At 37.4% G+C, this 72,089-nt stretch overlaps 1 protein-coding gene across 1 annotated transcript; it reads right to left on the reverse strand.

Moving 5' to 3' along the window:
• Positions 1–8,709: 8,709 nt before the first annotated feature.
• Positions 8,710–55,796, reverse strand: ELAVL2 (ELAV like RNA binding protein 2). The gene is made up of 6 exons (XM_062599228.1): positions 55,556–55,796; positions 35,302–35,405; positions 16,373–16,526; positions 13,697–13,922; positions 9,652–9,690; positions 8,710–9,156 (listed from the first exon to the last, which is right to left on the reverse strand). Exons 1-6 carry the CDS (start codon positions 55,779–55,781, stop codon positions 8,826–8,828), a joined length of 1,080 nt encoding a protein of 359 aa, XP_062455212.1. The 5' UTR covers positions 55,782–55,796; the 3' UTR covers positions 8,710–8,825.
• Between the last annotated feature and the right edge of the window lie 16,293 nt (positions 55,797–72,089).

Here is a 72,089-nt window from a genome sequence, read left to right on the forward strand (position 1 = left end):
CTGCCAGTCAAGTTCTCCCAAATCAGCTGGAGTTTGAGAAAAGAAAGAACAGGTGCAAAGGTAGTGGCAGTCTACAAATGGCACTGTCTAGGAGAGCTGTTGCTACCAATCCTGAGCAGTCGTAGGGGCACGTGAGTAAAGGGAGAGTGGAGAGTGAATGTTTTCAACCTCTTCAAAGCCCAATACATACAGATAAATTGAAGACGTGATACGTTCTGCTTATCCAGCTAAAGGAGAATTAAACTGTACTTTAAAATTTAGAAGTCCTCCTCTACATGCAGGTACTAGAAGAGATGAAATAGTTTCAACTCTTATTGTAGAGAACAGTTTTAGATGCAAAGTCTCTCCACACACACCAGGAAATAAGCAAAATCTGCAACACAACAGTTCACCTGGCCTGAACGGCGCTTAGAGGAGCTCTTTTGTCAAAACTGCACCTACAATAAAATGCAAGAACTTCACACAGGTCAATCTAATTCTGCATACAGAAAAGTTATCAGCACATTGGATTATTCAGTACCATCTCAGTTGTTCATCTGGAAACTAAAAGCACACAACTGACAGAAAATACAGGGAACTATTACTGAGTAAACAGCTGAGTGTCTTGTGAGCAAGAGGAGAGGAGGTTGCTGAACAAAGTCACATGGGTGTATGCTGAAATAACTTCTGTGATACGCACACTTCCTCAAAGACAAAGCTTTCAGACAATTACTGAGAGAATGCAGAGCTACGAATATACTGTAAGTTTATCTCATTTCTTTCACTGGACCCACTGATTGCTAGAACAACCCCCTAATCTTAACTACTCCAGAAAATCACCCTTTTAAACAGTCCAAATGGGATCTCAACACACTCAAGGCCTTTTATGATCTCTGCTGGAACTTACCATACCTAACAGCTGCAATTGACTGTCCTAGCTAATTACTCCTAGCAACAAAAGGAATAAATGATGACTACAGGAAGAAGACTTTCTGCCAATGAAATATCAATACATTTTTACGCAGCTGCTGTTTGCCCTAAATCTTGGTTAAAGTCTCCTCAGAGGTAGACCTCCTTTTGTAAATTGGTGCTTCTGCGCCTGCTTTTCACATATTCCGTACCACTACCCAACAAAAACAAGTAACATAAGATTGCTCCACCTTTGTCTCAAAAGCAAGCAGAGAAAGGAAACATGTTCCTTAACAACCTGTCAGATCTAGGAAAGGTCATATCCTACATCACACAACATCCTAGCCGTTGTACGTAGGAAACGAGCATCTTGTTTATTCTTGCTGTTTGTAAATCTTGAAGGTCTTCAGTACTTTAAGACAGTTTATAATTTGCTTACGTGGGCTTTGGGGCTGTTATAGCTGTGAACGATGTTGGGGTTTTGGAACATATTCTTGTTTAAAAAAAAAAAAAAATGCCAAGCTTACAGGAGAATACATGTGCTATCCACTCACATACAGAAATATGTGATTTGCCTACCTTGTGAGGAATCTCTGTCTCAATACATACACTGAGCATGCAAAGGAGTCGGTGGTATTTGAAAGACACTTGAGCCATCGGTCCTGCACACCTCCCAAATCTTCCTTTCAATTGCACAACAGTGAGAAGACAGTACTTGATTGTATAAGAAAAAAAAAAAAAATCACGTCAGTTCAGGAACAACGCAATCTTTTCTTACCTGTAATGACCTCCCCTGGTATGGAAAGCTACATGAGCTTTTAATAATTTAAGGAAGCACCTCCCCTAGTCAATGAGAAGTTTGGATATTTGAGTCCTCTACCTACTTCATCCCTTTTAACAGATGCATATTCTCAACTGCATGCATATATTTTGTAGCAATAGGAAAAGCATGAGCAGTCTAAAGGAAAGAAAACAAATAAGTTAATTTTGACACTTCACAGTAGTTCACTTTCCCTCATTCACTTCTAAAGCTTTATTCCTGGCCCCTTTTACTCTTATTTATAGATTTATTTTTATTTTGCTATCAAAGCGGCCATTGTTCTAGATCATCTGATTTCTTTCATAACTTAATTTGCAGTAATGGGATTTTAGTCATCTGGCTGTATCAGTAATCCATGTAGTAGTGGGCTGCTGTCATTTTAAAACTGGGAAACATTAAGACTATAGACTGATTTGAGCTGAAATGCTGTTTCAGTCCGCACAGATGGAAAGAACAACATCAGTGAGAGTCTTCACTTGCCAGCTAAACGAAAACTACATCAGTATTCAAAATATTTTTTTCCCCTCCAGAGTCTGAAAATATCATACTAGTAATAAAAATGGAGATCTGGATTTGAAGCAAGGCAAGTTGAAGTTGGAAGTGATGAGACAAACCATTTTGAAATTATTGTTGAAAAAAATGAAAGCTGATTCGTTTTAAGGTAACAACCTGTAATGGTCCTTCTGCTACATTTCTACAAATATTAGATTCTTAAAACAGCTGATTGAGCTCAGCTGGTGAGCAGCTGTCTGGATTTAGAAAGAACAACTCTGAAACTCTGAAGACTTGCCCATCCCAGGAGATATTTAAGGGGACCTAAAAAGAAACAAAGTCTTCACAAGGACTAGTGCCATTAAAAATCAACACTATACACCTGCTCGCCTATAGGTAAAGGAACCTGAACCAAAATGATGTTGAGAGTTAAGCTAGGTGGATCCCAGATGATTTCAGAGAGAGTCTGGAGTTATTTGAGGAAGACAGGTGACCATATCAATATTTAGGGTGCTACAGACAGAAGTGAGATATAGCTATCTTCACAATGCTCTGGCCTGCAACAAGGCTCATTTAAGTAAAGAGCATGTCAGTAAGTCTAATGAAAGTTTCATTTTGGATGCATCCTATAGACTACATCCTCTCCTGTCCACAACCAAGCTGAGCAATTTAAGAAGCCGAAGCACAGTTCTTCTGGCTAAATAGGCTCCTTTTATAACCAAGCTCAGAATTGCTTCATCCCATTTGTTATGGCCCTGGTGACTTCTGCATGATGCAGGCGTTCTCAGAGAAATACTGAAGCACTTCAGCACCTCGCCTTTCTGAAGGCAGCAGCATCTTCTGGAACTCATACAGCTTGAATTCATACATATCTATACATTCCAAGAAAACTCACTTTTCCTTTGAGTGTTAGGCACAGACCAATTGTGTCATTGTCCTACAGAAATTCTCGTCTAGAACTGCTGCTAAGGAAAAATGCCTGTATGGAACAATAACGTTATTTGATACATCTCATAGAATCTAGATTCCATCATGAGGAAAGAAATTTGGGTATCACTTTCTGTGGACTCTTCATTGCTTTTTCTAGGCAATAACTAAGGAATTTTCTCTTGAACAGTTGTTTAAGTTGTTTAAATCAGGGGCTCTCAATGCCTCTTTGGAGATTTACCATAACCAGGTGAACTCTCCAAGAAACAAAACACTTCTCTTCTGCTTATTGAATTGTCACTGGTGAAGACCAGTTCACTGTTTTTTTCCCCTCTCTAAACCTAAACAAAAGGTGGAGAACAGACAGGCACACTAATAAGTGTCAGAATTGCTCAGAATTGGTATTACCTTTCCTATTGAATCAAGATTTGAAAAGTCCTTTTCAGATTTCTGCAGGTTTTTATTTTTTTAAGCTTCTGGTGTTCTGTAGATGATCCCTGTTAATAGGAATTGAAATATTCATTTTCCAAAACAAATTGAGAGCAGGACAAAGAGCTAAGGGGAACGATCTTTGAAACAAGAAATCTTAGTGATCTTCTTTAACTCTTCCTTTTGGTCAGGTCTTGATCCTTTCAGGCTAGGAGATGCCCATCTAAAATCCTAATGTATCAGCTTCAGGAGATAGCTTAATAACGTAATACTTTCCCTGTCTCAAAAGCTGAAGACCTTGTTTTCAATCAGTGAAGTTACTCACCTGAAAATAAGTTGTTCTTCAGCTGTGGCCCAATTTAGGTAAAACCTGTCTGAGGCTACTAAAAAAAAAAAAAAAAAAAAAAAAAAAAAAAAAAAAAAAAAAAAAAAACTAATCTAAGGATTAATCTGCAAAATATACAACTTCATACACTAGTATCAGGGAAGAAAAAGAAAGCTCAAGAAGAGGCAAGAACTCAGACTGTTTGTATAATTTTGATGCACAGTTAAGCATTATGGGCAAATTAGGGAAAAAGAATGGTACAGAGCACCTACGCTGGTTTTCAATATTCTATCTGATCTTTGTTTGCCAGACTGATGTGAACTGCATGTCCTCCTTCCTCCTGTGGTTATTTCTACTCAGTTTAGCTAAAACTTCTGGAAACAGAGATATTTGTTTACATATTATGCCAGATATTCTGATCTCTAACTTCGGGCTGTTGAGTGTTAGCACAAGGTAAACAGGTTTGGAGGCTGTCCATACTCACTTAGTTTGCTACCAATACAAAAAATTAGTATTTACAGTAATCACTGATTACTTTAAAAATTAATTTGATGATTAAATATTCTACTGATTTTCAAAAAACAGTAAATAATCAAAATTCACATTTGCAAAAGATCTGAGTTTTTGGCAATAAAAATAGATACTGCAGCTGCTTGCAATGAATGTGCAACATGTCACTCAGTTCTAAGAAAGAAACTGATTCAGTCAGAAGGTCTCTAGAGTCATCACTTCTCAGACAGAAAATGCAAACCGTCAAATAGGAAAGACGGACAGCTTGAAGTAAAGGGTGTAACTGAACTGGCTTTGGATCATCAAGCAGTGACAGTGTTAATCAAGGATAGAATAAACAGTCACCCACAACCCTTTTCTTGCCGTATCTTGTATGATGGCACAAATATTAGAGGGGAAAACTGTGCTCCATTTTGGCACATCTCCATCTAAGGTCTAACAAAACAGGCTGCATGGGAGTATCTTTCCTTTCTAAAACTTCACATTGAATATACTCAGGTAGGTAGACATGAAGAAATCATAGACCTTTTTTTTTTTTTTTCCTCCAAATAGATGTTGGCAAATAATCCTGTAGTAGTTCTTAGAAAATAGCCCAAGAGACAAGCAGCGAGGTGACCTGCAGCAGTTTTTTTCAGCGAAGCCTTTAAGTAGACACTAAGAACATGCTTGCATTTGAAGCCACAGAAATATATGCTCACTACTAAGCAGGAATCTACTGTCAACATGAGACTTGCTTAATGTGTAAGAGTTGCTTCATATTGCAAAAAAACAAGACAAGCTGAACTGCAAAGTATGCACTGTTATAAGCCATACTCTGGCAGCATTTCCAGCAACCTTCCTTATAGTATTATAGGGGTACTAAAAATATCATGTAATTTTAAATCACATATGGGGTACTCAAGAATAAGAAATCAAATGAGTTGCATTAAAATGAAGCATAACTACAGGTAGTCAAATAGTAGCCTTACAAAAGGCAATAAAATTACTAAATCTTTCTTGTTCCCATTTTTGTCTTAGAGCAGAAATTTGATAAAAAGCCAGAACATAGCATAGAGCACTTACAAGAAGAGACAGTAACACATTAGATTTGACAGCACATAGTTAGGCGTGAGCCCCACAGAAGTTACTCATGCTGTCCTGAAGATATCTGGTAATTTAGGCTGGACTTTTTTCATTGTTCCAATTCTAGTTACTAATAATGTAAATATTCTACTTTTTAGAACTACTAATTACTCTGAAAATTGAAAAAGTATTTTGCCTCCTGCATACTTTAAGGAAGGTGAAGAATATGATCCTTAATATGTTACACTTGTACTTCCAGTATGGACAAAAAGTCGAGTCTTTCAGATTAAAACCCCTCTTCCCCTGGACAGTAAGCTCTTCTTACACATTGTCACAGTGCACCTATGTACCTCCTCCCATCAAAAGACCTGACCCCACCTCCCAGCTTCATTTCAAGCCACCTGACCCAGATGACCCAGTATAGATGTGCTAACACTATATTATTTCCACATCTGCTGGTGCAAAGAATTACTCATTATAACACTGGTTTTGTAGATAGGCACAAGTGTAACAAAGTTTAGTTAGGAAAAAAATTCAAAAAGTTAGGCACATTCTTTTTGAGTGCATACACTGAATTTTAAAATTCAGACTGCTACAATCTGGCAGAACTATGATCCCCAACTTGAAAGAAGGTATCAAAATTCAACAGTTTTGATAAGGATGAAATAGCCCAATTTCTGGCTATTATTTTCCTTTGATGGGGGCATTTCTCAAACTGTTTTCATTTCTCAAATAGTTGTAGCACAAAAGGTAGAGAACTCTGCTAGGCATTCAATGAAGTCAAAAAACTGTTAGGAAATTCTAGCTGCTCACTGCTTTACAAGGCATTTAACCTATCAAGCAGCATACATTAAGTGACACTCATTTGTTGGTAACTGAGATTCTAAGGTAAATTAAAAAACGACTAACTCAAGAGCTTGGCATAAACCTTTCACCCAGACTGCTTCCCTATTAAGGCAGAGGAAAATATGTTAAAAAGACCTGCTGTGACACTGTTTCCCTTCAACTTTGTTTATTGATGTACTGAACATGAAAAGGTACAAAGGATCCAAACACAAAAGAAAACATGTACAGCCTCTTAAATACTCAACAGAATATATTTTCTATTCCAACAGATGTGAATTAAGTCATACTATACAACTTGAAATAAATACCAGCCTTACATTTTACTAAGTGCTCTGATAAACACTGTAAAGTGAAGCCCAATTTACATGCCTTCTCATCAATGCCTTTGTTTGCTACAGCAGTATAGGAAAGAAGCATGTAGCTACTGTTTTCCCCACACCAGAAAGTTTGTGTTTTCTATAGTATATACAATTTTTAGTGCAAAGGATTAGCTTTAACAATCTAAATGCACCTAAGAATGTGAAAGTGATCAGGAAGCCAATTGATTTTTTTTAAATAGCATTGAGTGGGTCAGCATGAAAACTCGCTTATTCACTTTAGCACGCGCTTCACAGTATATCTACTGTACTATACTGAAAAATTTATAACTACAATTTAAAAGAATAAGAACCAAAAGCAACTGCAAAGATAATGTACAACTATGTTATGCATAGCACATTGCTTTTTCTAAAGGGGAAGCATATGAGCATCTCAGTTTATACAAAAAGCAGGACGTAACTATATAGTTGTAGTGCATCCTGGCGAAGGCATCAAAACCCTCAGCTGTTTTTAAAATTTTATTATAAGCTAGATGCTAATCAGAAAATATTTTGTCTTTTTTTCCTCTTAAATTTCTTCAATACATGGTAAAGACTTTTTACTATTTCCCCAAATAGTGATTTAAGCATCATACGAAGTTAAATTTCAAGAGCATACAGGTACTTATGGTTTTTTATGAAAAATGTAAGGAAATTTGTTCAAAACCTATGATTATACTCATTTTTACCACAAACATACTTATAAACAAAAATGTAGCATCACCATAAACAGCTGAAGCTAGACTATCTACAGACAAAAATAGCAACAGATATGATGCACTGTAAATTCAAGTCCTCAGGACAACAAAAATGATTAAGTAGACCTCAAGTAACAATGTTAATGCCACTTACAAAAGGAAAAAACTCATACAGAAACATTCAAAACTTGAACATCACTTGTCATGTAAATTAAAAATAAACTAAACAAATTAGCTGAAAGGTTCATAACTTAAAGTCTTATTTACATTACACGAAGCTCAGGTGTTAGCCTTGAACATAACTTTCAAAATACCTCCAAATATGTCCAAATCAGACCCCTTCTGCTGATTTGCTACTGCGCAAACCACACACGTTTTTTCTTAAGACAAAACAATTCTTCAAACAATAGCGAGTACATCACTAAACACCATGAGCTCTATCTGAAGGGAATTCTTTAGGAAGAACAGATTTTTTTTTTTCCTCCATCTCAGTATTTTAAATTTCCTGCTTGCTTTTATATACTTTTTTAAATTTTATTTGTTTCAAAACCACAAATTAATGTGAGCCACCTATCACTTAATAACCAGGATGACCAAAGACCCCACTGATGATTATACAAATGAAACCAACAGTGCATCCCATTGATTCTACTTCTTAATACAAAGGTCTCAAAAGTATTTCTACATCATAAATCTTTCTAAATTCCCCCCCAACAGCTGCAAATTTCCTGGTAAGTTTTAAAAGCTCACTAGGTGTCAAATGAAGAGATTTCTCAAAGTATTCAAGTCAAAATATTTGTTCCAGGACCAGTAAAAAGTTTCTCCAAATTTTTTTTTTTTAATATAAAAATAGATGCTTTTTTTTAAACCCACATCAAAGAGGCTCTTATCTCTTTGGCAAGGTACTGCTTTACGAAAAGTTTTCCAGTATTCTTACAATAAGCTTTTATAATGTGTTCCCCGTCCCTAACCCAAATGATAACTGTAAAATAAATACTGTTTATAACTTTATAAATAAATTGTAAACTTCAAATACATCTCAAACAACAGAACAGCAATGCATTAAAGTGTAAATTAAACAAGGCTAATCACAAAATTATACAATATAAGAAAACAACTCAAGTATAACACAAAGCCTCAATATTTACTCATAGGTTCAAGGCAGTCATGTAAAAAGAACAAAAACTTCCCTTAGCTGAAACATTTTAAAAGGTTCACCTTCTTCAAAGAAGGCAATAGAATGCATTGTGACAGGTAAAAACCCTGTACCTCTTGTCAATATTCAAACACAAAAGATATTTAAGAAGTTTTAATTCAAATATTAGCAATAAAAAAAACTCACATATTCTTAGGATGCTAAGTAGTCATTTTATCCCCATTTCCACACTGACTTACAACAAAGACATTTAAAGTTTCTCTTAATTTGCCTTTGTTGTATTATTTTCATATATTAATGCACTGAGAATAACTTGTTAGGCTTTGTGCGTTTTGTTTGTTTTAAAGGAGACCTGCAACACTCTGTCCCCAAGGCGGTATCCATTCAGGCTGGCTATTGCCATAGCTGCCTCATCATAGTTTGTCATAGTCACAAATCCAAAACCTTTGCACTTGTTAGTGTTAAAGTCACGGATGACCTTCACATTGGTTACTGCTCCAAAGGGTCCAAACATTTGCCAGAGGATACTCTCATCAGCATCAGGGGCCAAATTGTACACAAAAATGCACCATCCGGTTCCTGCATGTCCAGGGATATTAATTCCAGCTAAACTGGTCATTCCATCAATGGTCATTGGAGGAAACCTACTAAAGAAGGGGGGAAACAAAACAAAAACAAATGAAAGCATAAAAAGGGCTGTTCACAATGAATTCCGACAAAAAATTTAGAAAACAAAAAAAAGGAGCAAATAATACACAGCTTTTCATAGTGTGCTAGATATCCCAGCCAGATTAGCAAGGTAATACTGCAAATCTTTTCAACTGTACAAATACAATGCTATACAGAAGTGGGGAACAGGATTCAGTCTGGCAGAAATAATCAACATTTAGAAAAACAAAAGAAAAACATGCTATTACGCTAGTGAGGATTGATGATAAACAAGCAAGCAGGAAATCCATGGGACTGCTACAAAAAAATTGTCTCTTTCATGCACAATTCACTGAAATGAACAATTTCAGCTACAAGTCTCAACGTGCAAGAGTCCAACACTAGTCTTATTGAAAATATGACAATACTCAAAATATTTTCTTTTAATAAGTAGTCTGTTTAAAAGTATTATGAAACTAATGATTCTTCATTACCTCTTTACTCCATAAGCCATATTCAGCAGATTGTCCAACCTATAAAACATTTAGCAAAGTGTTTAGACTTCAGACTTTTCCACCCCTAATCTTAAGGAACTTGATGTATATTATTGGTAGTCCCCTTGCATTCTACAGAAATGGATGCAAAGCTTGAACACAACTTAAAGAATATCTGCATACTATTGAACTAAATTTATTAAGTGTAGTAAGGTGTCACTTTTTTTGTACAGTCTGTCCACAACCCTCAATAATTCAGTTCAGAAAGTGTCCCACACAGTAAGTCAAGGAAAGTCAAACAACAGTGTTAACAAATACAGTCAGTGACCACCTCAGGGAAATTGTCCAGACTATAAACTTACTTCTGATGAAGATCTTATGGGCCATCTGATCCTATGCTGACATTTTTTGACAATTTTGACAACTACAATTGCACAGACACAGGATTTAAGGGCATTAGCAAATCTTAGAACATACACTGTAAAAAAGAGTAAATTATTGCTCATTTTTCTACTCTAGAATTTCTGAAATTAAGTATTTTAGCATATTAATAGAGATATTCAATTATAAACTTTCTCCATATATTTCTCCCCTCACCATTCCCAAAAGTGGTAAGTAGTAGTACACAATCCCACCTCCAAAGCTTTTAAGGCTATCCAGCTGATACCCAGAACATTCAATGCTCAACAATCCTGGTAAGAGCCTTCAGGAATAAGGACTTAAGTGTTCCTCCAATAAGCTTTACTCCTCAGAGAAAAGTTTTCCCCCACCCAGAAAGGCTCAAGCATGCCAAGAACAAGCAAATAGAGCAATTTTCCTGCTTAAACTTTCTCTTCAGGACTCTGCAAAATATGAGCTTAGAAAATAAAGGTTCACTTCTACTCTAAAATTAATTTATTCTGCTTTTAACTACACTAGGACCATTTCCAGGAACAGCAGGTTTCTCCTTCCACTCAGCCCTGGTAAGGCTGGGTCCAGTACAGGGCTCCTCAGTACAAGACTGGCAGACTTGCTGGAAGGAGTTCAGCAACAGGCCACAAAAATGATTAAGGGGCTGAAGTATCTCTCATATGATGAGAGGTTGAGAGTGCTTCAACATGAGACTGTTCAGCATAGAGAAAAGACGATACCTTACCAGTGTGTGTAAATACCTGATGGGAAGAATAAACACTGCACTAGAGTCTTCCCAGCAGTGCCCAGTGACAGGACAAGAGCAACGGCCAGAAACTGACATACAAGAAATTCCATTTAAACATAAGGAGAAGTTTTTTAGACTGTGAGGGCAACTGAGCACTGAGAACACATTGCCCAGAGAAGTTGTAGAGTCTCCATTCTTGGAGATATTCTAAACCTGGCTGGACATGATCCTGGGCAACCTGCTTTAGCTGACTTGGTCTGAGCAGAGCTTCAAGAAAAGGGGAGAAGGGCCTATGATCTCCTAAATGTGCCTTCCAAACTCAGCTACTCCAGGATTCTATGAAATAGACCAAGTTAGTTCACATTTCTTCCTTCCTCCCCAGGTGGTTCACAAGAAAAACTCTTTCCTTACGCAGAACCATTTTAAAATTCATGCTTAATTCAATTTAACATGGAACTGTATTTCAAATAAAATTTGGAATGAAATCTGTGTTGGTACAGGCCCACTATCATTTACACATTTCTAACATGAGATTCGTATTTATTATGGTTTTATAATATGAGAAATTTTTTTTTAACTTGCATCTGTAGTAGGTTACAGTAATGAAGTTAACAATTTAGAAGTGTCCTCTAAAAGGTAAAGTTGGAATCTCAGAAATCCTGAAATATTCACAGCTTACATACTTCCGGAAGAGTTTTGAAAAGAACTGAAGAATTCTAGAAACTTACAAGTCTGTAGTAGGACACAAAACTGAAGATTCCATATAGTAACAAAGTTTACATAAGATATTTGGATGACATAAGATCTTAGAAAGACACAGTCAAAATTTTCAGAGGAATTTACTTAATTTTTAAAGATATTAAGTTGCTCACCCTACAGTAACTGAGGCATAATTGTATACAACCACATTTGAAAGTCCAGTTCAAGATTTTTGACAAATATGGCATGAATAGGATATCTGCAATACTCCATGTTCTTCTCTGTAATATCACTGAAGGATAAATAATATGCAGTTGTGCATTTTCAGACCACTATCAATTGAGCTGTTGAAGTTTCAAATTTCAGTAGCTACAATTTTTTTAAAAAACATGTAAAAGACATCATTTAACATCAGCGACAGTTTAATTCGTCAGTCACTTTACTTTGCCAGTCGGTTCAACCTGCCCCTTTTCCACATTCACAGAAGTGGAAAATTTTACCCATCTTCTCATTCACTAGATGCTTATCATCTACTCGGTGATTTTTGTTACTATTACCCTGGATTAGGGCAAATCATGATCATTTCTGGTATCATTTAATACTTAAAATCTCAGCAAAACTTTCTAGTGGAAGTTAAACGCATATTCATAAAGACACTCCTCCTTTCTAAGGACAACCACAAAATCAAATATAGCAATGCCCAGTTTGGTAGGACACATGTAGTCTATTGATATGCTGTAACTGCAAAGAACTTCAGATCCTGTCTAAAGGAAAAAAAGTTGGAGAATTTTTATAGATTATAACAGACATAGCTAGAGTAGATTGGTTTAAAAAATGAGACATTTCTTTAAACATAGATGCTACCCCAGTTGTTATCAGTAATGTTGAACACAGCTGAGGATCTGGGAACATGTGTACTTAGAAGAACTTGAGGAATTAGAAAGCCAGTCTTGCCACAATACGTTGAATGCTGTAACAGATAGGCCGTATTTATCTCATTTTTCAGGTATGTACAACAGCTCCCTCACGGTCTTACTGCAGCACAGTGCATTCCAGGTCATCCTAAAAGCGCGACTTCTGCCCTGTGCTCTGCACTGGAGCAGACAGGCTTACCTATAAAACAAGGGAAAATCTACTTTCATTTGGTATGAGGTACCCTGCTTATGCCCTTGGAAACTGTAAGGGCATTACTCAGTAATGAACAAAGATCAGTTATCTCTTCCCCTAAGGAAGACAGCCTACACCAGTGCCAACCACCACACTCGTAAGGCACTGAGGGCATCATAAGGCTGAGAAACTGAAGAAAAGAAGGTTCAGAAGTTCTGCCAGAAGTACAGTCCATGAACTCTGAACATTTAGCCTAAGACTGAGGAGCTGCCAATTCAAAGCCTTCAAAGTGTAGTTCATTACCTTTTAAACTGCCAGCTGAATTTTATTTCTTGAAAAGTAAGACCTTCACTGTATTAATGCTTAACGCATCCTAATCACACAGCCCAGAGGTGGGAGGAGGTATAAAAAATAATCACTGAAAGAAAAAGTCTATTATGATTCACATGAATGTAGCTAATACAATATTTGTTTCCTTCTGCTCTCACCATCTGTCCCTTTTCAACACACTAAATATCACAGGGAACTGTGGCTGTAATTTCAACACCATGGGAACATACAAGATAAACGCAAAGTATCTTTGAATGCATTTTCATTACAGAAGTGTGGAATAAAATGAGACAAAATGAGGCAGGCTGGACTTTGATTACTATCTAGACAAAGAACTGAAAGTTAGGACGAAGAGGAAAGATCAGAGCTTGTCGTGGTGTGCCACATGGCTAAGAACAAAATTGAGTTGTCTAGTCAATGATACTTGACTAGACTTGTACATTGTATCGATAATAACCTAGGAAAATAAAAATAACCTTAAAAACAGAAAGATCTTTTATTAGAGACTGGCTGGAAAAAAAGTCACCGTGGTTTAACCTTAACTGACTAATTAAGTACTTTTATCACATAGTGAAAAAGCTCTAAGTTGCAATGCATTTCTGCTTCTAGTTGTATTCCTGGAGCACAGTTGTGAAAGTTCAAAATTTTCAAGGGTTTCTTTCTTACACAAGTCTGACAGGCAGAGAGGGGAAGGAGTGTAGGAAAACAAACTGGCAGACCCCTTGGACCAAGAAGCTTCCAGCAGTTCAGTTATACACAAATATGACTTACCTAAAACGCTGAGCCTGCTGAGCCAGTGGTCCTGGATACCTTCTGTTTGGAGAGTGGTACAGCTGGGAAAGGATGGCCTGGTTGGTTTTTTGGCTTGGGTTGTTAGCAAACTTTACAGTGATGGGCTCTGTGGCACCTGGAGGCTTCTGGCCATTCAAACCCTTGATAGCTTCTTCTGCTTCAATGCGCTTGTCAAACCGGATAAAGCCTACACCCCTTGATACTCCTGTACAGCGTGAAGGAAGTAAAGAGTAACTAGCTCAGAGGCACCACAGTGTTCAACATTAAGATGATTTCACTCTTTTTTTTCCTCCAGAGAACTGACCACTTGCTGTAAAACTTTACTACTCCAGATGTTCCAACTTTTTTTCTTTTTTTAAACTGATACAAGAGCCACACGCTACATATAATAAGAAGAAAGTTTAGAATGGTGAGCGAAAATACAGTCAAGAAAATTTAAATATAGGGAGCCAAAGGGAACGTCTGAAAAGCTGATTGGAGGTAGGAGATAATGGAGATGAAGGAGAAAAGGAAGAGTACACTTTCAGAACAAGCCACACCATAGCATCTATTCAGTTTATGCTACTTTGCAGTATCTATATTTAAAGAAATTATGTAAATAGCTTAGTCATCTGCTCCCTAGCTGCAAGATATGGCTTACAGTCTCCTATAGCATTCCTTCAAGCTCACACTGGAGAGGATATGCTGAAAAGATGAACACTAAAGTGGAAGTTCTAAATTACAGTAACAAGAATTAGTGCCCTATTTTAACACTGAGTTTTTATTTCCGGAAGGCAGACATTCAGTTTCAGCAAACGATTGGATACTTCGGTTGTAGATGCTTTCTTGGTACAAACAAGTCAAAAGATAACATACAAGGATGGCAGCAAGCCTTTATGAAAGGTCTTAGTAATATCAAATATCAAAACTCATACTGTAGCTTAAATAAAACAGACAGTTCATGCTTGGACCAATTTAATATTAAAGCTATTACAACAGCTATTAAAGCAAAGCGTACAAGGAAGCATTCTTTAATCTATTCAGGGGTCTCTTGCATTTTGTTCGTGAATACAGAGACGAGAACCTTGTTCTCACTTGAAAAAGACATTAGCGGCAAGAAATGTATTCTGTTCATAAACTGACAATTTAAACCATCAAAGTAACAATGAACAGGCATGAGAAAGATTTAAGAGGCATATGTCACAGCCCCAACTTTGCATTTTTCATCTGTCAGTTTGTGTCACAACATTATTATTCTTACCACTTTGAGTCTTTCTTATCTGTTCTCAATAATTTGAAAAAAAGCTAAAGCTTGAACTAGTTTATGCCAGAAAAGTATTGTGAAAAGATTTATGAGTATTCAGAATTACAGCACATGTATTTGCAAGTTGGATTATATTTACTTGTTTCGCCCATTTGTCAAATGCCACCATTTCTATGCATGAATATATGAGAACACACTATAAACAACTGTTTATTGCACAAAGACTGGGAATCTGACCTGCAAGTCACCATTTGGCTTTGAACTGTCCTTTCTCTGCCTCTCTACACAGTCACACTACTTTAACATCTCACAAATGTGTTCATATGGAGACTTCCATATTAACATGGAATTGGAAAAGTGTATATGAGATCTCCAAGGTCAGTCAAGTGTCAATTGTTTGCATGCATTGTCCTTTTGAACAGGAGCACCTGAAAGCTTTACAATCTCCTGCTGCTGAATACTGTCACCCATGATGACATGCAACTTTAGAAACAGGCATCAAGAAAAATCCAAAATGTTCAGAGAACAATTATATGAGTAACAGATATTCCCCTGTCTCCCCTCTCCCACATTTTTTTTTTTTTTTTTTTTTTAAGTGGAATAAGTGTTCTTGTTTCTATGCCTCTATTCCTTCAAATTTCATGAACTCCATAATTCTCTGCTGAGGTAGCAGTTTTGATAATTTTATTTTTTTGCAAGATGCCTGCTGGAAACAGGTAATGAAGCAAATTATAAAGCTCCTGAAATTCAAAATCAGCCACTTAGCCATCACAAATACACAGCAAAAACACATATATTAATGTACAACTCTGGCCATTAACCACAAAATGTCACTGGTCACTGACACCCATTCACTGTCACATAACACAATAACCTACTAGAGTTTTCTTCTTCAAGGCACTGCTAATCACAGAATTTATCTGCTCCAGAGGAGCTCAAAGTTCATATTCTTCAGTGTACCCATAGTTAACGAGGAAACCTTGACACCAGTCTTAACAGCAATTACCAGTCTGGGTCTTTTGTAATACTAGCCTCAGAGAACCAGCTGTGCATTCCTACATAAAAATTTTATAAAAAAATGCTTAATAGCATCTCATAAGGAGCACAGGGACTATTTTTGCACAGAAGCTTGGAAAAGAAGATTACAGCAGCTGTAAATTTATTACAAGCCATGAAACAGGCTTCAAACCTGCACCTTCAGGGTGGAAATGACTCAAGCTGGCTCAGTATGCACTGCAACCTATTTTTGTCCATGCATATTTATGAACAACTCCAACAGAAATATTCATTTTATGGCCCACATACACCTTTCATACATTCTATAGGCAAGACTGTTGTATTAGAAGATGAAATGTTTCTCAAATTACTAGTCTTAAAAAAGAGGGAGAGAGAATGCAAAACTGCCTACTTACCAGTGACTTGGTCAACTAGGATACGAGAAGTAATAATGCGTCCATATTGGGAAAAGAGCTGCTCCAGTTCTTTTTGGGTCATTGTTTTTGGGAGTCCGCTGACGTACAAATTTGCATCTCTGATAGAAGCTGAGCTTGGTCGTGCATATGAAACCTTCAGAAGAGGAAAGTTTTTTTAAAAAAAAATCCATATATACACAACAAGAAAAACCCCAAAAGCCTCTATTTCTAAAAGGACTGAAATTAAACAATACCTTAGAAATGTTTCTAAGGAAAATCAGGGAAGACATCCAGCAAAGCCAAGAATGTGTTTTTCGCGTTGACTTCTGTGAAAAACACTAAAGGAATACAGCAACTGCAGAAGTTGCCTACATCTGTTTAGATGTGAATTATAATTTAAGCACTATTTTCAATAAAGGAGAAAAAGCTAGACACATGCTCCACCAAGACTTGATGGAGAGAAAGTGTTCTTTTTCAGTTAGTTTATTTTAAAATAATAATAATAAAAAAGAATGATTTAAAGAGATCTGAGGCAGCTTTCCTTTTAGTTATCGTTAAAAATACAGAGGATAAAGATTTCACTTTGGATCAAGGTCATGAACACAGAGAAAGGCAATCCAAAACACTTGCAGGTTTTTAAGTGTTTTTCAAATGCTCACTGCACGGTTTGTAAATGTTTAGCTCAGTACCAAATGAAATACAATCATTTATAAGAGTCAGTACAAGATAAAGAAGCATAAGGGATAGAAGTAGGATTGTACCATGCACTTGGGCTGTTTGGAAGCTTGCTGATTTCTGCCACAATGAGGCTTACAACCAAATGCTGAATGGCAGTGAAAGTTCCCCAGCTGTTTTGGGCTAAAGTTTTGACCTGCTGCCTCACAAAGCAGTGTCCAAAAACATTTTACTACCTTCATAAAGGTGAGGACAAAATTACAGTCTTCAATCCTTAAATATGTACTGTAAGAATAGCATATTGAGAATAATTCAGTATCTCTCACTGAAGCCTATATAAGTGGATTATCTTTATTACAGGAAAGTTACAAACCTGAAATCCACATACGTGTAACAGCATAGGCCAAAATAATTTATCTACTGCTTTCACTGTGCAAGATGCATAGTTAAAAAAGGAGCCTTGAGAAGTCAGCTGATTTTTCCCCTGCCCTTCAAAGCAGGATCAGCTGCCTCTGGGCAACTGGGACTTAGCTCCCTGGAACTAGACCTTTTGACTAACAACTTTGCAACTATTTTCAAATCCTCTTCCCATCTTGGCTCTGCACGTCTTAACAGACTCTAAGACTCCTGTGGAAACTAAATGAAAACAGCAACTTAAGTAGAGAGTCTAGCACTCCAGGTGATTAAGTCAGCAGCACCCTGAACACTGCTGTGATCCTCAAAAAGAATCTTCATAAAAGGCTGTGTAAGATACATTCTAAAGCCGGCTAAATGGGACTGACCTACAAAATCTGTGATTGTTTAACACAAAACACTATCCCACATAAAACACAGAGCTGCTGTGCCTTGCTCTATCATGAGCATCACAAAAAAAGCTGAAGACTTGTGTTCAAAATTCTTGTCCACTGGTCTCCAATACAGGCAGCTGCACATAAACTCATCCTTTTCTCCTCATATTTACTTCCAAATTTTTTTTATAAAGATGTGCAAGTTTAATCAGGTCAGAAAAGCTGTCAGTGCCCTGTTCTAAAGAACAAGAATAGCACAGAACTTTCCAGTTTCAGACAGGTTGTTTTGACTCCAATAAAGCCTCAACATTAAAGAGCAATTTACTCTCCACTGGAGCTCAGCCCTGTTTGTATCACACATCCCTCTCCTTTTTATTATGAGCATATGCACTAGGGAATTGACTACAGAAGAGCTCATGACAACCACCACCAGCAAGAAAACCAGAGACCCTTCTCTAGTTAAAAAAAAAAAAAAAAAAAATGCATTCAGTAGCTCAGACATAAAACAGAGAAATGAAACAACTCGAGATGTGGCATCTGGACACAGGAATCTGCTATATGACCCTCAACAAATCTTTTCATCTCAGTTTTGCATGTCCCAGGTTGCTTTTCTGTAATATCTGTTAATAATTTTCTAAGCTCAGATTTTTGAAGAGGAAAAAACTTCCTAGGATATCTTGTGTGTGGCTTCTCCTCCTCCTCTCACCAAGGTGCAGAATTGACAGAAAACATATCTCTGTAAGCTAGCCAGGAATTGATAATTAAAGCTTGTATTTTCACTTGACTCTTGTTAAGCAAGGAGTATTCTCTACCAAAGGTCAATATAGGATTATTCCTAGAAGACAATGTAAACTACTTATTTCAAAATACATTCAAGATATACATACTTGTAACCTGCCCTAGGAAGCCTCTCCAATGCTGTCAAAATTACAGTAGTAAGAGCTACTGTAGGGCCATTTTACAGTATCATGCAGTATAATGTATCCCTACATTACTCAGAATTTCTCTTTGAACTACAGCAATGATAGAATCCTGTAAATTGTTGAAAGCAAGACACAGGGTAACAGACGTTTCAGTCTATGAGCAGCAATTATGTTCCTGCACATGACAGAATACCTGATTCCCAAGAGCCTTTCACAAGGCAGATGAGAAGTTTAATGAGTTCTTAAGGAAAAGTAAAATTATTCCTAATACATAATCCTGATTTCTTAAAACTTGCTTGAGAAGATTTACCACTCTGAAGTCCTAATCTCATCAGCAACATCAACTCTTTCAGAGGAGGAAAGGAAAGGAGAGAGCCTACTGTTACTTCATTTTGCTGTTTTTGCTTAATCAACCATGCCCTCTTTTTAGATGAGTATCTGCAAACTCAAGGACACTGAGTACAAGTGGAACTGCAGAAATAAAGATAAGAGGAAATCATAGTCTTGCAATTAAGACAAGGATAATACAAATTACCCTTCAATTGCCAGCTTTACAACAGATTTTCTGACAGCTGTGAATGTGGCAGGATTTTATCAGTTCTGGGCACAAAGGTCTAACACAGAAGTTCAGCAAAACTCTCCTTCCCCCACCCCCCTTGATGCAGCAAAGCCACTGCCATTATAGGCTCTGCAGGCAAGGCCTAATACTTGCAAATCTGGGGTCTGAGATAGCTTTTTTTTTCCTTCTTCATTCTGTATAATCTCAATCTTCATCCTGCATGAAGCATGTATTGCACCTACATTCCAAATGCACCTGCACTTCAAAGAACAGTTTCTGTATTTTGAGTCTTTCTCTTGGTCTTCTGCAGGTGTAAATATACACATTTCCATGCTCTTCAGTACACAGAGAGACTAAATGGTAAACAGTAACAGAGAGGAAAACATGGGGAAGAGTGAAGCTTTGCTTTCAGCCAAAGAAGATAAGACTGTTTATGTCTTACATAGTCAACACTACAGTCCAAGCTGTACAGAAAAGGAAACTTTCCCAAGTTGGCTACAAGCTTCTTTAAGAAATAAAACTATTTCACACTTGACAAGGAAAACAAAGGAGCCAACACCAGAGAATGAAGACAAACTGTTTGGGGGACTAGATGCTAAAATCTCTAATTATCAAAAATAACTAGGAGGGTATGGCAACAAAGTCCTTTTTGTAACTGAACATAATTAACAGCTATCATTGCAAAATTTGGTGTCAATGGATACAGGGGAGCTAAGGCTCTACTTACTAAGTAAACCAGTCTACAAAACATGCATAGCTGCATGGATTGCTGACACCTCTCTTTTATCTGAAGTTTTCTCATTCTCTCTTCCAAAACCTGCAACTAAGACATATTGAAAATTGTTCTGGCTAGTTCTACGTGTGCCTTCAGATAAGATTTTTACTTTGCATAAGCATTTGATAAGGTCTTCTGAAGAAAAGTTAGAAATTCTAGGAGTGACTATCATCTAGAAAAAGAAGAAAAACAATGACTTATCTTTATAATTAATAAGAAAAACTTTGCAACTGCAGGTCAAATACCAACTCTCTACTGAGACACTCCAGCAATCATTGTTTGTCCAAAATTAAGGACAAACTAAAATTAAAATTAAGAACTGTTTTTAAAATAGCTTAAAATTCAGATTGAATTGTTACTGTTGTACCTGTTACTAAGCTGCTTCCTAAGTGTGATAAAATCTAAACATTCAGAATAAAGATTGAAGAACATAAGACTTGTAAACTGCTTCCAAATAGGGGTGGGATGAGGAATTTATGTAAAAAGATACTTGAAGGCCTTCCAAAACTACTAAGCAATGTTTAAGAGTGATGCTTCCCCAAACTGTCTAGAGTTCACTCTAGAGGTAGTTTTATAGATGAAAATTTAACAGCTATTTTATTTAGAAAATGGAGCTATCTAGTGCAGTAATGGGACCCTCCATTCAGCTGCTCACTGATCACATTCTGATTCACTACATTAGAATAAAATTGAGAAAGCACAGTGTGAGCAGAAAAAGATATGTTCCTTATAAAGACAAAAGATGCATAAGAAAGTCTAGCAAAGAAAAATTCCAAGTCAGATGGTGACCTATAAGGTATTACTACTGACTCCTTTCCTTTCTGTTCAGTCATGTTAAGAGAGTGTGGAAGCAAGTCAGTATAGGTCAGATGGCCTGATCAACAGTTCAAGGTCAGCGGTAAATGGAATGAAGTTAAAATTCACCCTTATTATGTGCAGACAAGCCAGCCAAACCTTTCTGTTAATTAACAGAACTCTGTGAAGCCAGGCATTAATGCTATAATTCTCACGAATGAAGCTACTGAAACAACTTTATAGGTCTGGAAACCATGCTGATGTCCCCAACACAGCTGCACCTCTTGCCCACCATCTCCAGTGAGGACATATACAGCAAAATCAGATGCTAAATCTGCCTCTGCCAAATTTTTCATCTTTTTCTCCACCACCTTTCTCAAGTGCTTTGCTGCACAAGAGTGCACAAACTATCAACAGGTTGTTCAACACTACCAATCTTTGGAAGACAGGTAGTTGAGGAACAACAAGAGGCACCTGCTTCTCTGAAACACACTGAGAGGTTAGCTACCTTCAGAGAAAAAAAAAATCTATATTACCTTTCAAGGGAAAAGACACCTGTTTTTCTGAGAAAGCAAACTGCCCAAAGTGGCAAAGAACAACTTGTTAGATCATTATAATCCATTGGAGAGGCAGTGTCCTTGTCTGCAGGAGTAGTGGGCTGGCCAAGGAGCCACATCATCATATTGAGGTATGCAGAAGGAACAGAGCAGGCTGCATAGCATCAGGGAAGATGGGGTGGGGGGAGGCAGAGAAAGAAAAGAGAGAGAGAAAAACTATATCCTCTCTGAGACCCTGTAGAGATGAGCATCTCAGCCCCCAGCAGCTCAGCAGGAGAAGCAACTGCAGCCTGTGTTTGCTGTATAGCAATCCCCGCAACAGGGAGAACAGTGACTTCAGGCAGCAGTAGGACAGCTCCTTCCCCATCCACAGGCTCAGCAGCAAGCAGGGGATAAAGTCCTGACAAGAGTCAGACCTGCTAAGTCTGAAATGCAGTGTCAGGAGTATGGAACAAATGCTTGTGGTGGTAGATTATTTGCTGTGATAATGGAGGTCCCATCTGCCAACTCTACCTGCTGTCTGGATGCAGGGGGTTGCTGCTTGCTGGGTGCTCAGGTTCAGGATATTGTGGAGAGAATGCTGATAAAAGCTGTTCTAGTCTTGGCCTATTACCTCTCCTGTGGGCTCTAGTGATGCTGTCAGGGGAGCCCTGGAGAGTATCCAGAGTGACTCTGGGAATGAGGGCCAAGGGCATGGGAGCATAGGTAGTGCTTCCTTAATCCTTCTGCTGATAGGAAAGGGCTTGTGGGAATATGGACTGATCCTGAGGTTCCATGACAGGTTGCATAGCTGGTGTTGACAGGAGGGACTTTGCATGGTTGATGACCATGCAACCCCCTCTGAGAATCAGAGACTACTTGGAAGACATGGGATTTTCCTAAGTGAGGCAAAAGCATCTCTGCGAACAGGCAAGCCAACTTGGTAAGGAGGGCTTTGAACTAGGAATAACAGGGCAGGGCAAGTGACAATCCACAGTCAAGTAAGGAAGTGATGCCTGGTCTGGCAACAAGAAGATGAAAGCTGATGTGGGACAGAAGGGACCCCAAGACCAACAATACAAGACCAAAGGGGAACCACTTCACATATAAGCTCTCATACCTTCTCTGGCACATGAGCATGACTGGGTGCCCACTGCAGTGCCTGTGCTGTAATGTGTGCAGCATGGGGAACAAACAGGAGAAGTTAGAGATCTGTGTGAATTTACAGCTATGATCTCAGAATCACCACAGAGACACTGTGGGTCATACAGGATATGACTGGAGTGCTACAATGGCGGGATACAAGCCATTTAGGAAGGACAGCCTGGGAAGGTGAGGAGGGGGCATTACCCTCTATGTACAGGAGCCATGAGGATGTAGAGAGACCTGTTGGGGACCAGTGAGAGGTCAGCTGAGAGCTGATTAGAGGGAAGACCAGTATGGGCGACAATTAAGCGCATGTCTGCTATAGACTGGCCTGATCAGGAAGAAGTAGATGAGGCCTTCAGACAACTCGAAGATGCCTCACATTAACAGACCTTGGTCCTTCTGGAGGACTTGAACCACACTGGTATCTGCTGGGAGGTCAACACAGAAGGCCATCATTAATCCAGGAGGCTTCTGGAGTGCATTGATGAAAGATGCATCCTTCACAGGTCCAGTGAAGGGCCACAAAGGTAGTTAAGGGACTACAGCATTTGACATATGAAGAGAGGCTGACAGCTGGATTGCTTAGGCAGGAAAAGAGAAGGCTTAGAGGAATCTTACCTGTGTGCACCTGATATGGGGATGTAAGCAGTCAGATTGCCTCTTGTCCTGTCTGAGAGGAATGAGCACAAATGGAAACAGGAAACTCTACTTGCAAATAAGAAAATACTTTTTCTTAGCAAGAGTGATCAAATACTGCAAAGGGTTGCCCAGAGAGATTCTCTGAATATCCTCAGAGATATTCAAAACCCAACTGGACATCCAAAAGGAAATTCATACCATTGGAAAATGCTGTCACCTATGAACTAACTCTCCCAGCCCCTTCCCACCACAGAAAACATTTTGTAGTTTAGAAAATGTACTACAGAACCAAGATCTGCCAAGATATCTACTGTAACTTATATTTGGCAAATACATATGAATTCTTTCACAATGGCTCCTGATTCAGCGGTGGCTGTTAACGCATATTTGGAATAGAGTTTGACACAGGAGTCCAGGCCCAAACTGAATGCAACTTAAAGTAAAAAATAAACACACAAATGAAAGCTATGAATTCTCATCACTAAATATAACCATTACAAGTTCATTTTCATTATATTCTCTTTAAATTCTTGAAATATTTTTCAAAGATATTTTTCACAACTAAGAACATACATCAATGGCAAGTAGATTACACAATGCAGGAAGTACCTCAGTGACAGCTCCTGTCCCTGACTAATGCATACCAGAATCTTCGCACACTATGCACAGCAATGATAACATCCTGAAATACTGATTTGTCGTACGTATAAATATCAAGACACTGTCTCTAGCCATCTTGCAACTCCACACAAAGTTCACTTCCTACTCATACTCAAACATCAGAGATAGTTCCAGACAGAAAGCTTAGAGACCAGCCTTCTTAGTATGCACAAGACTACTTTGTTAAACATGCATATATGGTTCTGAGTTTAAGAGCGAGCTTGTCTGCACCAGCATTTGTTTTTGCAAGCAAAATATAAACTAGAAATATAATAGAATTCCTCCTCTAAAAGTAGTTTAGACTCAACCTTGCAAAAATACAGAAGATACAGCTTCACCTATATGTTGTTATATGTTGAAATGAAATAAGTGTCCCATACCTAATAGAGACTCTGCCTTTATAGCCACCACTGCAATGGATCACTTTCAAAAAGGGACACTAATAAAAGTATTGTAATGACTGCGCTGGGAGGCTTTTTTGCTATTTTAGTTCAGAGCTCATGAAAAGCAGTAGGTCTGCTGACAGGTAGAACTAATTCTCAAGATATAGGCCTAAGCAGATAAGTTATCAGATCTAATGTCTATTTTGTGCCCAGCTCAGCTACAAGAATGAACAGACCAACCTGCTGCTTCTATTCCACTATGAAATTACCACAACTAGAACTGGCCATAGTGAAGTAAATGGTACTTTTCTTTAATGATAAGGAACTGTACTTCACACATAGGTATATGGCTCATCATTATACTGTCTTTTTCTTCAAGGGTTGTATAAAACAGCACACACATATATATGTATATAGACTATCTCAGACTACATACATACACATGTATATAGAAAGCCTGGTACTTATGTAAATGCCATACAAAGCTAGTAAATCTTGGATATTGTAACACACTAAATGTACTTTTAATAAAGGATCCCCCCACAACATACATTCAAGGAGAGCTACGGTAACGAAGACAGCTCTTTCCAAACCCAAATCAACAGCCAAGCTAAAATAATATTGAAGCTCTACTCCTTTACAAATTTTTTTATGTAAACAGACCTAAATACAATGTTCAGAATGATCTGACAAGCATACTAGTTTACATGAGCATGGCTAAGCAAATCTAGGAGTAGCTATGTTTTAAGTTCTTCCTTTGAGCTAGAAAAATTCTATCTAGTAAATAAGAATTTGCCAAAGAGCTGTAAGCTAAATATACCACAGTGCACCTACTAAGATTCACAAATGAATACTCAACATGCTTAAAGAGCATGGGAAAAAAATAGCACAAGAGTATGTTTCTCAAGGCTAAGGAATGACCTATGCAATTACTTTTCATTGAAGCATCTGAGCCTTCAATTGATTTTCAAGTTAGTTAATGGACAGAGAAGATCAGTGATATGAGTTCACAGCAGAGAAAGTCTACACCCTTCCAAAATCAAAATATTTTGTACTTTCCTTTCTTCTGACTATGTGGTGCGGTTCTGTACATGGCTCTTGTCACTTAGGAGATGAGAACTTGTGCTAATCACCCTGCTGTGCAGCTCATGTTCAGCAGACCTCACCTGTCATCCAACAGCAGATCAGAAACCCTACCCCACAGAAGGGCTAGGAAACTGGGCTGGCCACTCAGGCAGTTGAGCTCAGCATGGAAATCTATTGGAAAGTCTGGCTTCAACTCTGTGTCCAAGTTCCAGCTCAATATTTTAAACCACTTCTTTTAGCCCAGACTTCCTCAGAATCAGGTATAATTTAGTTATTATTAAGGCAGAGACGATCAGCAAGTTCAGCACAGAGAAGCCACAAGCTTTAACAGGAAGTCAGACCCACCAACAGGTCTTATGTGGATGAGAAGACAGACTGAAGGCTTAAGGTAGTAGCAGATTGTTAGAAACAATCAGACTTAAGAAGCTGGGAAGGTCTCAATCAAATCCTCAAGATGAAATATTTTCTAGATAAAGCTAGAATTCTTTAGACTGGGAATTGTTGTTTCCCAATACTATTATACAGGCAATCTTGAAATGAAGCACAGAAATATCTCCTCATGAAACCAGGACCTTTTTCTACATGCTAAAGACTTGCTATGTAAAGCACCTGAGCACTCCTGTTGACACAGGTAAGACTCTGGTCTTTTGTCAAAAAGTCATTAACTCATTTTCCACACTGCCACGAGGTCAGCCACTAAGGCATGAATTCTGTAATAAAATATGGTCAGTTCAATCACTGGATAGTGGCAATATTGATTCACAGCAGTACCAAACAAAAAAAGGATGGCTCTTGTAGGCTAATTCACCATGTAAGGCAACAACAGGCATGATCAGAGCCACTGTTTCAATAAAGACTTTATTAAAAACAAACAAAAACAAACAAACAAAAAAAACCTCTCCCTCCTGCCCTTATCTTCCCACTTCAAATCCATGCTGAGATTCCTAGGTAGACCTGGACCTTCTGCTTTGGATTCTAGAAGCCTTGATTCTGATCAACTCTCACACCCTCAGATAACACCATTATCTGAGCATGCACGTTTTATTTGGAAAATGTGCGGTCACGAGGATGGAAATTGATATAAAGGGAGGGATATCCTTACGAGACTTCAGGCATCAATCTCTGTTTAACAGTTCCCAGATGCTAAATCAATTCCAGACGGATTTATATTCTCATTTTTCTTTTATAGTCCAGACGAAACAGGCAAATTTGCCATCTTTCTGACAAGGTGCATGTCTGACAAGGCCGTTTGCAAGGTTTCTCTGGGTAGTGGAAATGCTTCAATTAGAACAGCAGGCCTACTCTTTGTAAAATTCAATAGCTACCATGAAATAATCCTTTGTTCCACAATTCTTGGGAGGGATGCCTCTGAACAAACAAACAACTAAACAAACATAAAAACCTTCCAACTTGTGAAAGAATCTTCCACAAGCAACTATTTCAAAGGTACTTCATGCAAGAGCAACAGATAATGGACTCAAAACAAGGAGAGATCAAGCTGATCCTGCACTTCAGTAATGCACCATTCTGATGCTTTGTATGTTTATGTGGTTCTACTAACTCCCTGAAAATATTCACTGGAAGTGTTAGTGACAAATTAAGAATGCAAACAAGGAACGCTGGTATTTCATCAAGATTTTCATGTAGCTGGAAGGAGGAGATGATAATTTAAAATATGAAAACGCCCAAATCCTTAAGATTTTTCATGAATCAACTAGACTTTTTCCAAAGTCCACTCAGGAGTCTTCATGTGTGTCATAGTACTAGATCAAGAGATATTTGACAATAAAAAAATCCTTTCCCAAAATCCTTTCTAAATTTGTTTTGGACTTCTTTTCATTAGGAATAGAGTGTAAACATGTAACAATTCATGTAATTTGCATATGGTCAGCTCATGCACTAGCCAAATCTTGTGTCATGGAAGAGGCATGTAAGAGACAGAATGAGCTATCAAGCCAAAGAACACCTCCTAGCAAAGGTTACTTAATTCAGCGAGGATGGCTTGATGAATTTTAGATTAAGTATTCATAAAGATTAACCTTGCATCACCTTGAAGATGATACTCTAATTTGGTATCACACTTCACCTCCATTTGACAGATTCAGTTCCTAGCTCTTGATTATATTCTTTCTTTACCACACTCAAGTCCTGCATATTTCCTACTACACTAGCATTCTCTAATCAGTCTTCTTCCAGAAATAATCTGCATTTAAGAATCTGCATTTGCATTACAATTCAGAGGAAGAAGGCTTGGAGTCCTCCTTAGGACAAAAGGAAGAGGAAGAACGTCATATTAACAAACTGCTGCTGTACCAGTCACAAAGCAACACAGGTTTTCTTAAGACTTGGTCTGAAGTGGAGATAAGAGATCCCAAGTGCTGTTTAGTGTATTAAAGCAAACGCAATTAGCATCTAATGTTAACAACAGAAACTGATTAGAAATGCTACTAAAGTGAAGAGCAGAATCAGAGGTGTTCCCAGAAATGCTCAAGATGGTATGATTTTTACTTATAAAAATAGAAGTTTAGTATGCTATTCAGAAGAAAGTGGATAATTAAGTTTACCTATTTCAGTGTAGGAAGAGGTCAGTAATGAGAATTATGTACTACAATCACAGAATAGCAATGCTGCTCTCTTTCCTTTAAAAGGACTGTAATATAGACAACTAGTTTAAAATCTGCAGTAACGCCTATGTAATTGTTTAGAGATTTAAGTACTCTTTACTTATAAGTACTATGTAAAGATAAGGAATAAAGGAGATGTGATTCCCAGTCTCTGCTCTTCTTTTGTTTCCCAGTTTCCCCACTTTTACTTTCTGATAGTCCATGAAAGTCCTCCTTCATACTTTGTTGTTCTTATCTGATGGATGTCCTATTTATACTCAAACATTGCATAGTAGTATTACAAATTTCAGACATGCCCAGGAGTAAGAAATAGTTAATTCATACTTCATAGGACAAGAGTACACAGGAAAATACCCTCCACAGGAGAAAGATCCAGAACAATAAAATCCAGCCAGTTTAGTTCTGGTTTTGGAGTCAAAGAGGAGAGTCTATTCAAGTGTTTTCCTCTCCTCTGAGGGAAACAAATTTACTTCAACTTCTCCATGTTTCTGTTCAGAGAGGTGCTAAGGAGAGAGAGACAGGCAAGAAGATTCCTTGTGTGTCTCCCACATTAGTCATTCCACACACATATACCTTTCAGAAACACAGGAAGCACATGTCCAATGCCACTTACAGCTACAACCTCTCCAGAAGATTTTAACTTAAATCTTTCAGTAAAAAGTATTACTGCATGGATAAGAGATGCCCAAAGTCAATATTTAATTAACCTGCCAAAAAAAAAATGGAAAGCCATTAGCTGAGGTCAATCAATTTCTCAAGACTTTCATAACTGCAAAAATAAAGGACTATATTTTACAATAATAAAAGCACTCTTACAAGAAAACCCAGATTTTGGAATTTAAAAAGCCCTGACAGATTTCTCCACATAGCATTTGCAGTATTTGAGACATGCAAAGAAAGAAAACCCTTTAAAGGACTCTATGGCTTAAGGATGGCAAAGGACCTAAAAATGTTAGTGGTTCCAGTAACAGAGAGCTTTTTGTTATTTTTCTTTGGTGGGGTGAGAGAGGGGAAGGTTATTTAGAGTTTGGCTCTTAAGCAATGCTCGAAGTCTTCCCTCAACCCTATACAGAAGCATCCAACTGTTTCTGTATCTCTATTTCTGGGTCAGAAACCCCTACGTAGGCTCAGAAAAGACCTACCCTTACCAAGGGTTGTGTCAGTAAATCTGCTCAGCACAGTTTTAGATTAGTCCATAGGGTCTCTACCCCTGGGTAAGCAAGGTCTTCTTTGAGGAAACCTGATCAGCTGCAACGCAATACATTCAGGACCTGAGCCGAAGAAGAAACTATGAGGTTGCTCACGGAGAGATTAGCATATCTTAAAGTTCAGTCTGCCAGACTGAACTTTATTCTCCTCAAAGGGATCAGATATTATGGAACAATCATGTGGCTTTAATATAGTTTACAGAAAATGACAGCAGTGTGCATTTGTAAGTGAATCTTCCTCTCAATATTATTCTGCAATATGAAAAACACTTAACCAGCTCAAGTTGGCTGGTTAAGTAACATTCAGAGTCTGAGTAGATTTAAGTCTCAGTGAATAACAAGCTTCATCTGGAGGTAAAAAAGCATGTGTGGGGTGAGGAGGGGGTTTAAATTGGAAAGGCTGTCAAAGCTGAACTGTAAGATAGCTAAAAGACTGTATAATTACCATTTATGTAACTCCTGCAGAAGTTAAGGGAAAAACACCTTTACCTCATTTTCTAGACAAATTGTTTTGCTGCTTCAGATCTGTTGAAGCACTTCAATTTTATCTTAAGAATACAGTCCTTAGGTATTTAATTACCCTGTCAAGACCATTAAGTAGTCTGGCACCTTGCTCTCCATCTCTGGTGACTGATAGCATCAATAAAATTCAATAGGTTTAATTAAATCTCCAAATAGGATCCCTTTTTGCTGCTCACTAGATCAATACTTTTTACTGCTAGAAGAACAAAACAGAAGTGGTGAGGAGGGCTTCTTTTTCTCACCTTCACAGTTCATTTGTCCCTGGTATTTTAACAGACTTTTTACACAACCCATATATACTTCACTGCTAGCCAGTGAAAAATGATATTAAAAATGACATTACTAAAATTTTCTCCTACAAATATGGACAGCACAGAAGTAGGAACAATTTCAAGATAACCTTTACCTGTTGCGTTTGTGCAGAGAATAGGCTAGCATATTTATCTCTTCAGCATTCTCTATTTCCTATGAAGCATACACAGCATTTTCAAACGCACTGTCACAAGGTCATAAAGGTTGAGGTCTTGAGTAATTAAATTGCAACATAATTCCTTTAAATAAATACTACTGCAAACCTAAGTAAAGCTTCACAGGACTAAGCAAAAATAAGTTGCAAAATGCTAAGTTTTAGGAACATCCTTTCTCAGAGGACATTAGGGAAATTTGTGGCACATCCCTCACTAAGTTCCTCCTAATCAACCGCATGCCTTTTGGGTACCTCTAATGCTAATATAGCAGTATTCACTGTTTTACTGAAATCACAACTGTTTCCATTACACAACTTTCTACAGTAGGGTAGTTAACTAAGTGACAGTCATGACAAAGTAGGGTATCTTTGTAGTGTAGCCAAAAATCTGCCAAATAAACTTTCTGCTAACTTCCTGTTGGAATAATGTTACATGTTAAGCCTTACTCTTTTTAATATATGCAAAGTTAGGAAAGAGTGGGAAGAAAACCTATAGATTTAATACTTTAGATAAAATATTTCTTAACTCTCTATTCCCATGACAGGTGATAATTACTCATGTAAACATTCTAATAGTCCAAAGAATTTTAAAAAAGAAACCTTACTAGATTTTTTTTTTTTTTTTTTTTTGGCTATCTTATAAAGGATCGAATTCCTAGATCTTCGGCCAGCACAGTTTTTCTTTTCCTTTAACATACATATTTGCTTATGCATCTATACATGTATCATCAGCAATACTGACCAAGAAAACCGTCTACCAGCTTGTAGATCCTCTGACATTTTACACCCTCTCACACCAGAGCACTTAGGGTCAGACAGCAGGAAGCTTATGAGCCCCAGGTCACCTTCAGAAGGAGCAAGGAACATTTGGCACCACTGCTGTCAGTTCTGCCTCACAGGAGCTCTAATCCACCAAAGACCACAGCCTTTGCTGGAGCAGTCTAGCATCTGCAAAGGAAAGTCAAGGTTTGATGTTCTCTTATTTCTCTTACTAGTCCTTATAATCTAGGTCAAAAGGTGCCTCCTACAAAGCACCCTACCACCTGTGTCAGCTCAAAAGGATAAGACTGGCTTGCCCAATCCTTTTTTAGGTGTGGAAGCTCACCGTACTTTCACATCACACTGAAAAATGCTCCCCCATTTTGGATAAACAATTTCATTTGTAGCTTCTTATTTCTGAAGGAATTTAGAGTTAGAAAAATGGGAGGGGAAGTCACTGATAATATATTTGCTTTCTTCTCCTCCACACAGGAGCCAAGGCAACAGAAGGTGCAGCTGAATTTTTCTATCATTATCTACAGGTTATAACCATTTCTTACACTGTTTGCTCCTCTGATACTTCACTGTGTGTTCAAAAATGGCTAATCGTTCCATTACAGCCCTTAAAAACCATCCCAAAATCATGGGCAAGCAAGTAGATAAGCAAAAGAATTAGTCCAGACACTGAAATACATATTTCATTGGCTCTTAAATAAAATGGAGACTAAATGCTTCCTAGCAGTATATTCCTCTGGAAGAGAAATCATATAAAGTGTTTTACCTCTTCCTTACATTACAGGAAGTTTAGTTTTTGCACTAAAGCTGTAAAATTAAATGAAACTCAAACTTAACAGCCTGCCTGGAAAAAAAGAAAAAAAAAAGTATGCTGCTGCAAATAAACTTCGCATGCATACATCGTGAGTACTGCCAAGTGTCTGAGTATAGTGCCTACCAGAGCTAGCTCTTTACATAACATATCCCAATGCACCTGCAATATCAATGCCATCCAGAGAGTTTTAAATACTCCGGTCAAAACAGAAACTGAGACAACTGGCACCAAGATAAGACTAAAGACTGCTGTTAATTGCCTTGTAGGAATAGAGCTGAAATTTAATTAGATTTTTTTACAAATAGGTCTATAAACTATTCCATAAAACATCTCACATTTAAAAAAAAAAGGAAGTATCAGGCTAATAGGTTTTGATATTGCTATCTGTCAGAAGTTAAAACAGCATTTTGTAAATTCATGTTTTCTACATACTGTTCTCTTGAAATACTAGTAAGATGGCAGCCCCTTTAAGCATCAAAAGAATAGACCAAATGAACAGCAGACTGGAATAGAAGCAGCAAAACCAAGGCACCCATCATTTACTCAGACCAGAATATCACACACCAGGGTCAGAATACTTCCCACTCAAAGTGGGAATGTTTTTTTATGTCAGCTGGTATCAGAATGTCCACTACCTAGCCAAAGACGTTCTTTCCAATTTTAGTAACTAATACGAAAATGGACATTTTCAACCAGAAATCTGGCAAAATACCTAACTTTTTGCACATGTCCTAGAATTTCTTTTTTAAACTTCCTTGCATCAATATATGTTGTAGACACATATAACTCAAATTTATTTATTTTAGGAAGTCAAAAACCCCACTAACTGTACTAACCAATCCAATTATTTTTCATATGATGGTATATAAAAATCTCTACAAAGTCCACTGCATAACATAAATCTTCAGTAGCCAGCTAAATAAGGTTTGGTTTCCAAGTTTGATGAAACTGAAACTGTTCAGCTGAAGTATCAGCTCTACATAGATAGGAACACTGTAGTCTGTGAACTGCCCATCAGCTTTGCAAAGGTCCTGGTGCAGAGGCCTCAGGAAAGACTTCATCTCAGGTGTTCATTTGCAACAAGGCCTAGGACATTAACTTTACTTCTGCTTAGTCTAGCTTCAGAACTGACTTGAAAAATATATGAATTATAAAGTGCTTCACAGGAGGTTGGGGCACTTCTGCTTGGTGACAGCTGAATGTAGATACTCTTGATTAACTACATTTCAAGTAACTGCCACACTTCTCATACACAAATGCCTTAATTCTCAAAGCAGGTTAGAGATCCCCTTGGCTCCAGCAGTGTGGAAGCAGGAAAAGCCAGATTCTTATAACACCTGTCTTGGAAGAACATCAAAGTCATTGAAGCATTACCAGAAATGGAGCAGGAAAGGAGAAGAGGGACAGAGGAGGAAGGTGCAACAGTTCCTCCCTCTTACTGAAAGCTGCTGCTGGAACTAGCTGGAATTGAACACTTAATCAGAATGAGAATTTGATCTAACAGGCAACACTCAGATTTTTCTAGCTAGACGATGGTTTTATTTTAATGAAGATGTCATCATTTTGGCTATGGCACAAGTTCCCTATATAGATAGTTAGCTATAGATACACACACACACACAAATAAGTGCGCATGTGTGTGCATATCAAAGGCGGAAGAAGTAAAGTAACACTGTCATCCCCTATTACTTATCCATTCCACCTTCACTTCCCCCCCCTTTCAAAATTGTTTCAAAAAACATTTTTTATTTGCAGAAATACAATCCCTGTTTGCATTGATTGCTTAGCAATGTGAAAAGGAATTAATAATTCACATCTTGGAAGCATAAACCAACAGACTGACAGCCACCTTGGGTGATTGTTTTGATTTGGGAGGCCTGGCTAGATTCTCCACATGTATAGCATTTTCTTTTTGTGTCTGGCTATACAGCCTCCAGAACTTTCAACATCTCATCCTTGATAGAAGCTTTTTTTTCTCCTCTTAATTTGTGCGATCAACATCTTAAATGCCAAAACATAATGTACATTAGTGGAGCACAATTCCATTCCCCCCTCCTCTCCCATCACATCAAGACAACAGCTTCAAAAAACCGTATGCTCTTTTGGAGAGTTAAGTGACTTCCAAAATTCTTCCCAAGTAAATTAAGGAAGTAAGTCTGCCCACAGACAAAGAGTCTGCTAAAAGCAAAACAGGAAGCTTTTTGCAACTAGGCTTCTATCAATATCTTACACCCTTGCTATTGTTCATTATGTTAAACAATAATATTTATAAATTTCAAATAGTATTCATGCATTAAGTCTTACAAACCCAGAACAGGCAGGGCTTTTAAGCCATAATCACTGATACGTTGTTTTTGTCTCTACATCATTTTTAAAGGGGCTGAGAGCTTTTGTCTTTTCCTTCTTTTTTACAGCTCACATCCCCTCCGAAGCAAGTTTTATCTTATAGCTCAAGTTTGACTCTTGAGTAGTGCAGTCACTGCTCAAGTCACTAGCTGATCACTAACATACCATGCTGTTTAATGAAGAATGGACTGGTGGACATATGCATTGCCTTTAGCCAGCAGCACCTGTGAACCATGTTCAAAAGTCAGCATTCCCTAAAAAAAATTTATTTCATCTTCTCTCATGAGATTTTAGAGCCCAAACAATTGTTCAAAGTATTATGTTGTCACTCTTCTGATAATGAGATGATTAAGACTATATTTCAAAGCAAATCTTAAAACGAAACCTGAAACGCGTATCTAAAATCAGATGCTAATTAGAAAGTCATTTCCCCACCACCACAACCGAGGTAATGAATTTGGAGAAACATTAAGCCAGTTTATCTGCAAGAAGAAAATGCGGTTGACTGGAGTAAGAATAGGCACTGGTAAGAAAGGTAAACTCAGATTACTTCTGTTTCCTAAATTTGATTAGGCAGAAAATTTCTAGAAACAAGAGGGGCAGGGTAACTATATACACTAAGCAAAAAACAAAAGAATCCTAAACAGCGTAGGCGAACAGACAGATGAACCACAGCTACAAAAGAACCTCATAATGCTAGGAATCTAGCAATTCATCAAACTAGTTATTTCAGAGACTTCATTTTAAGAAATTCTAAAAAGAAACAAGCCACTACCACCATAAAACAAAGAAAACACTAAAAAGCAATTCATATCATGTTCTCTGAGAAAGTAAGGACTGCACAAAGTAAATTCTGCCATATCCTCAGACTTACATAAATGCAATGTTGCATATAATCAAGCATGTAACATGCAATCTGTTGTTGAGCTTATGTCCAAACTGTTAACAAATGAAGTATATAAAAATCTAACTTTTCTATATCTAACTAGAAATCTTCAGTCTAACCAGAATCTTTCTCTAAATTTAAGTAAAGTCCATTTATGCTAAGCACCAGCTAACAATCTGCTCCATGGTGAAGTCCTAGCTGATACGACTAACATTAGTGGAATGCCTCGATTCCACTTGGAAAGGGGAAATGAATCATTCCTCTTATTATCAATGAATCAAGACATTTGAGTTACACTAAAATATAAATAACATTACTTACTTTTATTGTTTTAGTTTGAAGTCTCAATCCATTCAGCGTGTTTATAGCTTTTTCGGCATCCTTGGGATCCACATAGTTCACAAAGCCGTATCCTAAGCTCTGTCCTGATTTAAAAGGAAATAAAATGGTAACTAGCACTGCAGTACTACATAACAAAGATATTTAAAATGTACATAGACACACTGAGCAAGAACTGCTTACATTAAAAACAGTATCTACTTCAAGTATCAAACTTTCAGAGGCTCTTAACACCTAATTTTTCCAGCAACATTAGTGTTTTATCTAGCTTTTCTCTGTTCCCAAGGACTGTCCCAGGTCCAACACATAAACAGCTACAGCAAGTTTAATGAAGGACTTAAATTATTTATGAAAAATAGGTTCCAGAGTTTGTTATAATCAGTTAGAGAGTTAGCAGAAGTGCAAGACCTTCAAAGGTCAAAATATGTACCTACCCACACCACTTGCTTAGCTCTGAGCTTCCATACCTGAGTGTATAGAGTATAATGTCAAATTCTGCAATAGTGCTTTAAAACTAACACATATACTTCAGGATCAGAATTCTAATATCTGAGCTAGAAGTTATATTTGAAGCTGAACATTTCTACAGATTTATTTACACTCTAAGTACAGACAGTCACAGTAACGAGGAGTTTAAAAGCTCGTTTCATTCCTGTATGTGAGGCAACAGCTACAAATGACTGGACAGCAACTAAATATCTTTAGAACAAACATACACCATTTTCAGATTCTTTTAGCATCTGTAATTCAGATCAGATGGCCATAAAGTATTTTTAATTACCTCTTATTGAACTCCTGCCCATTTTAACGGTGTATTCTCAGCTTAAGTGCTTGTTAACACCTGAAAGCTTAGTAGCAATGTCATCTTTCAACAATTTCAAAGCCTAGAATATACCATCATGAACTAGCTGCCTTCAGTATATCATTTTTAAAAGATTTGTACTGAAGCACAAGTAAAAAAATGTGAACGTTTAAGTACAAAAACTTAATGTAGCAGAAGGTATACCGCCTAGTAAGAATACTACCCATTTGCACAGAGCTTTTTAAAGATGATCTTCCATACTGCTTGATTTTTTCAATGAAACTGTACAAAAATGAGGTCTAAAAAGCCAGAGTCAACAAGCCGAAGCAAAGAAAAGCATCCAGCATTTCTCATTCACAAGACACTAATTGGAAATACTACCTTGGAGCTAGCTGAGTAGGAAATGCAAGATAACACCACACAAAAACATAACAAAGGCACTAATTGCCAAAATAAATAAAAGTGCTTCTATATCTACTAAGTTCATTTGAAGTATTTCTGTAATATGTTTTAAATAGTACATAAAGCAAAAAATATAGTGAACTTAATTATTCAAAAAATGAATTTTTCCTTACTGATTACAGCAGGGTAATTTCTGTACCCATCACCTTCACTGCTATTGTCAGTAGAAATTGCTGCCAACAAATGCTCAAAAATAAATCAAAAACCAACACCCACAGCCACATACAATCTAAAGCAATGCCTTTTTTTTTATGCATGGCTTTTATTTTAGTTGTCTTCTGAAACAGAAATGCTGATTTTTGGTTTTGCTATCAGTCATCTCCTAGACAGGAGCATTATTTCAGCCACAAACATTGAAGAAAATAGCTTTTTTTCCAGAGACTGATTTCTCTGAAGACTGTCTCATCACTATGGTGACTATTTCCAGAGGGAGGTTTTTTAAAAAAAAAAAAAAAATAAAAGCACCTAAAAATGATTTCTGCTCTTGTTCTGCTCTTGTGCTCACATGATGTATTTTTCACATAAAAACAGCCAGATCATTACAAGTCTCCTCCACACCAGCTAACTTCATATACTGAAAGATAGAAATCAGCTAAGATTATCACATACTTGCTTTCAAGGCTAGAAACACATTCAAAGTGCACATTTGTCAGAGTCCACAAGAGGTTAAGGCAGAAGGAAGAAAGGAAGGCTACATCCATCCAAAGAATAAGTAATTTAATTCATATTTAAATGCATACTAAAGTGTGTATTAAAATGCAGCTTACTCTCGTACTACCTCAAGACACACAGTCAGTCGCACCCAGCCCTTGCCCCAGTAGTTTGTACTTACTGACTCTCCCATTTTGAAACCCTCTAACACCTCCTCATGTTATCTACCTTGGTGCTCTACTATTCTTCCTGCTCTATGTTTAGATCTTCCCAATATCTAGAGTTTAGCCTTTCTACACCTTCAAAAACTACTACTATTTATTCCAGAACTCAGAGCAGTAAATATCATTAGACTTAGTTTATCCTAAAGGAAGGAATGGTTTGTTTCTTATTTTTGTGAGCTATTACTTGCACTAGTAAGAAGAAAACAGTTCCACTGCCTTCAAGGAGAAAGCTCTACTAATCTGCAATAGCATCCATCACTGTAGAAGTTGCATGTTTAGATTGTCTTAGTTAAGCTTATTCCCCTCAACAATTTTAATCCTGTTGACATTTCTTAGCATTGTTTGAAGTATCTCTTTAAGGTATAGCGATATGCTACCTGCCGCTGGCTTCTCTGCCTAGCCAGAGGAACACAAGTATTAGGCCATATGTCATAGGAGCAAGGAATTAGTTATCTAAATCCTTAGGAAAAGAAGAAATCACCTGAAGTGGTAAAAGCCAAAATGGAGGGGGAGGGAGGGAAACAGACACACCTACCCACACATCAGACCTAGTAAATATAACAGAAGATAATAAAAAAAATACAAATCAGGGCCTCTTATCAGATATGGTCTGCCCCAAACTAAACATGCAGAAAGAAAACAGCAGTCATACATAGTTTTAGTTACTTTGAGAAAATTCAGAAAGATGTAGACCTTAGATTCTTCTGGACTGTGTCAGAAACTTCATCTCTGCTCACTGCAATGGTAACTCCACCATCACTTACTAAATCCAATAGCAGCAGCATCAAGCATTGTCACAGCAGTGCAGTAATGCCCACAAATACCAAGAGAAGTTGCTTTTATCATTACATCATCAGAGTAAGTCTGATGAATTTGATAACAAAAAATAAAACATAGAAGTAAAACTGCACCCTATATTCACTGTCTGCCTTATATAGGTATGACTTAAAGTTTGTGATTTGAAGGTTCACATTCACTAATTATATTGTATGTTTTCCATAGCTGGCATTTGTAAAAAAATAAAATTCAAGCATATATGGCAAAAGCTCCTTTTATATGGAGAAGTCTTTTTGAAACTAGGCTTTCTATATTCATCTCTAAGTGGATCACTGCTCACTATGCAGCATCTGAGTATGTGGCTTACCATAAAACTTAAACTGGTAAAGCAAGCATAAGGTATAATAAGAAATTTTTTATATTTACGTTTCACATATTATATTATGAGCTTTATAAAGCTTGTATCGCTTGACCACCAGATATGATGATGCAAATTAAACAGTAATTTATTAGATAAAGCCAAGGTATTTTCTCACAATAGAATCAAAATATAAAATGGTGTTAGAGATGTGGGACAAAAAATGATTGTGAACTGCATTTGATTCTAATTAGTCTTTGAAGGGACAACTTAGAGACTGACTGCATATGCATGCTAGACAAACCCTGAGTAACTTTACATTAAATGAGAGAAGTAAGGAATATTTAGTATTTAGAGGAGTAGACAGACTTTTTACAGGTACCTGTTACTCTAAGACCAATGAAACTTCAAATAAAAAAAAGAAATTTGTAGGAAGGTATAACCATAGTCACAGCATACTTGCATTTACTGTTGTGCCTCAAAAACGTCACATCACGGTTTTCTGCCTTAAGAAAGTGCAAATTCCATTTCATAATAGTTAAAAAAGAAGAATCACCAAGTGAACTAGTCCTTTCCTGCTCAAGTTGTTTTATAAATGCTTATTATAAAGGAAGCCTACTCAAATATTGCACACAGGTATAAAAGCCTGAAGAAAATCTTCTGCTAAGTAACATTTAGAGCAATGTCCCAGCAAGATCCACACAGAAAGTTGTCACATCACTAGTGTGATGTCTGGTGTCCATTCGTAATGTTTTGCTTTTAAAATAGCAACTGTATTCTTGAAAGTAGAGTCCTTCTAATATAATTAGAAAAAGAAACCAAAAAAGCACACACCCATATCTTGCTCCATCTGAAGACAAAAAAAAAAATGTAGGTGTCTGAATAGGAATAACTGCACTCTAGAGAACTTTGCTAATTAAAAGGATTCTTTGGCTGTTTCCAATAACTGCGTCAACATTTCTAAGGAGGTAGGATTACAACAGTCAATCTAAGGTGTGCTGTACTTGGGAACTGAATTCTAGAAGTAAAGCTCATGAAAGGACTTAGGTTGGGCTATTGGAGATATGACATGGGAGTGAAGGAATGGCAGAAGAGATTGGGAAACCTGACTAGTTGTTTAGCAAAATCCAAGTTGAGCCTAGTTCCTTCTTAGATAACTTAGGACTGTGGCATACAGAACCCACCACTACATTAAATTATGTATTTCTATGAAGCACAGCTTTTTACACCATTTAATAAAGGCTTCTGTTCAATTACTTAATTGAACAGAGAAAGCGCTCAAAAGCAACTGCAAAATAGCTCACTTCATTTGGTCACAGATAGTTACCTATGGAAAGTTCTCTCATAATTTGAGGAGGAGCAGGAGATCTGGAGACACAAGGCAATTTTGACCTCTTACTGTTACTATCCAAATTATTTGTAATGGAGTAATAATCAAGAGATAGTTGGCCATGACAAAGAAAGAAAGAATACTGAAGCTGTCTGAAGTTTGAAGCATCTATTACCTGGAAAAGTCCTCTCCTGAAGAAGAGTTTCAGGTATGAAACACCTGGTCACACAAAACATATTCAGAGGATCCCATGGCATTCCCAGTTCTGGGTTAGGAAACTGTTCAGTTATTGAGACCTGTTCCATCAGAACAGCTCTGGACAAGAAAACTAATAGTATGTTATCATGCAAAAGTACAGAGCAACAGGTCACCATTTTTTTTTCAGCTTACTTTAACTGAAACAAAGGTTTCACTTAAATTTCACTTCCATCCTAAATACAGCTCATTTCTGCCAGTGGGAATTGACATTGCTCCCTTTTGTTATGAATTTACAAGATTCTTAATAGGATGGGATACAACTCTTCCTACGTTCAGATGAAGCGCTTGCAGTCTAAGAGCTGTCATCACTTTATATTATCTGTCTACTGTCAGATAACTGAAGAGCTGGGCTGTAAAGAGTAGTGGTCCGTACCTGACCAACATTTATGCAACTACAGGACTGAGGACAGCACCTATAAATAACATCGAATATAAATAACTGCACTAGACAAGTGCAGGGTAACATGACCAAGGCTTGGCTCTCTATAAACAAACTGATTATTTCTACCTCAGAGTAGCTCAGTTTCAAATCATTTCTGCTGCTTCTTCCAAGTTTCCCATTTCTCAGTGATATCCAGAACTTATTTCCAAACATTAATTCAGCTACACTCGAATTTAAGAAAAGTTAGAAAGACATACTATCAAAAACCTGGTTGCTTCTTTCCAACAACCTGCATCAATATTCTACTATTAGGTTAATGAGTGTTGTCCAAACAGCTGAACTCTGTCATTTAGCCCAACACCACCCCAGCAATTGTTCTATAGCTTCATCTCTCAACTTCCCTTGGAAAAAGCCTCCATCTCAACTTCCCTCTTGAGAAAAAGCACACTCACCAACCTTCATTGCCTGCCTTTTGCCCTGTGGAAGCAGCTCCAGCAGCCACAGGCAGTGGCTGATTAGAGCTTGTCTTCTAAAACTCTAACATAACAGTCGCATAGAAGAGCTGAACTTCTCCACGCTCCATCTTCACAAAGGAATCAGACAGAGGACAAAAGTCTTCAGATACTGCAACTTCCTTGAAGTACAAGTTAGAGAAGAGAAACTCTCCCTTTGTTTGACTACTGTACCCATAAACTGGGAAAACAGGTGCAAGTAAATAAATAAAACAATCAAGAAGTGAGGCTAATGTGTTTAACAACAAGAGACAACTTCTGTAAGCAAGAAGATGTGGTAATGTCACTACTGTGTAGCTGCTGCCTTCTGCAGGTCAAAGGGTGACAGTGTATTTCATAACAGATAGGGGAGTAGGACAAATACTTTTGTTGCTTTTTCAACCCAAGAACCACAACTTAAGAGGGAACATATCTCCAATGCCTACAGTTATTTCAGAATAATATTAATTTCAGTGATGGGAAGAGATCAGCTTCAAAAACTCTTTACTCAGTGCTACTGGGCTGAATAAATAGTAATGGGGAACTATGGAGTCCTGTTAAAGTTTATCTAAAGTGCTCAGGTATCATTTATAATTCTTGTTACACCTTAAGAGAACAGCTTGAAAGGCAGACAAGCACTGGCTCTAGCTCCACAGATGTTAAGCATCACCCTTGAAAGCCATTTCTTCTAAAATATAGCTAGAGACTTATCACACCAGAAAGGCTCCTGGGAGTTTACAATCATACAGTAAACTCAAATGCTGTGTTTTCAGTGGTCATGCAGCATTTTATCAAGCTCCTGAAAAAGATTCCTATAGTCTTCTGCACAGTAGCAAGATTACAGAGCCAATGTTAGGCCAATACAGGAGGTGCTTATCTTCCGTTCCAGAGTCTCCTGCCACTGCCCTGTTGTCTACTGAATCCATGTCCTTGTGACTCTCCTATCCTAACAGATATTGCTGAAGATAGGCTTCTCAATTATGCACTCTGACGAAAACTGACTTCCCAAATAAAGTTCACAGCCCATATGGTAGAATTTTAGATTTCTGTTTGGGTGCACAGATGGTGTTATATTTCAGCATCACTCCACTGCTATGTGGTGGGAATATTATCTGGTCACTACCAAACACTGCAGAAACAGCAGTTTTGGTACTAGAGAAGTTACCATTGGTTCATTTTTTTTTCTAGGGTCAATATTTGCATTATTTCAATATGCTCTTTTAACTCACAGCAACCAAAAGTCCTTTGACAAGCTTTGCCACACACAGGACATCTTTGAAAGCGTCGTGCACCCAACACATGAGGGAGTCCTTGGCTCTCGGAGCTACCAAAACCCAATGCAAGGGCTGAACAAGTTAGTTTCAAACTACCTGTTGATTACTAAAGTAACCATCTAATCTTACACTTTGTCTAGACTTTTTGAAGATTCCTGTAAGATGCACAGACCAAACAAAACAGAATCAAGAATTTAAGTTGATCATTCTTCTACTGAAAAATAAAAATAATAGGTGTTTTAAAATGTTATAAATGATGAGTTCTGACATAAATTGAGCTTACTTTAAGGAAAGGAAAAAAAAAGATTTAAGCTGTGCCCCCCCCCCCCCCTTGGTCCTGTTCACTTACTGATCAACTTAACAGATAAAGGAGAAAAAGCAGCCTCCACAACTTGCCAGCTATCAACATTAATTTGTGTTTTCTTGTTATAGAAATTATTCAATTTCAAATTAACACTATGACACATTCTACATAAAGATAAAATCATAAAAAATGATATTTACATTTGGTTATTAATACATCTGAAAGTGAATATGAACAATCAATCTAACAAAACAAGAATTTACCTTAAAAAGAAACACTGCATCATATACCCCAGAAAACTAAAAAAACTCCTTTTTTAAAAAAAACAATAGTCTCACCTCCCTGAAATTGTGATTTTATTAAACTTTTGCAAAGATATTCCCACAATAAAATAATGAGCTAAAGGATAAGGCCAGCAAGAACTGGAACATCACACAACACAAATGCTTAAAAAAAAATAAAAGCTCATCTTCCAAAAACATGATATACTATTTGCATCAATGCTTGACAGTGAAGAAACATACTCCTGAAGTTAAGAAACAATGTTAAGGAGCAGAATATCAGTGTCTGTAAACCCACACTGGGGCGGGGGAGGGAGTATGGAAAAATTCTAACTGATTTGGAACTTTTTTTAAATAACTAAATTTCAGTTCTATGTGCTGCCTTCAACAGATTTACTCCTTGAAGATCTGTCAGCCTGTCCATGATTTAAAGTGCCTGTCCATGATTGCTGTCCATGATTGAAACAGATGCCTGTTCCCTAGTGAACATTAATACATTTCCTGTCACTAGTCTACTTTCAATAATATTCTTCTACTTGAAGAATATTTTGGTTAAAAGCTGTAAGCTTCTGTTTCTCTGAATAGAAGCTGGTTGGCCAAGATCCCCTGAAATACCATGAGAAGAAACCAACTTTTACCATTGTAAAGAGTACCAACAATCAAGTTCATAGCAACCTGACATTAAGATTTTTTTTATTATTTTTTTCTTCATCACTTTTAATGTTGTGCACACTTGTGGAAGAATGCCTTTAAAATAAATTTGCCTGATACTTTTAATATTACTACCGTATGTCTAAAGGCTTTCATTCCATATCCCATGTTCCATCAATGGACCCATATCATTTTTCACAAGCCTCCTCAATGTTCACTAGAGGGAAGAATGGATCTGAGCAAACAGGGTACAGGCAGAGTAAGTGCCTTCCCCAACTGTACAAAAGCACAAATAGCGTGGCATAAACCATCCACTGTAAGAGACATAACACTTAAATCTACCTGCAAGCCAGCAAGTAGTCACAGCCTCCGATACTGCAAAAGCGCAAAAACAGGACAGTAGAATGAGCAGTATTTGTGGCCTATGTTCAAATGGATGCATACGGAGGACTGAAGTTTGATAAAGAGGATTTCACCTACAGGAATTTAAAACATCCACAAAACAAGATCTTTTAGATGTCTAGATCTGCAATTCAAAACATCTGCATGCTTCACAAGATGCTAGTGCGATGCTCCCAAGCTACAGTTTACAGAGCACTTATTTGTCTGCAAAGAAGGGGCTAGTCAGCCAGCCCTAGCTTTTATTTTATTTTACTAACTGTCAAAAAGAAATGCTATTGCAGCTTCACAAGCCATCCCTGACAAACGAGTCTGGTTTAAGCCACCAGAGGTTACCAAAAGCATTTTATTTTGACACTGAATCAGGCTAAAAGTGCACATCTGGGTATGCGATTTATTAAACTCGAGCATGATCTAACATTCTATCTACACAGCTATGGCCTCTGGTGAAAGAAACTAAAGAAATTAGGACAGAATACTAGCGCTGCTTGCTTACCATTTACTTTTAACACTAATAATTTACATTTCAGTCCTTTCAACTTCACATTGCAAGACCTGAACTGCACTTCAAAATCAGCTTCAGCAAAATTTAAGGAACAGCATGATTCACTGAGCAATTCCCATTTAAATAGCAGTTTGCTTGTATTTTAAGTAGATGGCTTTTATTTACCGATACACATATACACCAGTTATCACAAATACATTTGCATAAAAGTTCGCTACTAGATTTTAATTTTCATACCTCAGTGCCACTTTTCCAAGCCCAATTCTTGCTCCTAATCTGGAAAAATTTAAATCAGAAAGACTGAAGGATGAAGTACTGGCCAAAGTACTCAACAAATAGTTTATTCTGCCATACACGAAGACTAAATCCATAATTAAGCAGCAATTACTAAAGGTATAAATCCAAGTTTTTAGGCAAGAGAAATTTAAGTTTAATCTCAGAGGGGTTCAATTCTCCCACCAACTTAGCACCATTCTCTTGCGTTATACCTCAAATGGCTTTTCATGTATAAGTGACTAACACCATCACCTGCTACTTCACCAGCATAAGCTATTTTTCCTGGAAGCTTTTTATGGCTTGTCGATATCAGGTACAAAAATGAAGTGATAGTTTTGTATTTCCGCCAGAGTAGGCAACAGTAGTACTCATAAGAGAGGATGTAGTAGATACTGAGGTTTTCATAAACCTTAACAAGTTCAGCAAGCCAGGGAAGGGGAGGAGGGGAAAAAAGTTAACTGAGGGTTACTCATAGACACACTACATCCAAACAAGGAGATAATGACCTGAAAAACAAACCTGTAGAACATTTGGAAGCCACAAATGTATGTGGAAGACATATGCCTCTGCACACAAGCAAAATACTAAAATATTTCTTTACGGCCACTAAAAAAGTCTGAATACTGATAGTCTTTCCTATTACTGATTCTCTTGGGTTCATAAACAGGACTGGTAAGAAAAATATGGACTGCTTGAAATTAAAAGTGACTGGCCTAAGAAGCATGCTTGCTTACAAAGGGGCTTGTGATGCAACTGGAAACAACTGTGTTAAGATTAAAAACAGACCTCAGAATTTGCTAAATCAGCTACCTTACCATCTTACCTTAGTCTTTACCATTGCTAGTGGTAATGAGTCCTAGAGATGACTTGCTCCTGGCAAGGAGCATGACAAGTCAAAAAATGCATGTTTTGTCCTGTTCTAGCTTCTAGTAACCTTAAATAAAGGGAGGCAGAACTGTGAAAGCATTTGTGCATACAAGTAAAAATACAGCAGTTTTGAGCAAAAATTCCTTTCCATTCTTAACATTAAGATATATTGTTGTTGAATACTGGATGTTCTTTTAACCCCTCCCCCCCCCCACCTTTCATTTTAGGCTCTTATTTGCTACTTAGCTGCAGAGTTTTGAAAGACAAATAGATCCTGAAAGGTGTCAGAATCAGAAGTTTGTTTTCTAAAAATTTTTTAAAGACATTCTGCAGTAGTTACCTGTAGTATGGCTTTCAATGTGTTTTTGCTGACTGAAAAATAGTCATCAAATTACTGGCATTTCTTACAAAAATACTAATATTCAGGCTAGGGACAGAATTTAATTATGCTAACTTGTAATAAAGTTGTGTCCTCCCAATAGCTCAAAGGGAAGTACACTTCTTTTGATTTTAATAGTAGTGATTAACATGCAAGAATAACCACTAATCTGGAGTAGCAGACAGTAGAAAACAAAGCCGTCTATCATTGCAGTTAGCAAATACGCACAAGATATGAGGAGGAAAAAAAATGTATATCAGGTTCAAGCCATGAAGTAATCTCTATGGGAACACAGCCAAATTCATCTGCAAGAAATTAGAGCATTAGTCCCACATAAGGGGCAAGGGGGCAAATAAACAGGAAAAACAACAAGAAAAAACCAAAAACACATCCACATCTTGCTATAGATAACCATTATGAAGCAACATTACACCTCAAATGCATCTCAGGAGGGCTGCTGCTTAATCTATATGAAGCAATATGAATCTATATGAAGGAGGGAGTGGTACCAGAGAGCAGGAATAAAGCAACTTTCATTTTCAGTATAACTGGACACTTAGACAGAAAAGTAGGTAAATTCCAAGTCCTCTTAGTCCTTCTGTTTTGGTCATAGTTCTGCTCAGGATCTCAAAAAAAAAGTGGCTGAAGCAGTTATCAATAAAACGTAGAAACCCTTGAACGTAACCATGCCTTTGACTCTAACTCATAAAAGTGATCAAATGCAAAAGGGATCTCAAATAAACCTTAAAATGAAATCCAAGATTTCAGTTGTATTTGTATCAGCTATTTTCCTTTGTCATGTAGATTAAATGATGACAAAAAAACACAGAGGCTCACACTATTTTCTTCTTTTCTTGACTTCTAGAGCTTTCTATCACTTCAATTCACACTTGGCATACTCCACAGAGACAAAAAAATCTGAACAACAGTATAGTAAGTCCCTGTCCTACAGCTATGTAGAGGAACACAATGTCACCTGAAACACTTGTGGTGTAAGAGCTGCCAGCTGTCTTAGTACATCATGATGTACTAAATGTAGAGCTAATGCTTCCATACAGTAGATTAAGTATAAAAATATTAATTTAAGGAAAGCTCAGATTCTTGCTTCTATAAGATGATACATCAGCTGCTTCAGTACATAATGGGCTGACCACAAGCCTGTTAGGACCATCTGCAAAAGGAAATCTTACATACTTATTGTAGCGATGAAAAGTACGTACTTGCTTTCTCTAAGGATTCCCATTTCCAAAAAAGCTTGTAACTGCTAGCCACAGCATGCCAGACTTCACCAAAACAAAAGTCTGAACTATTAGAAATACTTGGCACTAGTCTCACACACTGAAAAGCCATAGTGGCTTAAAAACATTTCAGATACCCACAAAGTGATTACTTGAGGTCTCCTAAAACATAGTAGTTACATCATAATTAACATTTATTCACAAGAACTGACCTAGAATCACTAGGGTATTTCAAAGCATACCTGTAATATACCTAGAAGCACCTAACAGGAAGCATTTGGATTGATAAAACATGCCACGTACATAACCTGAGGATTTCAAAGATGTGAACAAAGAACACTATCACTGCTAAAAGCACCCAAGAGTATCTGATATCAGTAGGAGTGCTGGTAGTTCAAACACTGCAACGCCGCCTTGGGGTTCTCGTAAATCACCTCACTTTGATGACAGTAAATTTTAACTTTGTCTGCAGGAGAGTGCCAGAGAAAATACGTATATTGCATTAATCCCATAAAAAAGCACAGTGCTTGCTGAGAAAAAATGATTCATCAAGATGGACATTTTGATTCATTACATTCAGAAAGCATTCCTAATTGCATTTAGTCTTAAAAATGTTCCTGTTTTAAAGCACTTTTAAGTGTGTGCTTATACTATGTATCCTGAGATCAACTCATTAAATCACATTAAAATACTGTTGAATAAACAGTTTAACCACTTTAAAAATAGTTTTCACATCAATGTCAATACTAAGAGCTCATTAAGTAGTAATAGAGCTCCAAAACAGTCTCTGCAGACATGAGGTCAAGCCATTTTTAGTTACTCTTTTATTTGAAGAAAAAAAATGCAGCCTAGAAACTTCTGAAAGTCTAAAATTTTCTGAAAACAGTATGTGCCTGAAAAAGAAGTGGATATTTTTGGAAGAGCAAAAGACAAAAACACTATCTTGAACAGCATATAATAAGTTACTTCGTCGCTACCTGTCTGCATGAATCACTTTCAGAAGATACACGAAATGCAGTTAAGTTATGCGTTTTACTATGAAAAAACACAGTAAATTCCATTATATCCTTTCTGGCGACATTAAACAGCAATGCTCCCAAGCAGAGAAAAGACACTGTGACGTAAGATATTAACACATTTGAAAATTTTCCACCAACACCACTCTGGATCCATACATCAGGTTTGTTTGAAAGAAACATGTTCATACAAATGAACATTATTCCAATCACCAGCTAACAGGCCAACTCTTTGCTGTTAAACCTTCCTCTTGCTTCAAAACACCAAGTCCCTGTGCCACAGCAGAATCTGCATTTTTAACAGTTGCAGACTTCAAAACATGAAGTAGCTTGAAAATTAAAAAGCTAGTGTTAACAGCAACTCCCCATTCCTCTACCCTCCCCAAATCCATATTTGAAATTCCTTAAGCAAGCTGCTCCAAAAAGAACAGACCGAGCAGTCTGTTTTGTCATACATATGAATATAAAGTTATTTTATTTTTATTGCCAATTTCACACCTACTCAAGGCATCCTGCTGCAAGACCCAGTCTCCCAGGCAGTACCTTTGGTCCACACCAATGCCCAAATCAGGAGTTGTTTGGCCTGGTCTCTGCAAGACCAATTTTCTAGTCATGCTCTGCTCAAATACAGCATCCTTCCCCTCACAAAAAAAAAATAGGAAAACCCTCTTCTATTTCACAGCCTCAAACAACTGTTTGGGCAGGCTGCAGTAAAGCTTTATCCCAAGTATTTCTCGTTAGACTCTGATCACTCTCCTGATCACATATGTACATGGAGCATACACTGAATTATGACCAATATTACTGGAACTACTATTGCAGTAATACTTAATGGGATAAAGCTCAACTCCTCAGACAAGATCACCATTTCTAATTCAACACAAGTTTGCTATTTTCTGCTGCAGAATCCTCTGTACTTGTTACCATGGCTCTTCAAGGAAAACAACACAGAACATGCACGAGACATTTCAGTATTAACAATTTAAAACTATTTCTGTACAAACATTAAGTCCAGGCATACTGGCTACAGCTGCATCAATTTTCTGGAAACATTCAACTTGCAGGCATTATCTTCAAAACTGTAGTTCTAGGCACCTGCTGATTTCTGTACTGCATTTTACATCTAAACTATGACTGACAGAACAGTAACAGGACAATTCTGAGTATGTGGGAAATTAGCATCTGTAGAGGGCAAGCCGCAGAATTAAACGAGACCAATATGCAGAAATATGCAGAATTAAACAAGACAAGACAGACTACAATTGTTTCTAGACTGGAGTAAAGAGAGAAAAGAAAGAAATATGATTCTTCCCCCTTCCATCTGTTTTCCACCACAGATATTCACTGGTCATCAGCCAAGTGGTAACACTGATTTTTGAAGGAAGGTGCACAGGAAGATCAGGCTTCCAGCCAGCATGTAAGTGTAACAGTCATTCTATGGGATGAAGTCTGCAGAACAAGCCCAGGTACTGGTGAGAATGTCCTGAAGTAAGCCTACCCTTTGATCTGGAAGAAGCCAACATGTCAGTAAACACAGTACGTATTATGTACTACAGTACTAGATAGAAAAAAGTGCCTCATTGTACTAGATGAAAGCAGCTATTAACAATACTTAATTTCAGCTATACAAGTCTATTGCTGTGAAACACTATTTTAGGCTGATCTCTAAATATATCCTGTCATGTCTTACAGGTAACACAGGCTTGCACACTGAACTGCAAACTTACAATATCGTCATATATGTGGTGTTACTAGTTCATACATGCTCTACCAAGAGAGGCAGGTAAAACTGACCTGTCAACAAACATTTTCTTTTAGATAAAGAGATCGTGAAATTTCTAAGCACATGCATTACTGCAATCAGAGAACCACAAACAGGCTCTTTGTTCTCAGAACAGCTCTCGGAAATCACAGTGAATCCTCTAAAGAGCTTGCAGAAAGGTGACAACTTTTCAAGCACTCCTGAGAAAGCAATGAAAAAGTAAATGCCTCAAGTCATGCAGGGTCTTCTACTATGCTAAAACTAAGCATTTATTTTCCAGATACAGAACTGATTTCCCACTTCAGTTCAAAAAAGAGCTGGCGTTAGGAAGTGCAGTCTTCCTTTTCATAATACCACCCCATTCATTGCCATTTTGGCTATTCAAGTTTCAGAAAAGTCACACTATAAAATTAATCCAGTTTGCCACATTAAGTGTTAAATGACAGCTATCACCATCTCTTGCATTTGTAAACAGCTGCTGAATAGATCAGAGTATCAGAGAGTTTAGGCTTCTAATGATTAAACCAAAGGATGGACATGCATAACTTGTTATATAGATGCAAGCTAGAAAGCAGTTTGATAATTAAGACTTCATTAAAAGTAAAGGGAGAGTGCAGAATAGAACGCATTTGCGGCTGGTAAGAATTCAGTTGCTGCTTTGTAGAGACCATGGTCCCCCATTCATTGCAGAACTAAAAATAGTTATCTGGTAGTTTTGTACCATGTACTTAACATATCTGCACCTTGGAAACATGCCTGAATTAAGTCAGAAGCATTTAAGATTTTACTTGGACCCCAAAATATTTGTGCAAGATGATTATTTCAGATAAATTATTTGGTTTGCAAGTGATGATAGGTGATAATTCATTCTCCACTTCTCAGATGCTGCTTTTGCTGGTGGGTTCTCCAAACAGACTAATGTACAGTACATCTTACAATCTTGATTAGCATCACAGTTTAATTTCTCCTCCTTCAATAAAACAGAGCAGTAAACAAATGGTTACAATTCCTGCTGAGAAGATTGCCAGGGTCTGCCCATTAGCTGAGCAAGTATTTTCTACTTCAGCTAGAAGAGGCACCTCAACAGCAAGTTGACCTGTACATTGCATTCTCTGAGATGACTAGGAGGGAAAGAAGTATATCCATCTTTTCTGCATTTCAGCTCTTTACCTCCTTCACAAACAAACCATTATATAAGCAGGGATAAGGGATACAAACTTTATATAGACAACACATTGCAAAGAATTATAACTATCGGTTGAAATTAGGATACCATTCAAGTAAGTTTCCCTTCCTGGAAAAAGTCTCTGCTTAAATTGCCAATACAGCCCTTAATAAACAAAGCTTCAGACTGCCCACATGGAATGAAGAGCTAACTACAGACTGCCTCCCTTTCCTCCAAGAGGTTTTCCAGGGACAGGGAGGCCCTCAGGCTTAACTTGAAAGAACCCTGAAATACACAGACAGCTTTAAGGAACTGTGGTACTCTTAAAACACAGCGCTGAACCTACTCCAGTGGTGAAAATGGGGGATAATTCAGTTAAAGCTCACAGGATGCTTCTAACATTTCATTGCTAAAGAACTTGTTCCTGGTTGTTGATTAATGCTTTTTTGTGAACTGTTTGGGTTTCTCATTCACTCATGCAGATAATACCAAACTCCCTAGAACTGCTTCTGTACTGGAGTTGTCTTATCTGCTTAAAAAAAGTGTTCTTCATTCTGAGATGTTTTACACAAAGTCTTACTTCCTGAAGAAAGGAGATTGTGGCCAGATGATGCATCCAGTAGTGACGTAGAGCAACCTGAATTAAACAAAGGTAGACCAATGCTTTACTGCTTCAGGTCTCATTCTGTGGTTTAGTCTATACAAATACGTATTTCAATTTCTATGCTCCTTCTAGCTTTTCATTGATTGAAGGTATTTGGTAAGTATTAACTTACAGCAGTTCAAGATGAATACCTTAGTTCCTCAGTTCCGGTGTTAAAACAGTAAAGAACCCCAAAAGTCATGCAAAGTCTGGTAACAATCCCCTGGTTCTAGACTTCTAGAGGGGAAAAAAAGGGGGGGGAGAACTTGCTCCCCAAGCACTCTCCCTGTAAGACCTGAAGATTAATAGGAAGAGTAGGACTAAACCTAAAGCTCTTTCTCCCCAGCATCCACTTACACAAGGTAATCTTGCTTCTGGCTTCTGAAATTAGAAGTATTGCTCCCAATGCAGTTATGAGGTCAGAAATATTTCTCAGTCACACACACACTGACACCTTTTGGAAAAAAAAAAAAAAAAAAAAAACAAACAAACAATGCAGTGTGTTTGCAGACAGCTGAACATACGCTCCTGAAAGCTCAGGGGCTGCTGTCTGATAAAGAGGAAACACTGCTTCTCTCTCTGTAAGAGAAAACTACTGACGAGTGTAATTTAACTTAAGGATCCTTCTTAGGCATCACTTTATGCTTCAGAGAAAACACTGCGTCTTCAAATGAGGGATCTGATGTTAAATCTTACTCCATTTTCAGAGGAGGAGTCTTTTGGCATTGAGAAGAAAGATGAGCTTCTCCAAACATCAAAATATCATGTAAGGAGGATGTGTGCAATTTGAGTATTTATCATTAAGGCCTGGAGGCCATCTTTGTGTGCCTCAAGCAATCTTTAGTTGGGAAAAACATTCAATGGTTTAGTAAGGACAACCTTAAAGAATGCTAAATATGTAGACTCAGATCTCCAAGATAAGGAGGTAAACACCTTGATTAGCCATTACACAAACTGATTGATGCCCACTGGCCCTGATGAAGTGTGGTTACAAAGAGACAGGAAACAATTAAGGAAAAATCTTTTGCTTTGAATATTCTTTACCTTCAGAGAAGAAAGCCTCATTTTCTGTTTGAATCAACTTTTAGCTGAAGACAGCAATATGCCGCATCTAGTCTAGTTTGTCTGACATAGTCAAGCACATTCAATACTCCCTGTAGTGAAAAGCAGACACTATCATGAGGTTTCTTAGAGTCCAGTGTCAGCTCAGAAGAACTAGAGGCAGTGGTTTTGGTAACGAAGGCAATAATGCTGGTTAAATCTAAGCCACGAAGTGCCTGACTCCAATTTCCCCTATCCAATATCTTAAAAGTAAACCATCTGCTACAGAGAACAGTGCTGGTCCTTAAGTTTCAATGGGCAAGAAAAAAAAAAGCCTTCATTAAAAGGCATCAAAATCAGAAACTATTAAATAGGAAGGAAGTTAAGATCAATTGTGGGCCTTACATAGCCTCTTAGCTACCATGTAGTCTGTATCACTACATGGTCCTTACCTCAGAGAAGGTCTATAGGACTTCAGTAATCACTAACTGAAAAAAGAAAGAGCCATGAAGTGTGGCCTACTGAATCCACTAGGACAGACAGATCCATTTTGGCAGCACCCTTTAAAGAAAAACAGGCATTAGTCCCTCCTTTAAGCAAGATACCGTGTTTGAAGGAAATTCCTTTTCAAAGTAAAAGCTGTATGTATAGTACAGTCAGTAGAAGAGACCAAGACTTCAACTGAATCCTGTTCTTGCAATCTTGGGAGCAGACAAGTACAGCTACTTCTCTTTGGGAATGTTAAAATAAATAAATAAAATTGGCAACACGTATTTTCACAGGTACTGTGCAGAGTTAAACTGGAGGTGGTCAGGCAGTGAGACCTGAATCCAACTTGCGCCTAGGAATACAGAAGTGTAATTTGACAAAAACTGTCTACAGATTAGAACAGCCAAGACATAGAATCATGAGTGAGCAATACCAAACATCCCCTTTATATGGAACAGGGTACTCTCACACCAAAACACAAGTAAAAGTGATCACACAGCATTACAACTCTTGTCTTCAAGGGGCAGAGAAAGAACAATGAAAGCAAAAAGCGTCCTCAAAAAAATTGCTTGTGAAAAATACTCAAGTGTCAAGTATTTGTACTCGAGCAGTACATGTCAGTGAATCCTGGCAATTAAAGTAATTGTGATATGCAAATAGTTACAAGTTGAAGCAGAAGTTTTTCTCACTATGCAGCAGATTAGATGGTCAGCTTAGAAGAAGAGTTGCTAACATATTTCACTCTGCTAACCGTAGGCAAATGCAGAAATAGCTGAACAGAACAATGGGGAAATATTCCCGCACTACCTTTTTCCTGACCTATTTCTGCTTAAGTATTACCCTTCCACCAGTAACACAGCAGCGCTAGCACCAATGCAGACAAAGCTGGTAGGTGGTACAACCACACTAGAAAAACAAGTACAAGATAAGAGAAGAAAGCAAATGCTGCAAACTAAGGAGAAGTCCTAAGATCTGTACTGAAGCTGCCTGAAGGTTTTTTAATCTTCAGTATTTGGTATTTCTTGTGCTCTGTTGGGAACATAGCTCTGCAATACATCCATTCCACCAACATGAACAAAACTGAAAGACACTGAAGCTCCATACAATACATAAAAGCTGTAGTTTATATCTTCCTACTCAGGGTTGTTGATCTAGGAACACTGATTCACAATAAGATTTAGCATGTGAAAAATGCCTATATTCTGCAACTACTTTTCTGTACAAGAGAAGTCTTTTCTCTTAGATCAAAACATGAAGAACGTATAGGGAGCCTTGAGGAAGAACACTTTTAAACACAGAAGAAATAGCACATTCAGAAGCTGCAACCAAGAACATAACGACATGTTCTTCAAAGCTGATATCGGAAGACTGCACCAAGCTAAGGTATAAAGGGCCCAAGTCAATGTTCCTGTACACAGCTAATATCTAATGTCAATGTAAGATATATATAGATTTTTAATGGGACAAAGCTTGAAGAATAGAAAACTGGAAGTGAGATACAAGCCAAACTTTGCCATTCACTCTTTCACTCTATTTAAGTATAGGTTTCCTGTTGATAATCCTTGCAAATTTAAACGACTAGTTGAAATGATGTGCACAAGTGACCTGTGCAACAGCTGTTAAAATAAAGTGCTAATACAAGACATGGTGTACTGCTTCTCATTCTGCAGTCCGCATTTGTAATCTCAGACCTCACATATTACTTAAGTGTGTATTCTCAAGAAAACTGCCATAAATGCTGCAGTGCAAAAACTGTTTTACCCAGAAAGCCACCCTTTTCCCCAAAGCAGTTTTAATTCCCATCCTTCAGAAAGTTTGTTAGCCCTAGCAGATACAAAACTAAAGTCATAGTTCCAATGGAGTTAACTATACAAAAGTTAACAACAAAAGGTTTGCTTGAGTTTTTGTTTATCTGCTTTTCTACATCTCAGTCTTCTTTCTAAAGATTGAGAATGTTTAGCCCTAAGGATTTAAAGGCCCTGTTAGCATTTATAGTAGTCATATACAAACCTGGATGAAACACAGATACAAATGCTTCATTTTTTTGGCGTATAATCAAGATTGTGACACAGCTAAATGCCTTCAGCCTAGCGACATCCTCATTTATTTTTTCTGCCTTTACTCCATGAGTTAGAAAACTATAATACAGCTGAAAGTTCAATACTAGAGATGGAAGACAAATAAATGTAAAAAATCGCAGCACCAACATACCTGTTATTTTGTCTCTCACAAGCTTGCAGGATTCTATCTCACCAATGCTGCCAAACAGACTCTTCAGCTCCTCCTGTGTCATGTTCTGCGGAAGGTAGTTGACTATTAAATTGGTCTTGCTGTCTTCTGCATTCCCTGAATCAACTGGTGACGAGCAATTGTTTATGGCAGTTGAACCATTGGCTGTGTTATTGCATGTTGGTCCATTAGACAGTTGTGTTTCCATGGCAGCAATTACCTGCTAAAAACACAAAATCAGAACTGTCAAAATTCGTATTTTACAATCATTAGGGAAGAGTCCAAGCAAAAATCTAAAGGTTTTTCACTATAGAGAAGTGATACTGCCAGGCCTGTATAATACCTTCTCTGCATGCAAATAATAAATACAAATAAAATAAAAATAAAATTAGATGTTAGTCAAGACCACTATTTTGGAAACACACAGGTAAATATTGTCACTGAAGTATCTCTGAGAAGTTATCTGAAAGATATCAACAGCCAAAATTTGATTTCTGCCCTCCTGCCCAAATTCATTTAGGAGATTCTTAGCCTTTATGGTACAGAAGTTACCATGCAGAATGAGCCAGCTGCAAGGCTAATCAGTACAGTTAATTTACAAAAAGAACTGAAGTAACATAAATCTAGTTTTCAAAATGACAATATTTGGTTTTATGGATATTTTTCAAAAAAAAATAGTGAGGTGTTAACTATGTCCTAAGCCTATTCCTGGTAAGTACGGGAAGACAGCAAGATTAATAATTTCTTTTAAAAGGGATGCTTAGATAGCTAAACCAACGTGCTGTGATGGGAAACACTCTTCCTTGATAACCCTTAGGTCACTCTGCTGCCTACACTGATTGGAAATAGGTTTTTAATGCATTTCGTATTTGATTAAATTGGAACATACTGTTTTCCACTACTTCTTCCCTTCCTTATCAACTCACAAGAGTTAAATTTGATACTCTACTGGATTCACTGTTAGACATCAAAATAAGTGAGTGATCACCACTCCAAAAACTGTTGTATTTCATCTCAAAGTAACTGATTGAACTAGCTGGTAGATATAGCAGCAGTCACTTAGAAAAATGCTCAGTGGCTGCTAGATGTAGAAAAAGCACTCTGGCATCTTAGGTACTCACTGAATGGTAGTATTTGCAAATATAGTAGCTTTCTAATGCTAACCAAATATTCAAGACAGCCTAATCAGAGACCAGCTATATAGGACAACTCACAACAGAAAATTCTGTAAGTTTGTTATCCATTAATAAATATTTCAATACAGAAGCAAGACTGATCAAAACAGTTCCATTTTTTTAAAAAAAATCCAGTAGTTATTGAAATTCAACTTCACAATAAAATTTCCAGGGGATTTTTTTTTTTCACATGATAAAGCCTATCCCAAAATCATAGAATAATTTAAGTTGGAAGTGACCTTTGGATTTCATCTAACTCCTCTGTTCAGAGATGTATGTCTAACCAATGCATAACCAAACAGCTAAACCAACTGTACTCAGTGACTGCAAACATAATTTTAGTAAGTCTCCTAAAAACATTAGAGAGAGGTTAGATTGAGTGTCTTAAACTATAATTCAGATGGTCCTGGAAAGACATTTTGATGTTTTGCACACAGATATATTCTTGAAAAAGTTACTTTAGTACAAAAAGAGAAAGGAAAGATGTCTGTTAGGAGCTTTTAATACAAAACCATGATCCCGTCTTCCTGAGGAGCTACCACTGGAATAGCTACAGTCTTCCTAGGTGACACACTCCTAGCAGCAACCTGTTCCTGGCCCCGTGACAAAATAAGCGTGCTGAAAAGCTGAGAAAGTAGCTGTGGCCTATTAGGACAGATTACTTTTCAAAATGCTATTTTTTCCAGCAGAGCCAGCAGCCGGAAATACTGTGCTCTAACTGAAGTTCGAGGACTGCATTTTAAAATAAATTAAGTGTTCATTGATCAAAATTAGCAAGATTTAGCAAGTTTAACAAACAATTCTCAGTTAATTGCACATTTATTTTGACGTTCAGGTGGCAAGAATGAAATCCTAAGCCAACACTCAAGTGAACAGCTGCAGTTGCCTGTGTGTGCTGAAATTAGTGTCTTTCAGCTAAAAAGCCATCTGGTCTGAATAAGCGATACTAATACGTTTTTACAAATAATGCATATTCCATTGATAGGTTGACTACAACTGTTCACCAATCACAAACCATATCTTCAGCTGTTATCTCATTTTTTATCCAAAAGTATTTTAAGAGAGAAATTCACAACTTTAAAACAATTTTAGAATAAAAATTGTAAACAGTTTTAAAATAGATACAAAGATACATAGTATACAGGTTTTTAAAGTTACTGCAAATTAGCATTCAGACCATACCAAAACCATTTTAGTACAATACTACTCTCCAATTATCCACTGGATGTTTTGAATTAGCACCAAATCTAATTGACATTAGAAGAAAGGCAAACCACTGCAGTTCAATTTCTACAGGAGATCACCATATTAAGGAAAAAGTTGTCGTGGTACCTCAGCGTGCTCTAGGTCCTGACATAATAGAGACAACCTACAACCTAAAATGAACAGGGTTAAAGTGCCAAATGAAAACTTAAGGAGTTTGGTATGGCCTCAGCACTATTAACATGTAAAAAAGTAGCCTACAGAATTTAAGAAAAATCCCACAGACCCCAGTCCAAGGCTCTGCTGCCCACGAACCACTTCTAAGCAGAGAAGCCACATCACACAGTCTGACTGCCATGTTAGTTTGGAGTTGCCGTCTGCAATATGGACACAAAAAGTACCGTATGTTAGATTAGCAAGAGAATGCAACAGATCAGTTTGTACAAATTTACAGTAATTGTATTTATATTCCCAGCACGTCCATGCAGTGTGGCTTAATTGAATTTTAGGCAATTCCAATCTAATCTGTCCAAGTTCTGTTCAAAAGTTGCTCTTACACAATTTGAGATGCTTACTTTTAAGAGATGATTTAAAGATAGCGCAATCGGATTACTCCTGCATCTAGCCTGGAAACTACCACAAGAACCACATAACTAAGAGGAACCACAGCACAATTTTTTTCACATCTGCAAGACTGGAGAAAGAAGAAAGGAAGGAAATTCAAAGAGTAGATTTTCCATTAGCATTAAGATGAGCATGCACTGTTGAAAAATAATGCCCCTTACCTGCCTTCTGCAGCCCACAAAAATGCAGAACACAAGACCAACTGCTTTGCTAGAATCTGGTCTGTTCTTTAAATCCTATACCACCACATTTTAAAAATAAACTAAAACCTTGCACCAACTGCATTTAGTATGTTTTCTTGCAAAAGTTTTGCTGAAGCATGTAGACATACAAGTGGCAATAGTCAAGCATTTCTCAACAGAAATAACTGGTCCAATAAACAGGAATGCAAGAGGTAGTTCTTTATAAGGTTACTTTTGTTCCCAAGCAAGCTTTTTTTTTTTTTTTTCCTCTCTTTCCTTTAAGTAAAAGACAATTGCAAACCCACCTGGATTTCAAATGAATAGTGCTAGGTGGATACCAATAAAGCTAATGGGCCATTTGCAGCTAATTATAAACAGTTCAGATGTTAAATATCACCACAGTACAAGCAGAAATAGGAAAGACTCCCAACTGCTGCCACAGTTGAAACTTATGTAAATCCAGGCTGGCCTTCTTGCCCTTTAAGTCTTGTTAGCAGATAAAAGAAATCTAAGTAATAGGTTAACCCAATTTTATTTACATTATACACACACACATTTATTTAAAGATGAATATATATACACACTCATGAATATATACATATATATATATATATATACGCACATTCGTAAGTGTGTATATACAAAGACTCAACTTTTTGAAGACTGCCTCATATAGGGTTTCAAACACATGCATTTTGCAGGAGCTTTCCCTTTTAAAACAGCATAGGTTTGTTCCTGATAGTTAACCATACTGACTTGGGTAGAAAGTTGAAACCTGACTTGATGCCTACTGTTTATTTTTAACCTAAGCACATATCAAGACCTTTACCTTTTTTACATAAAATACCTCAGGCTTTGATATCAGTGGCAAGCTTGCAAGGCATTCTCTCTGATCTCAGCCCCAAAACAATGCCAACCACAATTTCTGAAGGACTGTTTGAAGAACTGCTTGTTATATCAAGAAAAAAGAACAGAAAATCTCAATTCACTTTTATTAAGTCCATACAGATTTTATGAAGCAAAAATCAATAAAAAATGTAGTCTGCAAGTTTCTCAGGTATTGCAGTGATGCACATGAGAGATTACATATTTAAGACTTCTACAGCTCAGAGGAAAAAAGCATGATCTGAGAGGTTTCCTGTGAGCCACCCGATGAGGCCAGAAACCTCCTACAGAAGAGCATACTTGTATGCACCAGATTGCAGTAAGCTACATCAGCAGACTTCACTGTTCTTAGCGCATCTCAGCACCTCAGAAAAGAAAAAAAAGCACCTCTCATTTAAGGTACTTACAATTTACGTAACACATGCACCTTTACTGCACTGTTCCATACAATACTTGCACAAACGTACAACTTGTTATACTTATACCCTTACTATACTACTATATATCAAAACTCAAGTTCTGATCTAAGAATTCCTTCTAATTTTTTTTTCCTCCCAGTCCTACACAGAAGATTTCACATCTAGTTTGGAAAAAAAACATCGTTCTTAGCTATATTCCTTCTATTTATACTGCTGCTTCACCTGAAAAATATAAGAGTATCTATTGCAAGAGAAAGAAATGTGATTTTAAAGATCCATTTCCAACACAAACAACCCTATAATTATTTTAAGACTACCATGTGGAGCATGTTAAAATGTAAACTATGAACAGTTTCCAAAAGCGTGTTTTGTTTTGTTTTAATACTAAAACTAGTGAAGAATCACTGGTACAGCAGAAGAGCTAAAACAGCTTTCGACCACAGTATCTTCTGTGGAGATAATATTACATTTCTACTTATTACACTAGTTCAGCAATTACTGAATTCAAAAATTGAGAAACCAGTTAAGTTCAGAAAATAGGACATATTGTATCTACTAATCTCAACTAATTCTTTAGTTCCATTAAGAGAAAAAAAAAAAAGCAAGTGAATTTAGAAAAGGATACCTGCTATTTCTTTAGAGTCCTAAAAGCAGATGAAAGTGAAAACAAAGTTCTTCAGTCCAATAGATACAGTGAAGATTTTATTTACTAATGAGTACTACATTGGAACACTCATCTTTAAATAAATGTATTTTAGTTAATCAAACACAGTTTTAAGATTTTACATCTAGATTCCCTTAAACACTGTCTATGGCATTTTCTAACTAGCTGCTATCCAAGCAAGTCATTACTAAGGTTTGCCTACTAGAGAAGCAACTATCGTTTTTTTTAGACCAAAGACATCAAGAGCTGTACACTCAGAAGTTCAAGATATACAATTTATGCTGTTACTCCTGGTTGCCATAAAACAGCCTGAATTATGGTAGTTTTTTTGTTTGTTTGTTTGTTTTGTTGGGTTTTGTTGTTTTTTAGAGTGCTTTAGAGAATAAAGCAGAGCAAGCAAGACTAAAGTCAGAGCAGTAACAGTCACTGGTAAGAATAAATTGCATTGGTCCACTATTGGTTTTCACTCCCAGGAAAAAAGTGTTTCAGCATATAACACATTCAAGCACAGTGGAAAATACTGGATCTTGGCAACGCTAAGTCAAAAATGGAACCGAGATGCGGTGACAAAACAGGTGAGACTGTCCAGCCACCACTACCATCCCACCCACACAGGCTAAAGGAGCCTTCCTTCACCACTGCTGGGGCCAAAACCCCCCTACCACCTGTTCTGCTTTGCTGTTTTGATTAACATCGTCTCATCCACCTTTATAAATCCCAGCCATTTTGGCTTAAAATTATTACACACAAATTTTTAAATTAGAATATACTTGCGTTTATAGGTATCACATAAAAAAAATCACTACTCAGATATATAGTCTGATTAAGATGTGTATTTCTATATGATATTATATAAATGCGATTACACAAAAATCAGCACCCTGAAGTGACCAGATGCCAGATATTAAATGCATCTCCCTCCAATAGATTACTTCTTTTCAAAGGCAACCAAAGCTGCACTATCCAATGCCAACAGCGTCAAGAACAGACACAGTTGATTGGAAGTTCTCCGTACAGTCCTAATAGACCCTAAACATCCTTCTGAAGATTACCCTGCTATGCCACTCCTGATACGTCAGTTCAAGACGTTCAGAACATGCTTCAGGGACCATTATTTTCCCTCTTCCTTTTTGGTACAGGCAGTGGACCAGAAGCATGAGCCAGTTAGCAACATGTGATACTTGGACAAGCTGATGTTACTGGATTTTTTTTTTTTTTTTTTTTTTTTTTTTTTTTTTTGATTGGTTTGGAAGGATTTTTGGTATGTGTGTAGGGAGTGTTTCTAAAATCTTTAAAAAAAATGAAAGAAACAAGCATCACTCTCTGACAATTCAGTGAAAGAACAGAGCCCATGTTGAAAAAAACACTCAGCACTAGATTTGGTTACATTGCTACACATTTGCTAGATGTCCAGTTCTACCTTAAAAACGAAACAGAGCAAAAAAAAAGTATTTTTAAAAAGATGGAGCTCACTCAAGCTTCACTCTTCTTTTAATACTGTAGTAAAGACAAAAATCAGTAAATACTGTAAATTTTAATTACTGAAATACACATAATAACACATTTTTGTGGGGGTAGAGCAGAGAGTAGAGGGGTTGATCCAGTATAAGAGCTCCAAGAGCACAGCCTTTGCTGATGCATAGCTACTCTAAAGTCAGAGGAAGAGTTCAACATAAGCAAGGTGGTAGAAATAAGCATTCCGAACTTTTTTATGGGTAAAGGCACATATAGACAGCCAGAAAGCATCTCTTCAGTCTACATCTGCTTTTCAGATCAGAACACTACCAACTCCTCCACTTCCCCAATCCAAAGAGAATTTGTTGGTTACTCCAATATCCACACTGCAAATAGAAGTCTGATCAACAGAGCAAAAAGCAGAGTAGTCAAATTACGCATTAGTAAAATAAAGTACAAAACCTCTCTAAAGCAATTAGGTTAGAAGAGAAATTTTCACACTGGCTCTTGTACTCATAACTGTACCAGTAATATTTGGAAGTAAACTTCCAAACTTTGGCTTTTGCAAGGGCAAGAAAAAGGAGGAAGTAAGAGAAGAGGTGGAAGATGGATATGAACAGTTACATAGGATGTGAGCAAAAGATCCTTATGAATAGTACTTCAGAAGGTCACTTTTAGAAGCTTTTGGGCAAAAAAAGAGGCAGCTAGACAGCCTTGCCCATTAGGTGGGCAACAAGGAGGCAGCTGCTGGAAAGTTGGAGAAGAAATAGCCATCAGTACTAGCATGAAGCCTGCTACCAGGGAAGACCTTGGTAGTCCTGGTAACCATACTGAAAGGACAGAAGGGTGAGTTATCCACCAAAGATAAGAATTTACAAGGAACAATGAAAATGTATACTTAAGAGAAAAAAAAAAGTCTGCACAAAACACGCAAAAATCTTCAGAAACTGTTAATGTTCTGACTAGCTGGCATTCTTGAGCCAAAGCAACCTGTAGGATGCTCTAAATAATGCTGCACTGGCTTATGCCGTCTTTCCTCTCAAATTAATAGCATTAAGCAATTGCAAGCAGTTCTATAAAATTAAGTATAACAAGATGAGAACACTGCTTAATAATGAACTGACCTAGAGAACATGCAGAAGCCATTACAAAGTCTGGTTAGTTCTTGGGGAGCCCTCCTTGACTGGGGAAAAGGGAGGCGATATACAAGAAAGCTGAAATAGTCTTAGAAATCGCACTGGAAATATTGACTCTAATATCCTTCTGTAAAGAAAACATATATCTGCAATCTGTTAAATGATCTGCTCAGGATACAAAACTTCAATAAAGCACTTACATATTTCTGATTATTCAGGTCATTATATAAAAACAATCACCTACTGCAACATAACTAGTTATTCCCAGAATGAGATAGCATCACCATGCAGTATTAGTAAGTTTAAGCGAAGGATATAAGAACCCAACACAAAACAATATTTTTATTGTTATCTTTCATCCAAAAAACGTTCAGGATATCCTAGGAGAAACATTTATTATATTTGAAATGCTAACAATATGTAAAGTTAGGCCTGTATTACTACTGACCTAAATAAAAGTTTCACCAAAAGCATAGCTGGCTCACACACAGAAAGCAGTTCATTGATTTTACTGAAATATATAAAAGATATCACCACCCCTTTATTCAATTAGATATTCTACAATCCAAACTGGTCCTCTGTACTAATCTACTATTCTTAACTGTCTTTGGTTATTTCAGATTAAAAAAAAAAAATCGTTCTTAAAGAAAAAATATACTTGGTGATCTATTAAGAAATAACTGGAGTAAAGGAAAATTTTTCAAGCACAAACCTTTCAGTAGGCCTGAGCCAAACAGCAAATCTCAAACACAAGTTGAGAACAATTCCAGGCTTAGTTGATACTTTAAGTAAAACTTTAAGAGATGAGGTATGCAGACCTTTCAGTTGTACAACACCATTCACAAACCCTTGCCAACCACAGAAGAGAAGTTTTTGCTATTGCTCATCTAAACATTGGCCCACACTGTCACCATCTCATGTGCTAACTTGGTCACAGTCTTCTGAGAAAGTGCTATCTAATGCAATACACTCCTGACAAAGGGCATATGCATCCTGCAAGATGTTAAACTTGACTAGTCTCTTGCTACAGACACATCCCATCAGCCATATGCATCTGCAATCCTCTTGAGCATGATGTGAATAATGGATGAGACAAAACCCTGAGATTCAGAGCTGAGGTAAACAACTAGAGGAGTGCATTAAATATGTCATCTTGACACCTAGAAGAGTTTCAAAGTCAAAATCCACATTTAGGCAGACAGCCCCTGCTCCCCTTAAACTAGATAAAGAATGAGGTGGAAATTAAACGGGAGTGGGAGATTTGAATTAGGCACTAAAAGTATGAAAGGGAATAGTTTTTTGGTGTTACACTCTTGTACTCTTCCAGCAATTTCAAAAGCTAAAGTCCCACAAATAGCTGAAAATAGGAAGCAAAGTAGAACACTGCAGCTCTGAGAAGGTGCCCAAATTTAACAACAATTAAAAAAAAAAAAAAAAAAAAAAAGAAAAAAAAAGCCAGAAAAATCAAATTCTTCCTGATTCAGGAAATTCAAATTCTTCCCTCCTCCAATTTTCCTCACAGCACTAGTCCTTCCTAGCTTCCTGGCAAACGGAAAGAACGGGCCCGGAGCTTGGCAGTGTCACAGACCCCCCATCAGAAGCAAGTCCCAGAAGGCCCACAGTGCCATCAGATCCTGCTAACTCAGCATCTCCATCACAGCCCTACCTGTGAATCCCCTTGACTTCTCCCCAAAGGGCACATTTTATTTTCTCACTGTAAACTTTGATTTCAGATGAACAGTAAGCAACAGTTCCTAACTGAACAGTGCAATTCTGCAATATGCAAGTCCTTTCAAAGGGCTGCTAGTTTGGACACCAACATAAAGCCTGCACACTCATGCCTTCACTGGTTTAGTTCGTAAGGGGACTGACAGACAGCCATTTCATGGGTTGCTTTTTTTAAAGCTCCAGAGCTGAAGACAACTGAAATTAAAATGCAAAAGTATTTAAACCAAACTAAAATATCCACCATCACATGCGTATGTAGAACAACGTCACTTTTGCACATGAAAAAAATCTCAGTTAAGCCTTCTGGGGAAGAACAGATCTTCAGGAAGACAAGAGCTTAACCTGCACAAGCAGGGCAAAAGGTAGCGCAGTTTGATGACACCATTTTAGCCTTAGATCTGGCAGTGAAGACAGTGAACAGAACTATCCAAGCAGATCGGGGCTGAACATTGTCCAAAGGCAGTTTAGCTGCATACAACTTGCCACTACATCACTTGCCACCACAATGCCAGCAGTGGCAAGTCATATTCTTTTTTGACTAACCTAGACACTGAGTATAAGAACAATATTGGTACTCTGTTATTCTGTATAAGCGTAAGCACAGAGACAAAGCTTATCCTAAAGCATCTGTTCTCTGCAAGTCAAGTCTTCTTGCCTTGACCAAGCTCCAGAGAACTTTCTAAATCCCACTGATCTGCACGTAAAGATCAGAGGCAGCAGTAGCAGATGTGGATTAAGTGTGAAAACACATCAAGTTTTTATAGCAAATTAAGTTCTTTACCAGAATGTTTAATCATTGTTTTAGGGGATAAATACGTGGATTAAAAAAATATATAATAGCTAAACAAAAAAAAATAATGTCTCTCTACTACAGTAGAGAATCCAGTGTTTTCCAAGTAATAACCACACTTTGACCTAAAGATTTTGCAGTTAAGTAGATGGGTTTTGTGATTTTTCCTCAGGAAAATTCCTAGGTTAGGTTTAGATTCATTTTTAAAGGTTTCTTTTAAATTTAAGACAACTATTTCAAAGGGATACATGTTTGAAGTAACCTACAACTTCTCATTTTGACTGAATCAACACACAATTTGACAGAAAGACCTGGACAGACTTTGTCATACCTGTCCTAACAGCATACTTTATCTAATGCATCTCTAGTGAACAGGATGGCTAGGATACTGGCACATCTTACTTCTGGGGACTATTTTAAAAGGCTGAACAAATCCACTTCCTCCTTAAACTGCAATAAGGAAAGAAAAAGTAAGTAAAGGAATAAACAACAGCCTTCAAGTGTAGAAATGACAAAAATGCTGTTTTTTTTTTCCTTTAAAACACCACATTACAGGTGAAAAGAAATGAAAAAAATAATTTGCCCTTTACTGTTATGTCCTTCTGTAAGGACAAGTTCAAAGCATTTCTTTTAGTTGCTTTGTGTATTTCGAGTATTAAATCCCTGCTTTTTGCTGATTGCTAGAAGGTATAAAAATAGAATTTAAAGCCTCCCCCCCCAAAAAACGCTACTTTCAGTCAGCTATTTCTGCCCCCTTTCAGCCAAGAATTACTCAAGCTTCTCTTATGACCTTATCAGACTTCCATTATTTCATATCTCAAGAAAAATAGAAGAATAAAACAACACAACTCCACAGCATTCAAGAAGGAAGGCACGTAAAGATATCACCAGGCCAGTCAATTCATAACTAACCAACATGAATGAATATGGTAAAGATCAGCTTTGTTATTTTATGTTATTCTGAATACCTATAATAGATAAAACCTGAATATCCAGTCTATAATCAGCATTTTTAATGGTCTGATGTTAATAATTAGACCTCTGGGACGGGGGAAAAGGCTTGATGCAGCCATTGTTTTTAATCTAAGACACCTCTCTGCAATGTGACAGATCTATATGCTGCTCTAAGGTGACCTAAACACAGAATTCTATATTTACACAGTCCAGCTGAAAACAGAGTTACTTAAGTATGTTTTCCCCATTTTAAAATAATCCTGCTCTGGATTCCCATCAGGACCAGATGGTCACACCGAAGTCTGAAGACATTTGATTTCTACAGATGGGAATCCCTCCCTGAGCATAAATTCAAAGACTAGGAGACAGAGCAGTCAAGATGCCAGAATGCACTGTTAAATCTCAATGATTCAGATACATTTCTGTCCTCACTACCATCCTATCAATCTCTCTAGAAAACAGAGCATTTCTGGGGCCATTTGGCTTTGCTCTAGAGCTTTCTCCTAGCCATTTGCTTATGATGGAAAGCCGGAGATAAGCTGTCTTCCACCCCCTGAGTTTTTTTTTAATACACTAATAAGCTACATACTGCTATTTTGATGTGAGATGCCTTTATTCCTATATAAGCTATGCTGCATATGTTCTTATTCTAGTTTACACTATTTCATGTATGTATCTTATACTAGAGACTATACTTAAGCCTCTTAAATTTCAAATTGATATATTTTTGCAGTGCAAGTTTGTCTATGCCGAACTTCCTAAAAAAATGTACATACACTAACTTCTAACAGCAAATTCTAGATTAGCTAATTTTCTTTGAAATTGGTTTTGAAAGGTTGATTTCACTGTATTAGGTTTCTGATTGTATCAAAATTTGTAGTTTCCAATTTCGCAGTAATAGTAGTTGTATGCCTAATTCAGTAATGAAACAACACTTACAGTATATCACCACAATAGTGCCCAAACTAGTCTTCTGTGCTCATTTTCACTGAACTTTGATTTTAAAGGAAAAGAGCTATTAAAAAAAAAAAAGTTTTCAAAAGTCTCAAAGTCTCAAGACAGCATCATGGTAAGTATATTTCCAAATGCATTAAATTAGAAGCTTTTTTAAAAAAATCTTAAATCCACAATTTGTTGCTAAAAACAAGTTAGATTGAGTAACAACAAAAAAGAATTGCAGGAGAAATCACTCTAGAAGCACTACTGCAGGTAATATATTAGAAGTGTTAGTACAAAAAGCAATTCATTACACTTGTTTCAAAGTTCAGTTCTACCCCAAAAAGACCAGACTCAAACATTTGTCATTTTGTACCAAGTGTCCCGCCATCAAACTCACTCTGCAGCACTGGAATGGGGAGAAGTCTACAGTTGGGAGAACACCACTGTGACTGACCTTCCTGTGTTTCTATGGCTAGCACTAGGTATCAGGTAGCCCTCAAATACTTCTTCCGTTAAGTTTTAGCAGAAGTTAGAGACAGTTAATTCCAACAGTACGTGGTTAAAAATGCCATCCAACAGACAACTCCTAGAGGTTACTCAAAAAAGTTCATCTCCTCTCCGACTACTTTCTACATCCACCTGCCCCCAAAGCCTCACATTTCTCTCATGAAGTTATGGTCGGCACAAATGCCTCTTATTTCCATTTGTTATTTTTCTAGACTACTAAAGGCATTCAAGTATTTTAGACAGTTCACCTCCTTGGGCAGAAAACTCCTTTGCTTCAAAGTAATCACACTGCTATGAAAGGCATCCCCCAGCTGCTAGCAATGGCTTTTTACAAGAATTACTGGAGTAGTCCCCAGGAGCTTTGAATTAACACTACATTAAAAGCTTTGGTAAGAAAAAAAAAGTTAGTCCAACAACACACTGCTTTGAATATACCTACATTTTCCTGGCTTGTATCAATGCACATCAAGTGCTAGGAACGGTTAGAGACTTAAACAGTACAACTCTAAACAGCTAAATAATCTTGCACACCATTCAGATGCTTCCTTACTCCCTGACAATTCCTCCCACACCAGAGTTATATAAACTAACACACCAGAGTTACATAAACTATTTAGCCTCAATGCACCAACAGCAGTGTTAACAGACTGTTGAAGTCTTACTTCCCCTTGCCTCCAGCCAAGGATTTCCCCATACAGCATACCAATACCAGCATCTCCCTACAGCATACCAAATGGCTCAGAGGGAGAAACAGAATAAACAGCAGTGACCAAAAAACTGCTTCGAGAACCTCAACAGCTGGAAAAAATGCTATCTCAGCGCCATTTCACAGTAATTATGGCCTGACATTGAGGCACCGTAGACAGGGAAGCCACCTTCACCTAGGATCCAAGCTGAGGTCGGGAAGCCTCGATTACCTCCCCAGGACAAGAGACACACGGAGCTACTGGAGAGAGTCCAGCGTAGGGCTACAAAGATGATCAGAGGGCTGGAGCATCTGCCCTGTGAGGAACAGCTGTGAGAGCTGGGCCTCTTTAGCCTGGGGAAGAGAAGGCTGAGGGGGGATCTTATCAATGTGCACAAGTACCTGAGGGGAGGGTGTCAAGGGGATGGGGACAAACTCTTTTCAGTTGTCCCCTGTGACAGGACAAGAGACAATGGGCAGAAATTGAACCACAGGAAGTTCCACCTGAATGTGAGGGAGAATTTCTTCACAGTGACAATGACAGAGCACTGGAGCAGGTTTCCCAGAGAGGCTGTGGAGTCTCCTTCTCTGGAGATCTTCAAGGCCCACCTGTATGCAACCCTGTCTAACATGCTTTAGGTGACCCTGCTTGAGCAGGTGCATTGGACTAGATGATCTCCAGAGGTCCCTTCCAAACTTACTGATTCTATGATTCTATCTCTTTGGTATCCTTTACAGCATTCCTATCAAATTATGTTATTTTTCTGGGCACTCAAAGGCTAATCTTTGTTGAGTGTGGAAGAATGCCACAAAACCAGCCAGACAGTAGATTTTATGTAGCGATATCCTTCCAGCATGGAAATGGGAAACCAAATTTAGCCATTTTGCTATTTGTTTCATTATGAAGTTCAAAACAGCAATAAGTCAATTTTTACTGGGTGAAACTGATGCTTCAGGGGAGTGGGGAAATTATCTTTTGAAGGCCAAAGTATTATAAAACAGTAAAGACTGTTCTGAAACAGTACACATTTTTTCTCCTTCATTTTGCAAAAATGTGACAGTAGTTTATACCAAATCTCCTGGCATGTGGTGAGCCTATATGTACTTTTCCAGCATTAAGCGTATCTTTTACTACAGCAGAAGTCAGTAAGTACCAAAATCAAGCACCAGAGACATGTTCACAGCAGGTGAAGATGGGTCAATGCTTCATTCAGAGAAGTCTGAATGAAAACTGTTATTGCCAGTATTAAAGACCTTGTTGGTATCAGATGTGGTTTCTCAAAGACAGTCCTGTTTGATCACATCTTCCTACTAGACACAAGTGTCTCATGAACTGTTAGAAAAGGCAGAAATCCTTTTTTGTTTTTTTAACCAACACCATAACTAGGACTTAGAATTTTAATAAATTCCATTTTCAAAAAAGAATTTTAATAAATTCCATTCAAATTGTGTTAGACAAATTCCTCAACAAGATCTAGCAGAAATAGTTCCAAGTTTGAAGGAGCTGGTCTCTATTTCATTAGGGGTCAGCAGATCTAGCTTTAAAAGAAACCATGTTAGAAAGAAAACAACTTACCTGTTCTTTTGAACAGATCAGTCATTGAAGCTCTGCTGGCCACATTTTAAAGTGTGGCTAGTTAAATGAATAGTATATCATAGAATGTTACGATACAGACAAAAGACAAATGCAATCCTTCACTCAGGAAGTGAACTCAAATACTCAGAACACGGGATGGCCAACATTCAAAAGGAGTCAGTTTATAAAGTGGTGTTCCGTCTCATACCCAGAAAGCAAGGATCCTTTTGCACACTGTCAATAAATATTTTAAAGAAACTGCTCTAGTAGGAACAGCATCATCATTTAATCTTCTCCCTTTGCTACCAGAAATATAAGGAGTTAAATGTTAGAACCATCTTCCAACTATTTATTAATACACAGATCAGCATGTCTCTAGATCAAGGAAACACAGATATAAATGACCCACATAACTCTGTCTTAAAGATTAACTAGACAACAACATGTTGTTTTAAACACATATGCCATTAAAGAACATGAGTATAGGGATGCATTACTTTTTAAAATAGCTCAGAAGTCAATCAGCATGTACATTTATTTCTCTTTACTTTGCAGGCATATTATGCCATTCTATGTGAGAGAAATTAACTCAGTGTTGAACTTTCAGCTTTCAGTAGTTCATGCATTACCTTATGAAGTTTTTGAGGGGGAACAAGTAGTGGAAAAACATGTTAGAGTATGCTTATTAGCAACAGCAGTAAGGAAAAAGGGATTTTAAACCTTTATGGGCTATGCTGAAGGTTGGACTAAATGATCTCCAGAGGTCCCTTCCAACCTTACCATCCTATGATCTTCTTAGAGCAAATCCTGAACAAACAGTGTATAAAATCCACAGGCATTGCAAGCAAGCTACCTCTAAGTCATCCATGCAAGATCATGCCTGGGCTGGAAGATCTGCAAGTGCTCATTCAGCCAGTGCATTAATGCAAAACTTTACAGCTGTTTCACTCTAAGCAGAGTGTGTACACATCATGACTAGTTGCCTAAGGCTAATAGTATTCCCTCTGCAACTATAAACTAGTTAGTTTACTGAAAACTTATTAAGAGAGCTTTGGTTTGAGATTCACAACTGTTCGTGTTCACTTAACCATATCAAAGTTTTAGAAGCTGACACTGCAAAGACTTTAAAAAATTAAAGCCACAAGCTCCAGACAGATAAACCTAAAACCACAAATGTTAACAGTTACTCCAGGGAAACATCACAGCAACTTGGTCACTTCCCAGCCTCTTCCCCATACTTGTTACAAGCTACCAGAGGAAAGGCACCATATAAAAATTACACCAGTTACATTCTAGGCCACATAAGCATGCATAAGCTTAGGTTCTGCCTCATTTACTGCATATTCCTGAAAGGACACAAAACTGCTCTGCATGTCTTTATGTAAACTAAGGACAGCTTATTGGAAAATGGACTCAATACGTGAAAGTACCAGAAAGTACTAGTACTTTCCCTCTCAGCAGTTCTTAAGTTTAAAGTTTCTATAGTAGGAAGAAAAAGTAACAAAGCAGAATCCCACTTTGGCCCATCTCTAAGAAATGTTTACTGAAAATACTTTAATAGGTTGATGAAAGGTTAAAGAACTGTAACAGGCTT

The sequence above is a fragment of the Rhea pennata genome, chromosome Z (genome assembly GCF_028389875.1).
Source record: "Rhea pennata isolate bPtePen1 chromosome Z, bPtePen1.pri, whole genome shotgun sequence".
NCBI classification, from domain to species: Eukaryota; Metazoa; Chordata; class Aves; order Rheiformes; family Rheidae; genus Rhea; species Rhea pennata.

Excerpts from the sequence above, each read along its gene's own strand:
- ELAVL2 (XM_062599228.1), bottom strand. The coding sequence starts at position 55,781 with ATGGAAACACAACTGTCTAATGGACCAACATGCAATAACACAGCCAAT. Across the intron at positions 13,923-16,372 it reads CCTAGTTGACCAAGTCACTG|GAGTATCAAGGGGTGTAGGC; the intron begins GTAAGTAGGCAG and ends CACGCTGTACAG. Across the intron at positions 9,691-13,696 it reads CAGCAGGCTCAGCGTTTTAG|GTTGGACAATCTGCTGAATA; the intron begins GTAAGTCATATT and ends AATGTTTTATAG.